Source organism: Phyllopteryx taeniolatus, chromosome 18 (genome assembly GCF_024500385.1).
Source record: "Phyllopteryx taeniolatus isolate TA_2022b chromosome 18, UOR_Ptae_1.2, whole genome shotgun sequence".
NCBI classification, from domain to species: Eukaryota; Metazoa; Chordata; class Actinopteri; order Syngnathiformes; family Syngnathidae; genus Phyllopteryx; species Phyllopteryx taeniolatus.
The window spans coordinates 11,544,747-11,597,729 of NC_084519.1; the positions used below are offsets into that span (position 1 = coordinate 11,544,747).

The window sequence follows — 52,983 nt, forward strand, 5'->3', positions numbered from 1 at the left end:
GACTGGTTATGTGGATTTTTGGAGGTGACCAACATCATGCAATATCTTATCATTTATATGTTGGAAAACATCCCTCAAGCCTCAGACTTTGGTTTATTTTACAGCTCAAACCATTATCATACGTACGTAACCAGCTCAGTGAGCATCTCAAGAATTAAGTGTATTTAGCTTTTTGCGGGGCTTTTTGAGACTCCACCACAACCAGTGATGGTAAGGAGGAAACGTGATAATAACCATAAAGCAGGAAATGGAATTTACTGCGACACGGGAAAGGATTTATCTGGCTGCATAAAAATGAGAAGAGAACATTCAGGCTCATGAAGTGCTTTAATGTGGACTATTTCATTGTCAGTGAGCTCACGACGTTTTACCATTTTGAACTGGAATGAAGAATTGCAAACTGATTTACATTTTTATACACACATTTCAGCCAGCTCGCTGGGCTTCTCTGAAAAGTCTGACCACTTTTGCATTAAAAATACAATTTATGTTAAATAGATTCTCTGTACTCTGGTTACATTATAGAAGCAGTACAGAAAATATTTTTATAATGTGGTACCTGACATTTAATGGTAGCTTAATAAAATGGTTAAACACTAGAATTACTGAAAGAGTACATACCTATGACGCATGAAAGCTCAAAATGTTTTTTATGCTGCCTGTATACAGACATACAATTATTAATTCCAGCAATTTCTATAAAATCCCATGAGGGGACAGAATTCCTCTGCAGACTCTTTCCTATTCCCTTTCAATAGGCTCAATGGTGAGTTGTATATTAAATCTTTTGTTTCTTTGCCAGTCCGTCAAAATATGTCTTTACGTGAAAATTGTCCGTGGCGCGAAAAAGGTTTAGGAACATCTTCATCAACAACATTTACACAAAGCATTATGTTGCCATGGCACTGTTAGCATGATGACCTCAGCAATCAACTGTGCCCATCAAAACTGCTATTATAGTTGAGCACTGTATTTCCGAAGAGGCAGCTACTTATGAGTCCGAAGCGCTCAATCGTGATCTTTTGACCTATGCATGCAAAATGGGATTTTAATGTCCAATCGCATAATTCAATGTAGATTACATGAGTTAGTGTTGCATGCCAAATGACTCTGGTCATATCCATCCATCCATTTTATATACCATTTATCACAAATGACTAAGGGTGAGAAACACCCTGTACCTGTCGCCAGTCAATCACAAATTTGGGTACTGACCGGGAATTGAGCCTGCATGAATGAAAGGAAGAAAAGTGAAGCGCTAGATTACAATGAACAGACTTTGTTTGATCACGCAAAATCAGGTTAAACCTCATTTCTATCGCATTGTTGTTTGGCTTAAAAGCCTAAAAGACTCTTTTCAATGGTGATGTTCACCGTTATCTTCACTACTCCTCACTGCTAAATGGTAAGTGAATTCATAATTAAAGGTAGAGTGACAGGAACACTGTTTTGTGTGGTGAAATTGATCTGAGCCAAATTCTGCCAATTGAGCGGTCGAATAATGAAAATTCAACTGGAAGTAAAAGCAGCAGTAGCTAGATTGAGAAAGGTAAGCAAATGCAGGAAAACAGACCAGCAGAGAGAAACATTATTAACAGGGAATAGAGGACCGGCTTGCTAACCAGACTAAGGCCTAACAACAGAAAAGCTATTCCATGTCTTCCTTCCTGATGTTCTCTCAGTTGACAACATAATGAGACTGATGCTACTCTGAATGACGTGAAAAAACTGCTGTGAACATTTCTCATGGCAGTTGCATAGCTCTCGTCATTGAGCTCCATGATCACATCTGTGGACACATTATGTTGTGCAGCAACTGTACAACACAATACACCTGATTGTTATTGTCTAGTAACTGGTTAGCCTGGTTAGCAACTCGGTCTACTAGCCTTCGTAGGTGTGGAGTAATGGAGTCCATGTCAGATGATCCCTACCGTGTACGGCAGTGAGGTCAGCAAAACAAAAGGATTCAAGGGCACAGTAAAGTAGACGGGGGTTGGGTTGCAAAAGCACGCCGATAGGGAATCGATATGACCCAAGAAACCTCGCAGGAGAAGCCTATGACAAGGTATAATGACAATGTTTGCACCAGGAGGGCAAGACAATAGGCAGGTGAAGAATTGCAAGTTCCATTTAGAAAATTATCGATTCATCCATTCATTTTCTATACCACTTGTTGCTAGAACATGAATGGCCGCCTGTCAATTGAAGGGTGATAAAATATTCACAGATTCACACTTATGGTCATTATAGAGTGAACAATTTAGAATGTTCAATTAACTCGATATGCATGTTTTTGGAATGCCGGAGTACCCAAGGCAAACCACCCCAAGCATGGGGAGAGCATGCGATCTCCACACAGAAAGGCCCAAGCCAAGAGTCAAACTCAGAATCTCAGATTTGCTAGCCACTGGCCACCATGCTGCCATTAAAAATAAACAAAACAATCAAAAAAAATCTTAAATATTGTAATTAATGGAGACAGTTTTGCAAAATAGGATCAGCCCGAATCATGACATTTCCATCATATTGTATTACTACCCCAGGAGATGCTTTGATACTTGCAAAATTGCTGTCCCAAATTAATGACAACATCCCTTCTTTTGTTTCGACTCTAATCCATCCACCAGTGCTACTTACAGCATACTGCCGTTGTTTATGGTGCATTCTCTTGCAAACTGTTGCTCCCTTCTTACAGCACATGGTGACAGTGCAGGGGGTGTTTGATACAGATGGCTGCTCACCCTATATAAACAAAGTGGCCATTAATCCAATTCTTTTTCCAGCAAAGTATGTATGCTATGAGTGTGAAATGGGGAAGGAAGGGAAGACTCTTTCTTGCTTAGTCTATTTTACATGCATGTGGAGTTGGCTTTTTTTTGGGGGGGGGGGGGGCATTGTTGCAATCAATTGGCTCAAATTGAATACTTCTTTATCACATCACTGCCAAGGAGGCAAATACCCTGAGTTTAGCGAGAGAGGGTGGGATAGAGAAAAACGGGGGAGAGAAAGGGAGCGCGAGAGAGAGAGAGAGAGAGAGAGAGAGCGAGAGAGAGAGAGAGAGAGAGAGAGAGAGAGAGAGAGAGAGAGAGAGAGAGAGAGAGAGAGGGAGGGGGGCTTACCCAAAGCGGTTGACTGTTGTCTGCAGATTGGACTCGCCATGTATATCTGAAAATTCTTTCGTGTCGGACACACGACCGACAATGGGACGTTCTTCCGGGTAACTCGACGACGATATTACTAGTTTCGACCGGTTTTTTTGTTTTGTTTTGTTTTTTAATTCCTATCATTTATCTATTGTTTTACCTTTTTTTTTTTTTTTAATTCGCCAGCTTCGGAACGGATTTACTAAGCCTGTCTTCTGAGCCTGCAATGAGATTCAACACTTTGGACAGAGACTAGTCGTCTATTGACGGTAAGCTAGCAGAGTTAGATTCGCTTGTGTCATACACAGATTGGGGGGGGGTAAAACATACTGTTGAACATGATGTGACACCCAAAAAAAAAGACAGCAGTGGAGTAAAAAATCGTATTTTATCATGGCTGTCACTTCCTACCGGCTCCAGTCTGTGACTCTTCTCTCTCCCTTGGTGATAAACGATACGTTTGTGCGCGTACAGTCTCTGTTGTTGTTGTTTTTTTAAAACTAATTTCCTCGTCGCGATATGGACAATGGGCTCAAAGTCTCGTTAAACACAAATTCACTTGTAGCCGTCTTGGGTCAGGAGAACGAATGTTTCGGGTGGCTCGTCAGTTTTGTTTTAAAAGCCGGCTACTCATTTTTGAAGAGTCAGCGAGCGCGCGCCCGGCTCGCGGTCTGCCGCGCGCGCGCGCGCGCCTGCGCACACGGACATGCGCACGCACACCGACAAGCAGGGTCACCGAAGAAAATATATGGCCGCGACCACCAAGCTACTAATGCCGATAATATTTCAAAGTGACCGACAGATAATGAGAAAGCCACGCTTGGTCTTCCTTGTTGAAGTATATGAATTTTCAATGTATTTTTTTATTTTATTTTAGGACGTGTGCTTGGAATATTGCATCAATAAAATCATGATTTCTTGACAGTAATGATTGATTTTTGCATACAGATTGATTAATTGACTCAGGGGGTCCTCGGTGTAAGACAAGTTCAGTTCCTGTGGCGGCGATGTAATCCGAATTTGTACGTTGTTTATCACTAACCTATGGTAACACAGCACTAATATAATGATTTTAGCTAATATTTGTACGAACAATGCCTCTGAATATGCAACGATCAAATGGAAAACAGTAAGTATGGCAGTAATGAGTGTGCCGTCTTGTGCCACGTGACGAACCATTCTTACACCGCTGAGTAAACTATACTGAATCCCCCTCCCCTCCTAAAAATGTTTAGAATTTGCTATATTCATGGTTTAAAATCAAAATATATGCCAAACTATGATCCCAAAATGCTTTATGTCAAATTCATCATACATAACCTTAAAAAAAGGCTAACAATAGATGATTTGATCTTGAAAAAAAAAATGCACCAAAAGTTTGAGAAAGCTTGCAACCCATAAAAATACAAATTACTACTTTGGTATTAGTCAATTTATTTTATTTTGACTCAGTGATACATAAATACTATTTTCTTTTTTTAATATTTAGTGTACCACAAGCAAATTTTAATCTTTAGTCAGGCACTAACTGTACCTTACGTTAACAGCTGATCAACTGGTTAACTACTGCCAAAAACGATCATTCGTTTCGTTGCATACCTTTAGGTACTACTGGGCTTTTTCACACGAAACCCAGCAAAGGCAGGAGATTGCCAGTATTGTGCTTTCACACAGTGATATGGCATCCCACAGCCAGATAATTAGATTCCCAATGGCATAAGTGTCTGTTGTAATGTATATTATTTAAAAAAAAAGTGTCACACTGGAATATTACTTTCAACACAACAGGCCAGGAGATGTCAGACGAAGTTTGACAAAATGTTCTAACAGCTTAACTATAATGTTAGAAATGGTAAATCATGAAACCTACATGAAGGTTTTTCTAAATAAATGCAATGTTTGGTAAGTATAAGTTGCAGACCTAGTCAAGTGCTACAAAATATTGTTATGTTGTACACCACATCAGGAACGTCACACCACTTTAATTCTTACTAAACACGGTCCCTTATCTGGGATTAAATGTTTGACCTTTTATTTACGAAAGCTGTGTGCCGTGGCCACCCAGTGCTCGTTTCTCGCTGCCTCCGTGCTTCAGTTGTTTTGCACTGAGAAATTAATTCACACTATATAAAGGAAGAAAAATCCACATGCCAGGCTCACTCTGGATAAGAGGTGACCCCCCCCCCCCCCACCCCACACACACACCCTCATGCTTTTTAGCCTACAGCACTGCAATTGGCTTTGATAACTCAGAATACACAGTCAACTCACCCTGACAGTGTAAACCCATAGTGTTTTCTACAAGGTCCCAGATTTAACAGCATCAATTTTAATGACGCTAATTAGGATTTTTGATTACAGTGAGCGCGTGATAATGCTCGGCTTGGCGTTAACTGTGTCTGATATGTCGGCTCAGGCTGTGAATGACAATAATTTAGTGAAAATCATAGCGGAGATGTTTCCACAGTGCTCCTCTCCAGTGCCCTTGAAAGAAATCACATTTGGAGGCGCCCGATTTTCCTCTGGGTTATTAAACTCCGGGCTCCACTGTATAGAGATTCCTCATTCATGTTGCGTGGATGATGAGCCAAATGCAAATTAATCTATCATGCTCAATTTATTATCTGATAAACAGACTATGAATTTGAATAGTGATCCTGCAGGGGTCAGGCCGCACAATCGGCTACGCCTTTCTGGAGTGTTTTATCCAGTTTCAAAGGAGTCTTTTACCTTAGGGCATGTACTCTGAACTGTGTCATACTATAAAAGATAAAATAATGTATTGAAGTGGCCTCTGCTCTAATAGATATATTGCCCAATCAGTGAATGAGTCGTCTACACTAAAAATATATGTAAAATTACAAAAATATATTATAAAAGTGCACGTGTGTGTTCCCCTTGTGTACTGTACACTTTATCCCTGCTCGACACTTGGTACTTTCTGCAGTTGATTAAATAATCTACAGTATATCATCTACAATGCAGAGGTTCCAAGTCTTAGAATTGATTAACATTTTAAAACAACAACCTTAAGGTCAGGCACACACTTCCTGGCATCCAGAACACTGCAGGCCAGTGTACTCCATTTCGGATGTTTTACATTACACCGATTGCAGACTGAGCTGCTTTTCATGATTGTGCACTTTGCATGCTTATTGCGCTGTGGATTGTGTTTCTGCATGCCTCGAATTCCATTTACGGGGCTCTTTAAAATTCAGCCCTGCCGCTAGAAACTCAATTAAATACAGTATTGCTATAAATACATGAGCAGAAAACCACAGAGCTGGCTGAGGCAGTGCGCAGCCACTCAGCCCCATCCCAGGCTCTGACCCCACCCCCATCACCGCTGCATAGTGACTGGTGGTCAATTTGAATGATCGGCTTAAGACAATGTGGGAGGCTGTCACGAAGGCCAAAACCAACCACGCTCTTGAAAACTACGCCTGGAACTTCAATTGTGATTGTTGGCAGGGACAAGACGAGCTAAATGGGAGCGCTTTGTCTTATTCTGCATTACGCCTGCTCATGCCATGCTTACTGTAAAGTTGTTGGCATCGTAATTGGCTGAGACACTGTTGCACCGTATGCAATATGCACAAGTTTATTTCTGCAGTGGTTCTCGGTCCCTAGTTTTCCACTTTGGAATCTGTGCTTTGCAAGGCTACGATCTCCCTGACATAATGGCGTCCACACCAATCAATGGCCAAATGGCACAGTCAATCAATAACAGCCATACTGTATAATAACGTGGACTGAGAGAGACGTGGCGAAAGCAGCCTCCAGACATCACACGTTGGAACTTCTTTGCATATATATACTCCTTAATTATAGATCAGAAATGCTAAGCTTGTTAACAAGACATCTATTATGGATCGTGTTGTGATCTATTCTAATGGGAGCATGGCATTTTATTTGTTGGGGGGGAACAAAACACCAGCACTTTGCTCACCTCTATAATACAAGCAAACACACTTACAAGACACTGAGTAAACGACATACTGTAAAATTTGATTATAATCTCGTCCTGGACACCTGGATTTTTTTTCATAGAAATATTGCTAACAGAAATATACTGTTGCAACAATACAAACCTTTATCAACTGCACAATCACTTTTAAGATAACATTTTAACATCCTTAATGGTATACAAATGCAAAAATATGTGAAGCAGTCCTAATATTAATCAACCAAACAAGACTACACATTTTTAAACCTTCTTTGACTTAATTAACCACTAAACAATGTAAAAACAACAAAACATAACTTAGACAATAACTGATGACACGTATGGTGACGCTGAAGGTTTTTTACCACTTTGAATGCGAGTGCAGTTACTTCATGGATTAAATGCTACAAATAAGACACGGTAATGCTAATCCTTTGATTCCCGCTGAAATGAGGTCTCATGTGAGTCAACCATGATGTATGTTCGAACATCCATCCATCCATTTTCTGAGCCGCTTTTTCTCACAACGGTCACAACATGTTTGAACATGTTAAGTTAAATTAAGGTATATTATTACAGAAAAAGTTCCAAATTACACGACCTCAGGGCCATTTGACTGTTGATATTTCAGTGTATTTGTTAAACTAACAATGTGGATGTACAATATGAAGGGTTTCAAAACCAGGCAAGTAAATCACACTCGTTCTATTAATAATGATGATTTGCTATATTCTGGCGATACTTGGAAACTGTTCATATTAATCGAGCTTTTGTCAAAGCCTCACATTTAAAATGTCTTTATTCAACAGCAAAAAACACATTTCAATAGTTATATCAGGGAGAAGTTGAAGTTCATCCACTTCTTAAAATAAACTCTTTTTCATTAGATAGCCTGTTGAAATAAAATACAAGGAGAAGGTCAAAACGATTATGTGCCCAAGTACATCAAAATGGAAAGGTGGTTTGGGTAAGTAAATGGCTGCTTAGGTGTTTAGTATCCAATAAGGCAGAGTTACAATATGTGGACAATTGCAAATCAAAGACCTAATCCCTTCAATTTGGTATAGGAGAAAACAAAAGTGCCACAGCGACTTTTGACTAATAACTGCCAGTTCGGTTTTATGGTGCGATAAAAATGTGTCCCATCCGCAGAGCAGTTAAAGATGTTACTTCATCTGTTTTTCAACCATGGGTGTTCTCTTGCCACTAACACAAGATGTGGATCTTTTTTTCTCTCTCTTCTTTTTTATACAATTCGCCCAAGCAATCCAGTTTCATTTACAGACCAATCCACACGTTATAACCACCACATTGACAAACACAGCGAGTGCCAGTAAAAGGTGGATAGTAGTGAAATATTTTAGCCATTGCAGCCCTCCAGGCAAGCAGTTATCAGAGGTACACAAGTGATGGGCAAATACATCAGCTCAAGCGCCACAGTCTGGTCTATGTTCAAGACATATCACGCTTATACTTCATTTCCTCAAATAATGTCAGTCCTGCAGGATGACGCCTTGCCCCAATTGGTCAAACGAAGCATCATCCTCTGATCACAAATAAATGCCCCCACCCCCAAATAGATGCCTCCCTTTTCCTATCAGGAAAAAAAAAAAACAGTCATCATTTCACTTTCAAATTGATGCTGTTGTTCACACACAGACTTTAAATACTGTTGGTAACCAAAACAGCAGCAGCAAACCATGTCAACATTCTCTGAGGAATGCAAGTGTAAAGACAGCGCATCGTATTAAAGAGTTCCCTGCACAGTACTAACGATGCTCTTACATTACGCGACCACGTTTTTGTGTGTGTCCATGTTCATGTTCCATGTAGCTATGCAACCAGTCTGCCTCGGTTGCTGCTGTTTCGCTACATTTCACCAGAATAGCCCCATTTTGTTTTAAACTCCAGATCCACAATATAAATTGTAACGTACCAGTAACATTGTTTAAAGCCGGTACTATTTCAAAAACATGTTGGTACAAATAAAAGTCTCTCCCTAATAAACACCACTGGCCACTATTTTCAGAAATCCGTTACTTCAGATCCTTGCTATCCCGCCATCTGTCCAAACATCCATCAATGTATTCATCAATCTGTTACAGCATTTAAGGTTACAGCTGTGAGCAAAACAAGCACTCCATGAGTGATGTCACTGTGAACCATCCGAAATGCATGGACTGATAGATGGGACAGATGGAAATGTATACTGTATTTTCAACTGCTTTTATTTCAAATTATGATTATGATATCCACAAGATGACAAGGTATATGAAGTTTTGATTGACGTGAATAAAGCAAACGAAAGTTGGCAAAACAATTTATTCACCCATCTATTCTTACATTTATGCACTCAGTATCTAGTGATTTCATCATCAGACATCCAGCAACCACAGTTCTACCAATCAAGTATCCTCAATCTAACAATCAAGTATCCCCTGTTTGTCCTTACAGCCACATTCAGAAAGTCATTTCACCCTTAGAATTGTTTTTATTCATTTATGTGCTTGTGGTTTCCCATTGTTTTTCTGTGAATTTGGTTTGTCAACATGACGATCATAGCAAGAAAAGAAAAATCTGTCACGGAAATGCGTGAGTCCTTCTGCGCGTCATATCGCTGAAAGGAACTTTTCACAAGTGAACAGAATGATGTTTCAAGGCTCTGTAGCGACAGATGAGAGAAAAATAGACATTTGAAAAGATGAATTGGCACAATCTTAAATTCACTTTATTTTTGTCATGCAACTTGTATGCTTTATCAAGTGTAACTGAAACCGAATCACAAATCCCTATACGATCTTGAAAACAATCGCACTTGTTTTCATCCATTTTCTGCACTGCTTATTGGAGCCTATCCCAGCTGACTTTGGGCGAGAGGCAGGGTACACCCTGAACTGGTCGCCAGCCAATCGCTGGGCACATTTTCAAAGACTTGTGCTATTTTCTTTCTTCAGTGGTTGTGTGCATATAGCATGGGGTACACCAGTCTTGCTACATCAAGTTAAAAAGAAGTCATAAAACAAGGAGAAATGTGATTTAATGTTGCTGAAAGTCTAAAAGGATTCCAGAGTCTATAAACTTTAACATGCCTTATATACAGCATTGCTGCGGCTGAACCTTTTTCCTTTACAGTCATTTAGGAGCAGGTATAGGAACCTGTAAACAGTAGCGGTGCGGTCTTGACAGGAGGCAGACTTTGTAGTGCATTATTTTTGAAGGCATGCTGTATTTTCATCATTAGAGCACAGCACTTCCCACCCAAAAATTGCTCACAATCTGTGAGACCTTACTCACTTAAATGTCTGCTATGTCCAATTGAAACATATTCCCTCACTAATCTGTGAGTCCATGTGTAACAAGGCTGTCAGAATTGTGCTCATGCCTCTGGTGTGTCATATAATGAATACATGACTTTTGCTCCGCTCATGTCTAACATCACTGGAAAAATGTGCACTCCTGTCCAAATGGTACTTAATACGGACGGTGTATTGTGTGCTGTTCATGAGCATACATTTGTGCAAGTGTGCTGAGCATGTGTTGGTCTGATGGGTTTATGTCTGGATTTGCCTCTGTGTGTTTGTGTGTGCGTGTGAGTGTGTCAGGTTTTTTTTCTTTGCCCTAGACCATAGATATTTCATTAATTTGGGAGAAGGTTGGCCGACCAATAAAAGTCAGGCGCAATCAGTGACTTAATGAAATAACGCTCATTATAAATTCAAAGCAATCTATAAATCTAAATCCCAAGCTTGTGTCTATTCAGTCGCGCTTTAAATGGCTCCTAATTCAAGGTTATTGAAGATAAGGGCTCTTTCTGTCTTTGTATTCTGCAGTCATAGCAAGTAACTTTTACAGAATGGTCATGAAATGTGAATATGACATTTGATGCAGAGAGAAATGTGAGAAATACAGATAAAAAAATGGACCGATTTGTTGCCTGAAAGTAAAAAAAATAATCCAGTTCATGACCCTCCCATTTGTTTGCATTTCAAAGCTATTTTTCCCAATAGAAAATTAACCATCCACCCATGTTCTATACCGCTTGTTCTCATTAGGATGGCAGGTGTGCTGCAGCCTATCCCAGCTGACTTTTGCGTGAGATGGGTGGTCCACCTGTGACTACTAAGATAAAATGAAAAATAAAAACTATAGCCATGAGGTTTATTCAAGATCCTTTTTAGATAGTGCTTGAGCTTATTAGTGTCTCCGACAAGGTGGGCAAGAGGAACGTCAGAACTGTGAGGCTGACGTGCTAACATCTCTCCCACTGTTTTGATTTATTTTATCATGCTCTGCTGCATATGTTTTGCTGCACGTCACACAGAGAAACAGATCACACACGCATGCAGGCATGCAAGGAGAGATGTTGTAGGGGTGTGCAAACAGTGTTGCTCTCAAGGTGGGGGTGGCGGGGGCTTTGTGGGGGGGTAATTGCCTTGCTCAAGGGCACCTCGACATTAGTCAGGAAGCAGACTCGCTCGCGTCTGTCCAGCAGTTACTTGGCATTTTTCATTGTGTAACATGTTGATTATTTACGCTGTGAGAAGAAGTAGCAGACGTGTGCGTCCATGCAATTATGCATCTCCGTATGCCGTCTGCAGTGATGTAAATGTTAATTAATTATAGCATGGTCCAATAAGTAAACAACATTCTTTGCTCTGTACTTACACATGCAACAATGTGACTCAGCCGAGGGGGCATAGAAATACATTTTGCTGTTGACAGTGTCTTACACTAATGATTTATTTTCAAATGGACCAAGCAGATTGAAATTGATATAACGCAATATCTCTGCGGAAAGTATACAGTGATTAATAAGGAGCATTAATTGCGTCGTTGCTTGTTTGCGCAAGATGACAGCGTTCCTGCCTAAATCTTTGACTGGACCATCTTTTTTTCCAGCGGTGCTGTGTAAGGTGTGTTTTAATTGCAGGGTTTGTTTGTAATTAAACCGGGCCCAGGGACTTAGAAGTTAGGCTTTCGACACTCCATGTTGCAGTGCTCGACAAGCAAGGCTCTCGAGATTTAATTGCGGCATAAACACACATGCAGCAGGCAACAGAGAGAAGAGCGTGTGTCCCACTCTCCGCTGTGCAGCCCTCTGCATTCCCCTCTCGTTTGTTACTTGCTGGCCTTTGCGAGAATGGCACAAATTCACCATCTTTGTGAGGCATATGAGGTGAGCTCTGTCATAGTGGGGCTTTAACCCTGCTGTATGGGGCCAGCTCTGCAGGATTACTGCCTGCATGCTCCAGCCCGAAAGGAGCAGTAACAATAGCGTAAATCAGCTTCAATGTAGATCAATTCTGACAGTGGGGGGGGGGTCAGTCTCCCTCAGCCAGGCTGCAGCCACCACCAGTGGACTGATTAGTTCACAGCAGCCGCTTTCTACAGCAGGCACTTGCTGGGGAGATGCACGTTCTTCGCGGTGAGAGCCAGAAACATCTGCTAGTGTGTCACTGCCTCTGGGCTGTGAAGGACTTTTCTCTCTCTCGCTCACTCGCTCTCTCCATCTTTCTCCCCACTCATCCCCTTCCTCTCCCTTTAGCCATCACTCCCTATAACCTCAACTCACCTCCCTATTCCCCTCCTCTCTTCTTGTAGCACTTAAAAGCAACATCAACACTCACCCAGCAGTCATGTAGTCCTTAAACGTACTCCTTCTGTCCACAAAGTGGACTGGAATGTGTCAACACATAAATGTTGGTGCACTGTGATTTTTCTTGTTTTCACTTATGTGCAGTTTTTCCGTGTCTTTCTGTTACCGTTCGACTGCCTCTCAACTCAGCAGGGTGTTAATCCACGTTCGGCAAGCAACTCAACTCAGCAATTAGCCCGAAACCTAGGCAAAAACAATGATAAATAAAGATGAAACAATTCACGCCTTGCCTGTCACACAAACCATTCAATCCAAGGCTGTTATCATCAACACTTGGAGGCCCATTATTCCAGACACTCTCTTTCAATGGCCCTGTTCATTTTAGTTTGCCACAGTAGGGTGGGGATCTCGATTGGGCTTGCATTTCCACTGCCAGTTGTGTAAGCGTATAAAACTGGGTACATAGTACAGCATAGTACATTATCAACGTGTGTTCTACCTGCTCTTCCAGAGTGAGGAATGCTCAAGGTCACCAACATGCATATGACACAGTCAAAATGGTTTTGGCCATAAACTAAAGCTAGAAATCATGAAATATTTAGTTGTTTTTGTTTTAATTAAATGCTGCGTGGAAACAGTTTCAGCTCTTGTCAGAATAGAGTAAGTACTATGATATTCTCAGAGTCGTTCTGATTCGAGTCCAACAATTCTGTTTCGATGATCGCTTTTTCAGGCCCATTTGAATCCCTATTCGAGTCACCACCGATTCGTGCACAGCCCTAGTTCAGTGAAAGTTGATTTAAAAGAAAATATTCACATATTTCCCTAAAACAAAAGACAATTACTAGATTTAATACTGAAGTTTCTCAGGCACTTATTTATATCTGCTTTTACCCATAGATGTCAAAGTAAAACATGTTTTCACAAAGTACATGACGTATTGCAGCATTTCCTATCTTACATCAAAATCAGACAAACTGATAGTTTTGGGGCAAATTTCCCATTACCATTGGTCGTTTGTTTACACCCTGTTGGAATAGATAGAAGTGAAAACTGAGATTTGTCGTTCATATTAAAAAGTCACCTGAACAGCAATCGTATCAATATCTGATACGTGTGTATCGGTACCGACACAGAAAATGATGCAATATACTGTATATATTGCACTATTTTTCCGACCATTAGTACAGAAAAGAATCATACTGCTTTGTGTAAACGAGGCTTAAAACACATCAGACGAGCAGATGTAAGCGTCCATTTCGTCTGATTCTTTTAAAGGCTCAAACTGGCCGTTTACGTGGGCGTTGTTCCTGGAACTGGAAATAAAGCAGCGTTGGGTGCTTCATCTTTGTCCACGCAGCTCTTTGGCAGTGTGGCCGAAAGCTGTTGCCCACAGTTTCAAATCAGAGCCAGAGACACGGGCTGCAGTCACCACCAGACCGGAAAGCTTCATCATCCAGCAAACATGCTCATTTATCCTGAGTTGGCTGCAACATAAAGGGATTACTCGAGGATGTAGAAAAAAAATAATAATAATTCGACTTCCTTGTTTTGGTGGCTTTGTAGGGCTGCCTTATTTCCATTTGCTTCGATTTCTCTCATTTCAAGCGATTTCTTTCTTCAGAATGTTTACGCTTAATGAAACAGGACCAGTCGAGTCCCACAAGCATGATGCCTTTGAACATTAGTCTTACCCTCAGATCAATATCAACTATGTTGCGCATCAGTCTGTTCATAATGACTAAAACTTTGTTGCAATGGATTTTCTTTCTTGCATCAACATCTCAGTGGAGACATGATGAAACAAGTGGCATATGGCTCCCACAGTAAACGTCTTGTAAATGGCTGTCTCGTCAAACATTAGATCGCTTTTGTCTCACCCATAATAGGAGCATGCCAAAACTGAAATGCTCAGATTCCCGATCACAGCGGTCACTCACTTTGATGCAATCCAGATTCAGAGTCACACAACTGAGGAGGCAGGGAGTCGCAACACGGGAGCAGACCGACAACATATTGTATAATTGCCGAACAAGTGTACTTCTCGGTCACTGTTTAGCCTCCAGAGACGGTCGACAGGAGTCAAAGAGGTCAATCAGGCGAAGGAAGACTTGCTTGGGTGTGTTTGCTGAGTTTTACAAGATCTCTGTCAATAGTGGTGACAAGCTACAAGACACACTACACTCTTGACTGCACTGATAAACCTTTGTCAAAGCTCCACAGGGAAAGCACGACATATACCAGAGCACACATACATAAATATTATTTTTAAACTACAGTGGTGCCTTGAGATAAGAGTGAGCCAACATTCGGCCATTTTTTTTGCTTTGACTTAAATTAAAATTAAATTAGCGATTGAACATGATTTTGGGGAGATGTTGTGTTGAAGTTAGAGCACAACAGTATATGATAGCAATGTGAGGTAAAATACCAACTTGAACAATGCACTGTTTGGTAACTCAAGTAAGATGGTGTTTTTGTTTTTTAAATTTATTTCCCAATGAAGTAGTGATTTCGGAGATGTGAGGACAGTGTCCAGCCCACTCCAGTGTCAGCTGTTTAGCGAGTTAGAAGCCTGAAAATGTAACTGAAGAATCCTTGGTTTCACATTCTTGCTCGTCTGTCAGTATAGTCAGAGATAAGGGGTATATTTATGTTTACGTACTCCAAAAAACAAGTTTTAAATCAGTACTTGTTTGCCATCGCATGCAATGACATTGGTACACAATGTTATTAGACATGTTCTGCAATAAAATGATAAGATATTATTTATATTTCTGTCAGACAGATCAAAATCATTCATAATAGTTCAACAACTAGATACACAGTAGCTGCTGTCAAGCCTTCAGGATTCCTCATTTAGTATGAAAGTTGCCGTAAAATAATTCTGGGATGTCCCAAATGTAACTTATCAAGTAACATAAATTGAACCACCAAATGAAAATAAAATATGATGAGTTGCTGGAAAATTATGTATACTTTATCTTCATTATTCAAGTGAAATATACTGCAGTAGCAGAGTTGAAATCTTTTTTTTTTTTTTTAGCAAAACACATCTTGGATCTCTAGTTGACCCATAAACACCTTGATGAAGCAACCGTCCAGTGGCCCAGTAAACGAAGCCTCATCCAGGTCAAATAGTGACACCAAACCAGACCAGGCCCAAACCAGCCCTGTGTGTACCCAGCCTCTTGCACAAAGTCAGCTGGGATCAGCTCCAGTTTACCCGCTAACCTAATGACAATAGAAAATGGATATACTGTATGGATGAAGTAATTGAATTAAATACAGTTTCCTTCATACGCTATCATCGTTGACCCATGTTAACTACAGTTGGAATGATCAGAAAACTAGATTGCTATTATTGTAGCAATCATATAGCAAACTCATTACCCATAAAGTAGTTGATTATTATTGACATCTGTTATCATTTAGATAGAGTTGTTAAAGCTATCAAATGAAATGTCCAGGCCAACTAATTAAGATGTTTCCTTGTTTCCTCCTAAGTACTTTCACAGAAAGGTCAAATTTACTTTTCCCCTGTTAAGATCCCAAATCATTTGTCAGCTGTCTTGGCCCAAAGCCGCGCTGTAATCCAGACTCACTTAATGATCTTGTGTTTCATCTAAGGGACAAATGATCGTCATAGAGCAATAGGAAATAATTAACCAACAGATGTCAAGATTTTAATGGCACCGATTAGTCAACACTTTGGCGGAGCTGTTTTATTTGTAACAATAGTGTGCCACTTCCAATCTTTAAAATCTAAGTGCTTTAGAGTGGCAGGTCAAAACAAATGTGGCCAGCAGTTTTTACACGTGTCCCGCCGACCAATCATTAAGGTAACTAGTGCTGATGAAGTGCATCATGAGAGCGGTGTGTTTAGTCAGACTGACACAAACACACACCCGCCCGCACGTATAAACGGAAGCATGCGCTCGCTGTCTCAACATGGTAGCAACAGCATAGAGGCTCATTGTGTTTTAATGCTGAAAAGGCTGCAGTTCAGACAAATGTATATACCAAAAACGTTTTTTCTTTGCTTTTATGTGCATTGACCTTAACTATGAATTACTAACACTACTGCAACAGTAATTTTGCTGCAGGCAGGGTAGATCATAGACTGGTCATCAACTCTATCCATTGTTGGGGTTGATATTTGACTATAAATGAGAATTTTTGTCTCAAGTTAATAACAAGCATGCAGAAGAAAAGAAAAAAATCTAACCAATAACATGCATGAATGGAAGGGAGACGAACTTGACAAATGTAATAACAACATCTGTTAAATATCTTTCCAAGGCCTTGTCTCCGTAAATGGATGAGTTGGCCAGTTTTTTCTTCTTTAGGAAAACACCCTTAGTAACTAACATTAACTTCTAAAAACTGCAAATATGATTTTTCTGCCCTTCCGCTTATCATTTCTCTGAATTTGTTTCACACTCAGAGGAAAGGTTACAATTTAAAGTACCGGTAGCTCTGAATTGTTTTCTTTGCTCATATATTATTTGTAGGAAGTTGTATACCCAGAGCATCCGTATTTTATCTCATGCAATCCTGAAAAACATCCATCCATCTTTTTTCTATAGCGCTTATCCTTACTTGGGTCGCAGGTGAGCTGGAGACTATCCCAACTGACATTTCGGCGAGAGACAGTGTACACCCATGACTGTCGGGTCTCATCATTGTTGGATTTAATATTTGATTAAATGAATTTCTGTCCCGACATAAACAATAAACATGCATCAAAGACAAAGTCAATAATATGCATGAATGAGAGCGAGACAAACTGAACAAACATATTCACTAAGTCTGTTAAATATATCTCCAAGGCCTCGTCTCCATGCCAATGAATAGTTGGCCAGTTTCAACATTCTGTTTGATTTGGCAAGATATTTTTGGCTAATGTATTCTTGGTAAAACAATTAGCAGACATGATTCCGTTATGCCTTCAAAAGTGCACCATAGTATTCTTACATGTACGACAATTGCTCAGTTGAAGAGGATCCAACAAAGCCTTTCGACTAATCACGGAGGAACACGTTCATCAATATTCAGTCTTAATACTAAAGCCCAGCTAAGACTCTTGGTCTGTTTCAGCAGCAACCCCACCACCCCAAGTTTCCCATCAGTTCCGCCTTCCATCCCAAATTAGCTATTGGAGCAAGTCGGTACATGGTTCCTTCCTTTCGTTCAGATAGGTTAACAGGCCTGTTACCTTCGGTGTCACAGCGGGAGCCCCAAGGTGCCTCATATCCTTCCCACATCTGTCCATCCTGAGTGCCCTTAGCTTAGAAAACCGAAAGCAGAAATAGCAGTGTGTGTGCGTACGTGGACAATAAAGTTGCATGTACGCGACAGTTTTTGCCATCTGCACCAGCGTGTGAGAACTTGTCTCGGTGTGTCGAACGATACATGGTACGTCTGGCTGAAGTAAAACTATAGGGAGATAAAAGGAGGAAGAAGAAGATGCTTTAAAGGCCGCCACCGCTGCAGGTGTGCGGCTGTGTGGGAACGATAGAACGCTTGTGTCGTTCATCAGCTTGCTGCTCACGACTGCGGTTAATTATTCACCGGGGTTGTGCTGCAGAGATGAACTGAGTGGCTCTGGGATAAAGGCACTGAAGGAAGAAGATGAAATTATAAAACCTCATGACGGAACTTGGGCTGAATTGTAATTTTCTTAAATTGATTTTGAAGAGGTTCCGTGACCTAACTAACACAGACAGACATTGAGACAAGGAGGGAGACAATGTCTACATTTCTTTTCACCCTGACACTTTAAGTACAATTGGACAGTTTGACTGTCCCTTTGATTCAATCCCTTCTTGTTAACATCGAATTCACAACCCCTTTTCGGGTCACATCTCCCAAAAATTTAATTATCTAACAAACTGTCTCAAATATACCGAAGGATGGGAAGCGCTAAAATGTTCTCTGTCTAAACTTTGTGAACTGCAAACTGTTTCACAGATAATCATAACAACCCCCTCAAAAAGGATAATCACATAGCAATGTAACCTTATAATAACTGCAAATCACCTGAAATTATAGAGAATTTTCTCTTTCATTGCCATGGCAACCCCTGATAACCTACTTTAGTGGTCTATGACATTGCCTGGAAAGCTCACATTTTGTTATCCTGGTGTCAACACGGACTGTGCTGTTCGTAGTTTTAATGACACACTAAAATGAATGGCTAACTAAGCAAATCCTAATGATATTGGATCACTTTACAAAAAGGAGGTGGTGTTTTCATTGCAGTCTGTTAATCAACAGGATGACTAATAAACTATTACCATTTCCACTGGAGCATGCGCATACTAATCGACTGATTGTAAAGAATTAATTCTTGATTGTCTTGAAGCAATTGAGGTAAAATGGAATGGCTGCTTGGCTGTAACCAGCAGAGGCGCTATTAATTCAGTCTCCTAGTTTGCTCTCTAAAGAAGGAAACATCACGTCAGCAAGAGAAAATTGACCAAAAGTGGGTGAAGTAGTCATTTGATACCCTTTTGGATTTGTAATCATGCTCAGTAACGATACTACAATGAAATTAGTCCAAATGTTTTAGGGTTTATTACTGATTATGATAATAGACATAGTCAAAAATTTAGAAATCGAATTGCACAATATAAATGTCATAAAAGGTTGTACATTTTATTGAGTGAAAAAAAGTATTTAATCCCCTTCAACTCACAGACTAGTTTTGGCCTATGTGGCAAGAAGCATATTAAGATCATGGAGTTGCCTAGTCAATCTCCAGACCTAAACACAATACAAAACCTGTGAAAGGAGTTAAAGCTTCCAGTTTCCAAACGGCGAATGTTTGTATGTGTAGAGAATGTACAGAATGTTTGTAAAGAGGAATGGACCCAAATCCCTCCTGAGCTGTGTGCAGACTTGATGACGAACTACAAGAAATGTCTCATTGTTGTGCTTGCCAAGGGTTTCTGTACAAAGTACAGTAGCAGTGTTTTGCTTGGGGATTCTCTTCCCATTATAAGCAAAGAAATAGCAGCAACAATCAATTAATTGGTCTTCCACTTTCCCCATAGATTACATTCAGTCAAAGAACCATCCCTAATTTTCACTAATATTCAAGGATGGGTGAAGCATGGGCCAATGAAGAACCTTGTCAAAATAAAGGTGCAGCTCCACCAATTATTCTTGTGACAGTTTAGTATGAACTCATAGGAGAAGCTAAACACATTTTCAAAAAGACACTTATTTTCAGCAAGAGCAAGCCCAGTGTCTAATGTGCAAATCCCCATGGCAACCTATTTGACTAGCATTGGAGACATTCATCCCAACGGATAAATGCAATTTTCACTTGATTGGTATTACATCCAATCCACCACAAATAACTAATTCCCACTGAGGACAGCAAGCATGAAGTCAAGGGAAAACTGCCAGCGTGCCTTGCTCAAGGGTGACAGACAAGCAGAGCAAATTAGAACAAATTAGGGTTCAGAGCTGGTTTCAGGTTTACCAAGAGTAACCCAAAATGTGTCCATCTTCTGAACAGAGTCCATTACTCTTCATTCAAAGTCATACTAAATTGTACAGCGATCAGGCTCATGCATCTCATGTCACTTCATTCTCTTCTCCCTGCCTATCTATCTATTGTCCTCTGTGACCACCACGCCTCCTTGGCTTTGCCTGTTACCCTGCTAAATGCGCAGCGGGCCGTGGAAAAGAGCAAAAGGCTCAGTGATTGGCAGAGATAAGGCCTCTAATTAGAGGCAGTGATTGGGAGTTGCGGAGGGCGCCTCGCTGGTAGGCAGAGACGGAGGAGACAGACGTATTCAGGGCGCCCAACCCCACCGTAATTAGACACACATCTGCTATCAGCGATCAGTTCAGTGTCCTTACAACAGACGTTCTGACGCATGTCGCCTGTCAATGTCATTCATTGTCCCCCTTTTTCTTTCCTTGTACAACCAGCTGACACGCCTGCCGATTGGTTCTGGAGATACTGCCGTGCAGATGCAAACACACACAGCGGAAGAGCAAGATGAATGCTGCCCTAATACATGCATGCTGGGCAACAGAAAAACATATGAAGTGAGCATATACTGCACAGAATAGACACCAATTCCAACAATTGTTGGGATTTTGAAGCAATTATTCCAATTTTTTCCATAGAACCTAATATTCTTAACTGTCATAGAAATGTAAAAAATAGTTACTAACCACTATTCATATTTAAAGCAATAAAAGACACAGGCATAACTTTAATAATAAAGGCCTCACGTGAAGGTGAGTTGCGTTGCAGATGAATCACTCTTGTAATATTCTTAGCTGTCAGCAGACTGGGAAAATACAAAACAGATGCAGTAGTGGTAGTAGAAGACAAAATAGAAAAGGTTAAGACAAGCTTTATCTTATCTCATAACTACATTGCAGTTGGCAACTCTTTTTATTGTGACGAATAACTCGGGAGAGATACGAACACTCAACACAATCTGTTGCCCCACTATTGAATTTGCAACAGTGCGACCTGTAGGTCGCTTATTCATTTGCTATCATTCCGTTTCAAGTCACAATTACGGACTCCGTTGCTCGACCGAACTCTGTGTTGACCATACACGTAAGGATTTGCTGTCGTAAATATTAAACAGGTTTAATAATGTATTTTCCAAGAAGATTAGGGAGGGAAAAATCCCTTTTGACACACCGCGCATGACGGGATAATCAGTCAGAAGATTCTTTGAGACATCCGACAATCGGGCCTCTGCTTACTTTGATCGGAACGGGCGGGATTCAGTCTAATTATCGGCATGTGTGTACCCCAATTTGAATCTGTCCTTCTCTTGTTGAGGCTAGTCCTTTTGGAACCTTCGATATTCACTTACCTGAGGTGCCTTGAGACAAACTGCCGTCTCACATTATGTTGTGCAGATGTATAATCTTCTGGTACTTGTTTTATTTTACAATCTTAAGTGTTTGATTCTGAAAGTTCCACTCTTCACCATTTGCCTCATATAAATATATACATGATTAGAGTCAGACACCGTAACAGACATCGGCATAGATTTGTTTAATTTATGAGATAAATGCACATGCAATATTGCTCCCCCATTGTTTATGCGGACAATTAACATATTCACCGCAGGCAAGAAAGTACGAGCACCCTACAGAGATTTTACAGCTGAGGTGAAATGTCACATCATCTAAGCGCCAAGTTTTATTACTCTAATCTACTCATCTGACACAGACGCGGCACCCACTAGCATGTTCTAAATGGAATAGTAGCACGTAGTACTACATCAGGAGGCTCTTTGCTGCAGGGGTTTGTCGTTCCATCCATGCAATTTATGAGCTGATACTTCAAGAGCCTAATTTAAGGTATGGCAGAGTCATCATAATCAACACTCCACAAGTAAAAAGCCGGAGAGATGTTGCCCATGATGAATAAGCTGGAGCCATACACTTGTGCTATCTGCTCAAGTCTTAAATCTGGAGGTCGTGCATTTGGCAAAGGGTGGCACTGCTGCGGAAGTCCGTGTCAGCTTTCTGACAGTTGCACTAAAGAAGGCTTCACGGAGACGCAGGGGAGTGCTTACACATTGCCTTTAAGCAAAGATATTGCTCAACAGAGACAGCCACCGACAGGGAAATTTTGTCTGGCAGGCGTAATCCATATCTGTGAAACAGGCTGTCTAAGTGCTGTCTCTCCAAGGTGGCATAATATTAATTGGAACGCCACTTGGTAATATTACATTCCATTTTCTGTCATGAGTTGGACATCTACTTTCGTATTGGTTAATTGTTTTGAGGGGGTGCTTAAACACTAAGTAATTTGTACCAAGTGAATAAGTGTAATTGACTATCGTTCCATTTCACGTCCCAATCGCAAAGCCAGTGTTTCGGCTTAACTCGGTGTTTGACCACACACAAAGATTTGCGACTGTAAATATTGAACATGTTTAATATTCCAAATTGTATGCCCAGATGATTTTTTTTTAGCAGAAAAGAGAAGAAACATCTCTCGTAACACACCCCATATCACATCATCATCTTTTAGAGACGAATGATGGCTGACTTTGATCGGAAGGGGTGAACTGCTCAAATCCATCCCGATTATTGGTGTGTGTACCCCACTTTACTGCTTTGAATTTGTTCTTTTCACACCCGTCATTGGTGAGGCTGCTCGTTTTGGAGTAAGTGTCGCAAAAAAAAAAAAAAAAAAAGCTAAGAATCAACGCTTCAATCCTCCCACAACTGAGGTCTTCTGAGCGACACTCACATCCTGTGCGACATTTAAAAGCATTATTTTCGAGGAAATGTTTCACTGTACAAGCTTGAGTGGTCAGGCAACTACATTTTTCTACATTAATTTAAGGTTTTTTCATTTTTCGACATACTGAATAGTTTTACTTTTTTTTACTCAGGAATGTGACTAAACTGTATGTGTAAACGTCTTTAAAAAACGAAATAAGCGCGAGAATGTCAATGTGAACACAGCCAAGAGGCAGTCAATCCAGCAAACCAATAAACACAGTTAAAGTAATAACATGTTGCGGATATAAGGGTACACTTACTCTACTCAGTTTCCTTCAATCTATAGGATTGCAGTCATAGTATGGAGAAACTCTCTGAATATTCTGAGCTCCACTTTCCATGTCAGTTAATGAGCAGAATAATGATGCCCTTGGAAGTTACAGTGGGTACGAAAAGTATTCAGACCCCCTTAAATTTTTCACTCTTTGTTATATTGCAGCGATTTGCTAAAATCATTTAAGTTCATTTTTTTCCTCATTAATGTACACACAGCACCCCATATTGACAGAAAAAAACGGAATTGTTGCTGTCCATTTCTGCTGATCATCCTTGAGATGATTCTACACTTTTATTGGAGTCCAGCTGTGTTTGATTATACTGATTGGACTTGATTAGGAAATCCACACACCTGTCCATATAAGACCTTACAGCTCACAGTGCATGTCAGAGCAAATGAGAATCATGAGGTCAAAGGAACTGCCTGAAGAGCTGCTCAGTGCAAGACACATGAAAGCCCCCATGGAGTTTGCTTAAAAAAATTAAAAATAAACACCTTAAGGACTCCAAGATGGTGGGAAATAAGATTCTGTGGTTTGATGAGACCAAGATAGAAATTGTTGGCCTTAATTCTAAGTGGCATGTGTGGAGAAAACCAGCCACTGCTCATCACCTGTCCAATACAGTCCCAACAGTGAAGCATGGCGGTGCCAGCGTCATGCTGTGGGTGTGTTTTTTAGCTGCAGGGACAGGACGACTTGTTGCAATCGAAGGAAAGATTAATGCAGCCAACTACAGGGATATCCTGGGCGAAAACCTTCTCTAGAGTGCTCAGGACCTCAGACTGGGCCGAAGGTTCACCTTCCAACAAGACAATGGCCCGAAGCACACAGCTAAAATAACGAAGGAGTGGCTTCAGAACAACTCTGTGACTGTTCTTGAATGGCCCAGCCAGAGCCCTAACTTAAACCCAATTGAGCATCTCTGGAGTGACCTGAAAATGGCTGTCCACCAACGTTCGCCATCCAACCTGACAGAACTGGAGAGGATCTGCAATGAGAAATGGTGGAGGATCCCCAAATCCAGGTGTGAAAAACTTGTCGCATCATTCCCAAAAAGACTCATGCCTGTATTATCTCAAAAGGGTGCTTCTACTAAATACTGAGCAAAGGGTATGAATACTTATGGCTGTGTGATATTTCAGTTTTTCTTTATTAATAAATCTGAAAAAAATTAAACAATTCTGTTTTTTATTTCTGTCAATATGGAGTCTTGCGTGTACATTAATGAGGGAAAAAAATTAACTTTAATGATTTTAGCAAATGGCTGCAATATAACCAAGAGTGAAAAATTTAAGGGGGTCTGAATACTTTCCGTGCCCACTGTGTGCCGTATGGTCTGTGTGGTTATAGGTCTTAGCTGACAAAATTTCTAGACCACAAAGTAGTTGAGATTGAATGAGCAGACTCAATTCTGGCTTCATTCCTCCACAATTTTAATCAACAATCACCGCCACATAATCGACAGAGCATTATCCGAGCATTCCATTATTCCGAGCATTCTATTTATGTGCAGTATTCCGATTCAGATCGTTTGTCCTTGCTATCTCACTCGGTAAACATGAAGAGTGTGAGCTCGGCCTTGAACACATGACCCTGAGGGAGATGTGTACCGCAAAGGTCCGGCATAATGGGGAGCGGGAGAAGATTGTTGGCTCTGTGTGGGATGTGAGGAAGGCTCAGCCATATCACCTTAGCGCAGGTCAAACAGGCTCGGATAGGGAAGAAAGCAGGGCAGCTGAGATGTGGAGGAAGGAGTGGGAGCGTGTGGCATGAGGGAGGAAAGGAATTTGTGAGAGAAATGGGAAAATGGGAGCATTTTCCTGCTCGGCATTTATGAGAGCTAGAAAAGAGGGGAAGAAGAAAAGACATTTATTCAAATTTTTGCAGCATTGATTTCTATCACTCAGTACAGCTGTGGAGTGAGACGTCTTTTTGATATATTGGGCAAACTCTTCCCTCAAGATGGCACAGCGAAAGGAGAATTGAGGTGTAGCAAATAAAAACACAAATGCACAAAGACCTTCCACAGTTATTGGAAGGGCATACAGTACCTTCCTGCTACTTTAAAATCGTATTGATGTAACAATTCTGAAAGTAGAAAGTTTTCTAAAATTTAAAATGTGATGGGATGAAACGAAAAAGGAAACTTAGAAATTGCAAAATCGTTCCAATAGCTCCCACTTAATGACAAATAAAAAGTGTGAGGAAAATCAATGATTTCTCTTGCATTCCGAAAACCATGTCAGACATTCTTTTGGGTTCGGGTTAAGTGTTTTTTATGTTCGGGTTAAGTGCTTTTTATGTGTTAAATGTTTCTCTCCCTCGACTGACTTGTGCCTGATTGTAATGACCAGGCGGACACGGTGACACATGCATGAGTCATACAGGCACTGAAATTTAACCAAAGCTCTATCACGTATTTTTACTCCGAGGTTCTTATGTGCTTTCAATCTGCATAATGCAGAAATGTGAACAGCTATTTCTTATAATTAGAATGTCTGCATGTTTTGTAGTTTGAGGGTAACTCTAAACCTCCTCACCCTGGTTTTGCTCTGCTCTTGTCAAGATCCATTTTATGTTTCCATCTTGTTGTATTATTAAAGCATTGCTTAAGGGATGCAGAGGCACTGGAGTCTCAGAATCTGTTACCGTGGGACAGAGTGAAGACTCACTATTTATGAATGGCCTTTTGTTGTAAGGGAGCGATGCAATGCTCAATGTCCTCTGCTCTGTTTCTCTCCCTTCAATGCAAAGCAACCCAGTCAACATTAGCATATGAGCGCGTGTGTGTGTGTGTGTGTGCTTTTATGATGAAAGCCAGCGGGTGATGCATAGCAGAGGAGCACAGAATTATTTATGACCGAAGTGCACTATAATTAGCAAAAACTAAATTGCGCGTCAACATGGACGGCAGTTAATTCGGGCCCTGCTTCTGTCAAACGATATTACAAATGTTGGGGGGGAGAACGAGGGGAGGACTGCAGGTTAGTAACGATGTTAGTCCAGGGAAAATGAAATAGGATTGCCCAATGGGATGCCATGCCCTGAATTATTTTAGATCTAATTGTGTGAATCCAAAACATAAATAAACTCATGGTGGCATTTTGAGGGGATAGAGCACATTCTCAATGCTGTTTTCTATACATTTCTATGCCACTATATGCATATGATCACTCGCGCTAATGACCCCTTCCAAAAAAAATGGATTCAAGGAAAAAAACAATCAATTGTCATGCATCAAATGTGTTTATTTTTTTCCATTAAAATGACCTGTATGGTGGAGAGAGTATTAAACGAGATTTAGGTAGTTAGTGTGTTCATGGTCGCAATGTTATTAGAGGCGCAACAACTAATCGATTAATCGACAACTAATCGATTATCAAATTAATCGACAACTATTTAAATAATTAATCAATTAGAGACTGTTTAATTTAATATTGTCCAAATCCTTGGAATTTCAAGCTCCCAACGGTAAATATTGTCTAATTTCTGTGGTCCTCCATTAAAGCAGACTGATTATGTTCGTGCTTAATCAAAATAAGACATTTGCAAACAAACATCTACTTTTACTTTGGTAAACAATGATCAACATTTTTGCCTATTTTCTGACATGTTAGGGACCAAACCAGTAACTGAATCATAATCAATTTGTGTGTGTATTTCCGTTTGAAATAATGCTGTTTTAGAATGGAAGAAAAATGAAAATATGGTACGAAAGGGCATATTATTACAAGACAAATATTTTTTTTGCTCTCTGCCCCTATATTAATAGACTTTGAACAAACCCAACAAAGGACGCCAAGTGTGTAGGTACAGACAAACATTTACGCAATCACCCAAAATTGTTGATACTGATTTTCTTGTTTGTTAAACTTTATACTAAAATGTAACTTGAAGACATCCTCGACACTTCTTGTTAACACAGGTAGACATTTTATCCTCGTAGTTTCATTTTATTTTTATTTTAATAGCTGTCTAATAAATTCAGGAAATTTAATAATGGTTAGCTCATTTGCCTCAAGGTGATCTTGGGTTTCACTTTCCGCCTTCTTGTGTGGGGATTGCATGTTCACCCTGTGCCTGCGTAGGATTTCACCAGGTCCCCGGCTTCCTACTACTATTCCAAAAACAAAGGCTTTAAATTGTCCACAGTTGCGAGTGTGAATGGTTGTTTGTCTGTATATGTGCCCTGCGATTGGCTGGTGACCAGCCCATGTTGTACCCACCCAAAGTCAGCTGGTTTATTTTTCTGAAAAAGTAAAATAGATTAGATTTTAATGCTATATCTTAATGGTGCCTCTGCAGTCCTCACTGTGCCTAAATGGATGTATGTGACTTGTTTGAAAGGCATAAATTAACAGGAGTTCATTAGAGGCACCCATCTGCTTGTGGAGACTTTGGGGGACTGTTTACATCAAACAAGTTGACGTGTAATTAGTTAATACCCGGGTTATAGATCTTACTAAAGATTGCAATAAGAAAGCCTGGTGAGGCGAATGTGCTTTCATCACAGAGGTGCTGGATGTACACCAATGACCCGACCGTGTCGAAAATTAGCACATTAATTACTTGCACTGGGTAAGATATGAAGTGATTCCACAAAGTGACACCTGTGACATAATTATGACTCAGCATGGGAGGTGCGCTCAGTAAAATAGCCAAGCCAAGTCTTAATTGTTACTAATTGACATAACTAAAGACATAACTGCCTTGCACTAAGATATTTCACTCATAGATGATTGTCTCAGGGCAGTGATATTTTTTCCCCCCTCTTTTATTTCTAGACCGCATTCTGGCAGCTACGGTGCAAGGAAACACAATGTTACTACCGGTAATTTAAAGATTTGTCACCCTGGATTCATTTCTATGTCTTGTTCTTGCAATGGATCAATGTCACATTTAAAGTTCTGAAGGGGGATAATGATGGGCTTTTGTTGATATCGTGCTGCTTTTTGATAAAAGGTATTTGTATGTAATACATTTTAATTTGGCGCACCACGATTGGTTAGCACGTCTGCGTCACAGTTTTAAGTTAAAATGTCTTCTCTGGCCTTCCTGTGTGGAATTTGCATGTTCTCAATGGATGGACAGTTTGCTTCGGGATGCCGGTCGACCTCTGATTTAGGATACATTTTTCCAATATGAAATAATGGAAACTGTTCCAGGGTAAAACTGTTGTCTTCCTAGCATATTAAACTGTACAGACAATGTTTTAAAAGTATCTGTTTAACACCTGTATATTGTGATGACACAGTGACAAACTTACAGAGGGAGACTACTGCTTTCAAGGTGGGGTAAATTCCAATCATCCATCCATCCATCCATTTTCTGAGTCGCTTCTCCTCACTAGGGTCGCGGGCGTGCTGGAGCCTATCCCAGCTGTCATCGGGCAGGAGGCGGGGTACACCCTGAACTGGTTGCCAGCCAATCGCAGGGCACATAGAAACAAACAACCATTCGCACTCACAGTCATGCCTACGGGCAATTTAGAGTCTCCAATGAATGCATGTTTTTGGGATGTGGGAGGAAACCGGAGTGCCCGGAGAAAACCCACGCAGGCACGGGGAGAACATGCAAACTCCACACAGGCGGGGACGGGGATTGAACTCCGCACCTCAGAACTGTGAGGCTGACGCTCTAACCAGTCTTCCACCGTGCCATCCATCCATTCACTAAATAAATGTTCAGGGAATCTCCTCTATCTGCTGGAGAGACAGATCCTGCCGGGAATAGCATCGAGTAATTGATGCCCAGCCAATACAGTTTACACAGTATTGTAATTACCTATAGATGCGACATTTAGAACATCCACACAATACTGTTATTGCTCTGGTAGAGCACAAAAAAAAGTGAAAAGGTGTGTTTTTCTGTGAATAACAGAGGGTAAGGTTCCCCCCAAAAAATCTGCAAGTAGGCAAATTTGTGAATACAAATATTTAGGGGTTCACTGTGTACAACTATATAGCAGGTCAGTAATTCAAAGGAAAGCAAAATATTCAAGTGTTTTTCCAGTTATAGTACAGTAAATGTATGAAAAGAAAGCTTGGTATTAATTTTTCTCAGGAATTTGATAATTTATTCTTCTTCTTTGTTTTGATTTGTATAAGAATGTCCCCCAATGCATTTGCCTACATGGAAATGAAAGCTGTCATAAGAATGCCCTTTACTCACCTTTTTTTTTTTTTTTTTTAAACACACTGCTATTATTCTGAATGCAACGGTACATCGGGTCATTATAAAAACACTTGGTTTCCTCTCTCCAGGGTGCAAACATACAGTGGATATATATATATATATATATTCATATATTGTTAGGCTCCCAGGCACAGGGCTGAAGCAACAGATGGCGAATCACCCTATCAGATGCCTGATTTGACAACAAAATAAAGGCAAATCAAAGAAAATGGAAATCATGAGCGCTTTTCTTGACAGATCTAACGACCCAGCCCACCTGACTTTGTATTTTTTATGTTGGCCGGAGAAATGCAAGGCCTAAACAAATATGTGTTTATCAAGCAAGTCTGTACACCCATTTTAACTAGGCAACAGGTGAACACCTTCATGGAACTCAATCCCTATTCACACTGTCTGGGGAAAAATGTTAATATGCCAGACAGGCCAAATTTCTGACATATTATAACGGACCTTTATGGAAAAAGCAGCCATTTTTCTTGTGGTTTGCGAAGTTTTTCAGCTCCATTCTTGCACACAGTGAATGAATAGGCTCACACCTTTGCAGAGGGCTGCCCTTTGAGCTGTTGTGACAGATTGATTGGCTGCAAGTCAGAGTCAAGGCACCAGAACCCTTTTTGAGGTGTGGGAGACGATGAACACATATTTTTCGCTCCAAAATGCCAATTTCCACTGTTGACTTTCCTTTTTACATGCTGCAAAAGTCTGAAGTATTCTTTTTTTTTTTTTCTGTCACACATTGCAGGTGGTGAAAAATATTAAAATATGAGTGGACAGCAGCAGCGTATATCGTCACACACAATGGAGCAGTTTGCAACCAAACATTTTTATGTTATCCATCCCAAAAATATGAATTGGAAATCATAAAGGGAGTGTGATTGAGCCCCCTTTTGAAGGAGACCGGCAGGTGTGTTCCAATTACAGGGGGAGTAACTCAAGCATCATATCTCAAATCACATTCAGCACTAAACAGTATACAGGTGGCAACATATCAGCTATCTATAATAGAAATGCTGAGCCTCCCATTCCCCAGTACTCTGGTTAGCGAGAGAAGCACATTCAATGGCAGGCTGATTTCTCTTGGCACAATTGTACCAAGAAACCATTTGTTTGTTGGACCATCAGGCTTTGTTACATTCCCGCACTGAGCAAAGGGGCGGCTGAGCTGGGATCATGGGAGATGGCGGACAGCCAGGCCTCATTGTACGTAGGCATGTTTGCACATGGAATAGAATGATTTATTTCTTGCATTGTCAAGCTACTGTTGTGAAGTATTCGCTTAAGGCTCAGAAGCAATTTCTCTATACATGGTACACAAAAACAGAATACATTAATATTTTCTGTACTTTTTCCGTAAATTAAACAATAAAGTAGTTATTTTTCTGGGCAGCATGGTGGAATAGAAGTTAGCGCATCTGCCTCACCGTTTTGAGGTTCCGAGTGGGACTGTCAGCTCTGCCGTTGATGTGTGGAGTTTGCATGTTCTTCCCGTGCTTGCTTGTTTTATGTTTTTATTCCCCCCGGGTATTCTGGCTTCCTCGCATGATCCGAAATCATGCACGTGAGGTTAAGTAAAGACACCTGCGACCCTAATGAGGATGAGCACTATACCTGTAGACAATATTGATACCGTGCATCGCTTTTTATGTTGACTTTACCCAGCCTGAAACATTTGCCAAGAACTTTGATACAGTGCATCTAATCCTAAGTGAAATATTCTTTGCCATTCTATTGCAAAGCGGGGTTCAACCTCAGAAGCAATCTGCCCCATGAAACCTTTTTCGGAGAGAGCTTTGCCGCATTTTGTCAAAATCTCTGTATCACTTCACAGATGCAAAAAAAAAAAAAATTTAATAATCCAAAAAGGAGTAAATATTGTATTGTACAGTTAAAATTAATCCACGAAATGAAGAAGCATTTCTTAAACCATCAATACGAGTCCTCCGTTTAATTTTGGGAGAGATTTGATTTTCAGACATGACTTATTGGAAGGGAAATCTCTCACTTCACCCGTCATTAATCCTCAACTGGTAATATTTAAATCCTGTGCTAAGCAATCCATTTTAACTCTTGGCTCATTAACAGCACATCAAATCCTCTCTGTATCACATCTCCTTTGCCTTTTAATCAATCACATGCAACAGCAACCTTTTGCTCTGACGCATGTCTTTCCATTCATCCCTGTGGTTTTTTTTAACCTCCGCTGTGTTCCTTTTGCCTCCCATGCCATATTGAAGGTGACAGGTTGGTGCATGTTATATGCAAATTCTAGAAGGCTCATGAAGTCTTCGTACTTAAGATTTCCATCTACAGACAAATGTGTTTCATGAACAACTTGAGAATGCACATTGTTCTGGTGTTCCAGCCGTTCTTGTCAGGTTATAATTCTGACATTTTTTTTCTTTTGGGGGGCGCTCATGCTGACACATAGCACACATGATGAATACTGAAGAAGACCTATGAGATATTTGTCTTTAAAAAGTCATTTTACCCTCAAGTGGAATAGAGCAAGCAATAATGTGGTGTGACTTGAATGCGACTATTGGATGCCATCGCCCTCTGGGTGGCCACATTTGACATGGTGATAGTGAGCACAGGTGGAGGGAGGAATGGCCAAAGTGCATGGTGGGAGTAAATGGTACAATTATTGACAACAATTAAATTGTATTGCTGCATAATTACTAGGCAAAAAACCTGACGCTTGAATGAACTGCACACATACCCCAATTATTGTGACAGGAATATGAGCTCTGACATTGTATAGACAAATCAATATGCATGTTACACTCTTGCATCAGTGAACCGGGGTTTGAAGCGATGGGACTGTGTTGGAACATGTTAACGAAGCTTCAATGTTGAAATGAAATTTTTAATGTGTGTTATGGTAATTGATCATGGCATCAGTTGAACAAAATGAATGATGTTTTCTATTGAATGAGAGGGATTGATGATCCTCAATCAGCCGTAATAGGTTTGATTGCTGGCAGCAAAACTAGTGACAGTCGACCACTCATAAAAACTAGTTGCGGAACCCCGCACACTGGTGACAGTTTAGGCCGGATTCCATTGACTCATGTCTATTGTTGGCTTCCCGTCAGTACTCATTTAGTTTAACTTGACTTCGTTAGACAGTTGTGGTCGATACTTAGGAACTTAGTCTGTAATGAATTGGCTTGACTGGGGGCTGCACATTCCTCCATGAGTGTAAGTCAGTTCAATAATAGAGTGAAAAGACATTGAACGTCCTTTTTGCTTGTAAAATTGGGTTACCTCCTTCAATCTCCTGACTGATGCCTATACTTTGTAATTGGACTAGGCCGTGCAGTCGATGGCTAATACCCATCACGCAGGTACTCTATTGGAACAGTCAAATTAATCTAAAAAGACTACTTGAACTCACAAGCTTGCATTTACTCAGAGAAAAACAAAAACAGGCTGAAAAGGAGCTTCCAGCAGACTAAAGCCACGTTTGGTCTGCGATGATCTGCTGCCATCACAAGGACAACAGAGGACTCATGCGGTGAATGTCATTCATATTTCAACAAGACACCAATGGCGTCAATTCCAATCAGAAAAAGCGCTGTGTTAAATGCTCCATTTATGAATCAGAGAAAGTCAATAAATCGCGGGACAAGCTTTTCTTTCAAACAAATACAACGTTAGAGGAAATCGGATCTTTCTGTAGACACCTCTGTTCTGCAGATGACAGGCCATGAATTTAACTATTTAAATATAATTTGGGTGTTTTTTTCCTGGAACACGAATGTCTTGTCTCATTGGCAAACCACCAGTCATTTGTGCGATGTGAGGTGCCGCTCTTCGCTTTAAAGATGACTCACTGAGTGCGCCGTGGCTCAGATCTTCCATTAGTTTTTTGTGAATAAGATTGCCCTATGATTGACACCACAGCGAAGAGGAGCAATTTCAAGGGCGCCAAACGCAGACCCATCTGTGCATCTTAGTTAAGCCAAATTTTTCCCAAAGCAGCACAGTTTGATTCCCTTTTGTAAACTTCACAATATAATCGAACTGTCTACACCCAATGCGGTCTCCCTCCGATGTGATAGGACTTAGAAGAAAAAATTTCCATGGAGATATTGGAAAAGAAATTTATTATTTGTAACCTTCATAAAACTATTTTTTTTTTTTTTACATTCTTAACTATTATATAACTGTAAAACTTCTATCAATTATTTTTTTTATATAGCAATTGTGCTCATTAGGGTCACATTCAAACCTAAAAGCAATTAACTTAATGTGTATACTCTTCTTCTTCACTTATGTTATTCTCTTAAAATACATTGCAGCAATACTTAAAGGCAACCAAAAAAAGATGTGGCTAGAATCATTGCACTCCTTTATTTGGTCTGTTAATCCATGCAACAACAGGAAGGAAACAAATCCTGGCTTATTTTTGCCTTAAAAAACCTGTAAACGTCTCGACAAAAAACAACATAAAAAGTCACTGTGCCGCCTTGCTCTCTTTTGTTGAATTCATTGGTCGTCATTAACTGAACTGTACGACTCAGTGGAAAAGCTTCGAAATGATGCAAGCAATGCGCGGGTGTGCCAAGACATTGCAAGCAGCGATACATCCTCTGTCTTGTGCGGCACACATTTAATTTTAGTCGCATTTGATCAACACCCACCACTATTTAGAAGCAGTGACAGCTCGGAGATATATGAGGGTTTAGTTCCAGTTATGCGTTACGATGAACCCTCTATGCTTATCGAACAGCATGATATGGTGATAGAGAGTGAGAATCATCAGTCACAAATAGTATAATAAGCTTTAAAAAATAATAATAAATACAGACGTAAGAAAATGGGAAGGTCAGAGCAATGTGTGATCTCTGTACTGTGTGTGGACTACAGTAAATAGACAAAAAAAGATGGAAAGTACAAAGTGTGATAAGACAAAGCAACATCACAGTCTTCCCCCATTATATGGCATTTCACTGTTTGCACTTCCGCTATAAGGCAGATTTTTAAGTGATCGTTTTTAATGGGTTTTCCAAATTAGGAATTGCATGCCTTAGGTGTAGTACCATGTACAGCAGCACCGAAGTCTACTGGAAGGGGTGCAGCATAATTAAGAGCAAGAAGAAGAGGCAGAGAAGGTCACCATGTAAACTCCAGGAATAGTCGTTGTTCCTCACAAAGCAGAGAGAATATATGTCTGTATGTATTACTGTATGCTCTCTTTGTATGTGTTGCTACACCATGTGTGGTAAAGTAGCGCTTGTTAGAATGTTTTTAATCACCATAAAATCCATGCTAATTTCCTTTAGCCTGACTATGGGATTTAGCATTATAGGTTAGCATTTAGCCGACTTCTATGGTTTGGTTGAAGAGTTGGGTGTTTAAATAAGTTAAATGTTTTAAGTTTCAAATATGAAATATTGTATGTTTTCATATGGTCTACTATATCACAGATTTTCACCTATTGCGGGTGGGTCTGCTGTATCCCCTGGGATAAACGGTGATTCTCTGAATACCTCAAAGTGAGCACACTACACAACCACACTCGATCCCTCGAGGGCCATTTTAATACGATTAGCAAACACAGCAAAGAGATTCCAGGGACGAGAGTGAGATGTGTTTAGCAATTTGGGATATAGCACTTAGCCATGTTCTAATCGGAACAGGATGGGGGCTATTATAGTTTGCGGTTCCCAGACTGTGAATGATGGGATCAACACGTGTCCCACAAAAATGAAATCCTGTCAGTAAACCTTCAGGAAGAGAAAGTCCAGGTTTATCCAATGTACAACACTGTCAGAGTGTGGGGACTGCTTGCGTTAAAAACAGTCGTTCAAATGAGCGTAGTTGGCTGGATTCATGGCAATCTGTCGCTTCTTTAAAACTAGCCAAGCTCGCACACTGAAACCCAAAAGAACCCTCCAGTGAATACAATGCCTATGATGGAGGTAGCAAGAAGTCAAGCTCACGTGTCCTGTTTGGGACCTAATCAAGAGAACCAGAAATGCAGTCAATAGTAAAAAAGTATACTTGTATATACTGTCTCTCGGAGCACTCCAGAGACACTGTCTCGTTGCAGTGGCATAACTACTGACGTGTGCATGCTGCGGCATTCAGGATAAGTGGGGGAAGTCACACATTTTCCACTTCCTACTCGGAAAATGAATTGGAGACGGCTTGAAGACGGAGTTCTTACTTGCCAACTCTGGGCAAATCGACTTTCTGGGATGTAGTAATCGCATTTCACACAACAACGGCCAGTGGACTATAAAAACGCTCCATTTATCAGTTTTACTAGATATCGCAATTCAACACGAGCAGATCGACGTGGAAATTGCTTGCTGATATATCTCTGTATTATCCATCCATCCATCCATTTTCCGAGCCACTTATCCTCACTAGGGTCACGGGAGTGCTGGAGCCTATCCCAGCTATCTTCGGGGCACAGCCAATCGCAGGGCACATATAAACAAACAACCATTCGCACTCACATTCACATCTACAGGCAATTTAGAGTCTTCAATCAACCTACCACGCATGTTTTTGGGATGTGGGAGGAAACCGGAGTGCCTGGAGAAAATCCACGCAGGCACGGGGCGAACATGCAAACTCCACACAGGCGGGGCCGGGGATTGAACCCCGGTCCTCAGAACTGTGAGGCAGACGCTCTAACCAGTCGCCCACCGTGCCACCATCGCTGTATTAGAGCTGTGCTTATATAACGCTATACATCGTAGTGCGATATAAAAAGGTCTACTGTATGATGTAATCTTCTGTTGTTTATATTGTGAATTTGATTTTACATGTCCCTTGCCGCATCTGTGTTTCTTTTCGTCCGCTCAATTATATGTTTACGCCGAGCAGGAAGGGCCCACCGCCGCGGACTGTGTAGAGACGGGCTGGCCCATTGGGAGTGCTGCTTGGGCCACAAGGTGCCTTCGAACTGTGGATGATCAATGTGTCACGCAATTCACCTTAGTTCTCGGAGCTAGCTGCGTTCTTCATCAAAGCCTGAGCCGAGGGATCCACCGCTAAGCGTTGTCATAGTTTGGTGGGGCCGGCCGTTGATGTCTGGGCCACGTGTTCCGAGCAATCTGTGTAAGATTCTCAAAAAACGATCTTGAATTTCTTTTTGATTCACTTTATTTACAGCTCAGCACACAGAGCTAACATGACATCCAAATACAGAATCTATCTACTCTATGTATATCCACACGACTACTTTTTTCGTCAATCTCATTCATTCTTCGTCTCTTATCTACATCTCTAATCTAGTGAGTCTGAGACATTACAGTCAGGTAAACCAGGGCCTTTAAACTCGACCTTTGAAACAGTTAATATAGCAGCACTTTAACTGTACTACCAGATTTTTTTGAAATGTATTTATTTGGCCACTGCATTTACATTTTATTTGATTTATTTTTCGAGAGAAGACCTTTTGGAGATTTTTAAAGATAAGGAAAATTGCCATTCATGTTCTGAGAAATATAAATTTAAAGAAAAGGTAAAATTGTGTCGATCTCAGTGATTCTCAAAGTGTGGTATTAGTACCACTATTGCTATGCAAAAGACTCACTGGCAAAATACAGTTAAGTTGATTTAACTTTTTAGTACAATTTTCCTATATTTAGGCACAGTGTTAATGGTCAAACTGTGCATAATGCTACAGTGACTGGCAATAATGTTATTTTAATGAACTCTTAGACCTACTACACTACTGTATTTTAATGTCGGTCATGATAGTGGTACTTGGAGCGCTCAGTATTTCTTTGTAGGTGGTACTTGTTGTAAGAGGTTTGAGAACAAGTAGTAGTACATGTACTACTCTGTATCATAAGATTATTCAGTAAAATGTGTTTTTCAAAAATTCCAAGCATGCCAAAAAGGATTTAGGTTTGCTGTCAGGATAAATTATCTATTCACACGATCAGCAAATACAAGTTTCGTTCAGTCGTGTTTTCTAGTGAGATATGTCTGACTTCCAAGCAGTCTCGAATGGAGCGTTTAATCAACCTAGAATGTTGAGGGGGAGAAAAGGCGAGTCTGGTAGCCTGTCGTGTTAAGATAAAGTTGATTTAGCAAGATTGGTAGAAACATGGCCTAAAGCACAGACAGAGGTCTTTGAAGGCATCAGGTAAGAGACTCATCGGCCCGAAGCAATACGAGATTTAGCTGCTATAAACATACTCTTGTCCAGCTCTCATTTGAAAGACTTTATTAACATCAAGCTCTGGGCTTTCAAATAAACACCTAAGATCTAGAGAGCACAAGTAATTTAAACTGGATTTACACCAACAACCCATATGTGTACACCCCCAAAATGCAGAAACATAAGTGACAACATAGAAATTAAACATTACATCTTCTCATCATCTCTTCTGTCACATGGGTAGCTAAACTCCACTTTACTGGGTTCCATTGTTTTCCCTATTTCATGGTCTATACACACACGTATACTTTGGGGTAGACGTGTCTTTGATTGCCGTACTTTGATGTAAAATTTCGTCCATCCATTTTCTATGCCGCTTGTCGATCCTTTGGTTGTGAGTGAGCTGAAAGTTTACCCTGGTGACTTTTTACTGGTCACCCGTCCATCATAGGATACATATAGACAAAAAAATCCATTTTGACACGAGACAATGTTGCGTCTTCAGGGGAACCTAACATGCATGTTTTTGGATTGTGAAAGGAAGCCAGAGAAGCAAACAAACCACTAGGCTACTGTGGTACCTCAATTAACAATCAGCTCGACCAAATTCTTAATGTCTCATTAATCGATTAATCCATCCATCCATCCATTTTCTGAGCCGCTTCTCCTCACTTGGGTCGCGGGCGTGCTGGAGCCTATCCCAGCTATCATCGGGCACAAGGCGGGGTAGACCCTGAACTGGTCGCCAGCCAATCGCAGGGCACGATTAATCTATTATTACGACCAACTCTATTAAAAACTCATTCACCGCCAGCCTTCCCAGTTAACATGGATATTTGACTTCTAAAGCCGTCAATTGCAGTGAATGTGATTTATCCGATCCAATGCGGGTTTTTTTTTATGCCTACAATATCATGAAGCATATTGAAACCGGGGGGGGGGGGGCAGCAATTCATTGTTTTCATGTGATCAGTGGATGGGTGATAGCGGTGCATGTTATTTTCTGCCACAAAAAGCCCTTTTTAACACAATATGACAAGAATGAATAATAAGGACTTGCTGTCAATGTTCATTTACTTCCTGCCACATAGAGAACCACATGCATGTCATGCATGTCATAAATTGAAGGCCACGCTCTCGTATTATCATTGGTTGTAATCAGTTCATTAGGGAAGAGGCGTCTCAGCCTTTCGGAAAGACCAACACCTTTTCCATGGCGAGATGATGCTCTCTCTATATGTGAGTGCAGTCTTCTTCCTTGTAACATGTAAATGATCCTCAGCATTCTCCTAATCAGCCAATTAATCACCATTTTAGGACTGTAATCTCGCTCTTAGGCTTTGTTCTACATAATGGGTTTTATACATTTGATCCCATGCTTGGATTACTAATGAGGCTGTTTGGCGCAATGTTGCTCATCTTAAACAGGGTTCTCCAGTGACAGCATCCAGAGTTAGGGGTCCCGTACCGCAATGCCACATTTATGCTTGAGTGTTTTTTAAAATCACATTTTACACCATTGTACTCATTTGTAGCGTTGTAAAAGTACCAAAAAAGTGTACCAAAATATCCTTGAAAATAAATGAGTGTGTGTGTGTGTGTGTATCACGCCTCTCACACTAAGTCAGCTGGTATAGCTGGTCAAGCTCTCCCATAACCCAAATGAGGACAAGCCCGATAGAAAAGAGATGGCTAAATGTTTTGTCAGTGTTTCACACATAAATTACATTTAATTTGTCTTTTTTTTTTTTAGCTTCTTCATTACTTAACAAGTGCACTGCTTTTTCTTAGTTTTTTTTTTTTTACCGCTGTGGCTCAAAGGTATTTCACACTCCAAGTAGCAGTAGTAGCACCGAAATTATTCATCATTATTGTTTTTACATCAATGATTCCCATAGATACTTTGTAGATGTGACAGCCACTTAAATGACTCATTATTGATTGTGCACAGTACAGTAAACGTTGCTGAAGCTCACCAAATGTGAACCAACAACTGCTTCGTTAACACATTTTACTCTCTTCATCTTTAACTCAATCTCCATGTTGATACGTCCTGTATTATTTATGTATGTTGGCCAAGTTCTAGTACCTTGGATACAATTTTGTAGTAGAGCGCTATCAAGGTGCGGCAGCTCTTCTTTGCAGCATGAATTTTAAACAGACCAAAGCAGACAACACCTCAAAACATTATTCAAACTAGACTCCTGCGACCAAAGGCCATAACTGGACCTTGGAATGAAATAAAATTAAACCAAAGTAGGTAAGTACATTTAGATCGCACTTCTTATTTGGAGGACTTGTGGCTCACATTGTTAAAATACAGAACCAAGAACATCATATAGTTGATTCAAACAGACGTGTTGGAACTCTTTTTAAAAATGTCTGCAAAGCTCCAATTGAACTGCATTCCACAATTTAGGGGCAAGCTTTTATCACCTTGATGTTTTTAATCTTATGTGAGGGACAGTAAGTCTAAGACAGTCAGCAGACCGCAGTGACCTAACAGGACAATAAAATGACACCAGGTCCAACAAGTATAGAGGAGCCTGACCATTAAAGGCTCTGCAAGTGCCTGTTCAAATTTCTTACTGAATCTGACAATGAACAGGGAGCCAGTGCAAGGAAGACAGAGCAGGAGTGATGTGGCTGAACCTATGGGAATTAGACAATAGCCCAGAGGTGGCGTTCTGAACTGATTGGAGACGGTCTAATGAAGTTTTGCTAAGACAAAACTCAATACTGGACTGGTGGAACAACACTAGAAAATAAGAGAGACCAATGCTGCAACTCCACTGATTAGGGAGCACAGGTATTCATCTCGCCCAGGCGCTGGCAACTTTGGCTGGTTCATTAATGGCATTTACAATTATTGCACAGCTTGCACAGGTTGAAGCCCAAGGCCAAACATATGCAGCACTGGACTCAAATGGACAATGAGGGGGAAAAAACAATAATTGGATTTGAATGCACATTCAAGCTCAGTGGCCCACGAAAGCATTTAAAAAGTAAAGCAGCTAATTGATCAATGTGCCAAGTTCATTAAGTCATTTCGGTTAGTTTTGTTTACATTTCTCACCCTGGGAGCATTTACCATGGAGTCCTGCTAGTAGCCTTAGGGGATCATTCTTGCCATTTTCTATGGTGCTTACCTTCATTAAGGTCACAGATGAGCTAGGCACATACCGTACAGTACAGACAACGACCATTCACACCCACATTCACACATGGACTATTCAGTCTTCAGAGAACCTCACATGCATGTTTTTGGGACGTAGGACGAAGACCGGAACTGAAATTTCAACCCCGAACTTCAAAACTGTTAGGCTTATGTGCTAACTATGAGCCAGCCGCTGCCCCAACTTATGGGATATTTACAAGTATTAGGTACTGTATGTGCCCTGCGATTGGCTGGCAACCAGTTCAGCGTGTACCCCGCCTCCTGCCCGAAGAAAGCTGGGATAGGCTCCAGCACGCCCGCGACCCTAGTGAGGAGAAGCGGCTCAGAAAATGGATGGATGGAAGGTACTGGGTACTACATTTTGTGATCTCAAATTTTCATTTTCATTTTTTTGTATTGCGCTATGCTTGTATACGGTCAAACAGGCAGGTGCAGCGTGCAGTTTTGAGCAAATTCAATTCAAATACACCAAGTTGGAAAGCTGATGTGGACGTGGCACAAAAAATTCAAAGAGGAAGGAAAAAAGGAAAACGTGTGAGGTGTCACAGGTGGTGCGCATATAGCACATTTGGGAGGTTTTAGGAGATCAGTTATAAAATATAAATCCGCTTGAATATGATGTTGGAATTTTTTTGTATTTTTTTTTTACATGAAGCCTATTTTTACTGAGATGATCGTGTAGAGAATGTCATTTTTACAGGAGCACCCTGTACATGGGGATTGTAACTTAATGGTCACAAATAGACTCTTACTGCACTCTTATTTATGACAGGGTGCGAATATGCGATAGAGTTTAGTAGACACAAATGAACTATTTAAATGTACAACAGCAGCAGCAGTTGTTTTACTTTGGAAACTGCCACTCCCACTACACACAGGAAATGAAGTATTTGTTTATTCATTTGCTCTGGCTCAAATTGAAAGTGTAATGCAGGTCAATGATGCAGAAAAATGAAGTGCGAAAAGGATATAAGGGAAGCTGCTTTATGTGACTTGTGAATGAGATCCTCTATTGGTTTTGCTCTCAAAATGACACCGCTGGGTGCTGTGTGCTAAATGGAATTTCATTTGAGGATAAGAAGGCGTGCAGCTAGATGACCAGAGACACAAGACGCACTCTTGAGAGAAAGGTGAAGCAATCTTATTATACCTTGTCTTGTCCTATACACATTGGTGCCAAGCTGACACATCACTTGGCTCCTCATGTGTGCAGTCGCTGCTGGCAATGACAACTGTGTTATATACCCTGTGGTGCTGACAGCTTTCTCTCTCCTCCTCCTCCTATCCCACCAACCCTTCCTCCTTCCATCATCCCCCCTCTGTCCCCTGCCTCCTCTTCATTTCATCTTCTCCCTCCAGGCTGAGGAGAAGCTGCCACGTGGCAAGAAGGAGGAGGAGGAGGAGGAGGAGGGAGGGGCAAGGATGGATATTCAACCTAGTGTAAGAGCCTCCCCGCGGGGATGCCGGCGTAGAACGCAAGGCCTCACGGGCCGTTGACCTGCTGTCTCTGTGATTTATGGCGGTTTTGGGAGGGGGGAGGCTTCAGGCCACTGCAGACTCCCATCTCTCCCTGCCGTCTCCCTTCACGCACACGCTGTGCCGCCAATCTGAAGGAGGCGTACGTAGAGGGATTCTCGGCACGGTGTGATTTGCATCACGCTCGTGCACGTGCATAAATCCACGAGTCGGATCGCCACACTGCACGTCGTCTCTTCCACAGAAGACGGCGCCTCTCTCGACTTTCCTACATTGCAGCAATCGCCGCCACACGTCTGTTAGACAAAGCCCACTGTGGGAGTGTGTGTGGATTACCATCAGTCATGGCGTGTCAGCTGTAGACCCCTCAGCACTGCTGCTTGGGGGGTGGGGACATCTAAATCGATGGAAGTCCGCAGAGTAAAAAAAGTGATGTTCCTTTCCTCACAAGCTGATTCCACACACTGCTCTGCCTCCAGGTAGTGAGACATTCCCAGCTAAAAAAAAAAAAAAAAGAAAAACAAAACAAAAAAATCCCCCAAAAGGTGTAAAGTTTGAGTGAGAGCCAATAGGTGCCCCCGCCATGGTTTTGCCACCCCCCGACAAACGCCACGTGTGCTTGACCACCATTGTCATCATGACCAGCATGGCCTTCATGGACGCCTATCTGGTGGAGCAGAACCAGGGTCCCAGGAAGATCGGCGTGTGCATCATAGTGCTGGTCGGGGACGTGTGTTTCCTCATCGTACTGCGCTACGTGGCGGTGTGGGTCGGGGCCGAGGTGCGCACGGCCCGGCGAGGCTACGCCATGATCCTCTGGTTCTTGTACATCTTCGTGCTGGAGATCAAGCTGTACTTCGTCTTCCAGAATTGTAAGGCCGACAGGAAGAGTCTGGAGACGGTGGCGAGGAAAGCATTGACGTTACTTTTATCGGTCTGTGTGCCCGGTTTGTACTTGGTTCTGGTGGCTCTTGACCGCATGGAATATCTGAGGACTTTCCGCAAAAAGGAAGACATGCGGAGCCGTTTGTTCTGGGTGGCACTGGACTTACTGGATCTTCTGGACATCCAAGCCAATTTGTGGGAGCCCCAACGCACGGGCCTTCCCATCTGGGCCGAGGGTCTGATGTTCTTCTACTGCTACATTTTGCTCCTTATCCTCCCCTGTGTATCACTCAGCGAGATCAGCATGCAGGGTGAGCACATGACCCCTCAGAAGATGATGCTCTACCCGGTCCTAAGCCTGGTCACCATCAACATGGTCACCATCCTGATCCGAGGCGTCAACATGGTACTCTTTCAAGACAGCCGCGTCTCCACCATCTTTGTCGGCAAGAACGTGGTGGCCATCGCCACCAAGGCGTCCACCTTCCTGGAGTACCGCAAGCAGGTGAAAGACTTCCCGCACCCGCAGAACGCCATGGCCATGGAACTGCAGCAGAACTCGGTCGGCCACACGCAGACACTGCCCAACGCCACCACTTTGCCGCATGAACCCACGCCGGCACAGGACGCCATCGACACATGACCACCAGTCTCTCGCTCCTGGAATGTGCACCAAACTGTGTCACAGAACTTAACATGAACGTTTCACTAGACTCTGGAGACAGAAAAACGGTTTTAATCATACGACGCGGTACCTTGACATATGAGTGCCCCATTCTACAAGTTTTTCCAGTTTCAAGCTTGGTCAATTTTTTTTGCTTTGTTTTGAAGTTAGAAATGAGCTAGATATAGACCGCCGCTCGCTTAAAGGCACACATACAACACTACAGCTGACTTTCGGTTTGTCCCAACGTGCAGTACAGTAACTACACTTGCCAGTTTATTGCTCTACCTTCTCTTTATCCATCCATCCAACCATTTTCTGAGCCGCTTCTCCTCACTAGGGTCGCGGGCGTGCTGGAGCCTATCTCAGCTGTCATCGGGCAGGAGGCGGGGTACACCCTGAACTGGTTGCCAGCCAATCGCATGGCACATAGGAACAAACAACCATTCGCACTCACAGTCACGCCTACGGGCAATTTAGAGTCTCCAATTAATGCATGTTTTTGGGATGTGGGAGGAAACCGGAGTGCCCGGAGAAAACCCACGCAGGCACGGGGAGAACATGCAAACTCCACACAGGCGGGGCCGGGGATTGAACCCGGGTCCACAGAACTGTGAGGCTGACGCTCTAACCAGTCGGCCACCTTCACTTTAATTATGTTTTTTTTGTGTGTGGTTTCCATACAATACAGTGCTATATTTCTTTAGTACAACAACAACAAAAGTGTATTTGGGGGGGGGGGGGGGGGGGGGGTGGATTAATGGCATTTCAATTGGGAAAACTGATTTGATATACAAGGCAATTTTGTTCCGAGCTTGGTAATTAAACTTGTAAGTCAGGGTATCAATGTATTGTGTTTTTAACTCTTTGGAGGTTTTAAACGTTCAAACTGTGTCTCCAAACTCAGCGGACCAGGAAATTTCTTATGTTGTGTAAAAATCGTTCCTCTCTCTGTGAGTGACGTCTATTTTTTAAGGGTCACAAGTACCAGCACCAAACGAGGGAATGTTTGGCTTCCCGGATTCCCTGCAATTGGGCCAAAGAGGAGCAGATGGTGACAAACGGCCACGGCGAGCTGCCCTTTGCGCTGCCATGCAGCAGGAGGTCGATAGCGGCCCAACACCGGGCCTCATGCGTTCGTGTTGTGGAAGCTGCAGCCTCGGGCGGTGTGACGCTTGGGAACTACAGGTCGGATTAAAGCGAAGCGCTAGAGAAGCACTGGACCGTCCACTGCGAGCACACACACACAGTGGACATCGCGCTGTGAGCGTGTATGTGTAAGAGCATGCACACAATTATATATGACGTATGCCTGCAAGTGTGTGTGCAAACGTGTGCTTGTTTACCACCAGAGGTTTGTTTATTACAGATCATTTTGTAATACAAGTGTGTGTGTTTGTGTGTTAAGTGCAAATGAGATAAAACTATGTGTTGATGCCAGGAAAAAATAGAAGGGGAAGACAATTTCAAGGTATTTCTCAACTGTACATTCCTCTAAAATGTCTCAAACCTTGGCAAGAAAGAATACATAGCAAAGTATCAACCAAGTTTTATTTACATACAGACAAAAAAGGAAAGAAAATACGTGCAACAAGCTGAACAGAGTTTTATTCAGTTAATTATGATTTGTATTATTATTAATATTGTCGTTGTTATGATTATCCTGTATATTATTTGCGAGTGAGAGGCCAATTATGTTTTAATAAAAAAAAGAATTGCTGACAATATTGTTGCTGGTTTGCCTATTTTTGGTTAAGAGCAATACACTTTGAAGTCCGGCAGAAGGATTTTGTACACAAATGAATGCAATGCAATTACTTTTTAATAATACCTGTACTTTATTTTTTTATTTTGACACTAAATCTAAAATAATAAAGCATATATTATTGTCTGGTGGCCAAATCTAGCATTTAGTTAATTGTATAAATTGCCCATTTAATATAATTGTATTCTATTTCATTTTATAATTGTATTCTATTTCAGTTTTTTAAATGATTTTCTGCCTTCATGTGTGGCATTTTCATGTTCGCTGGATATTTTAGCTTCCTGCCACAATAAAAAAAAAAAAAACACACACATTAGTTAGTTACTTAAAGACAAAATTGTCCATAGGTGTAAATGTGAGTCTGATGTTTGCGATAGGCTGACAACCAGTTCAGGTATACACTTGCATCTTACCCAAAGTCATTTGCAGTTACCCACAGCCCTAATGACGACAAGTGCTATTTTTTTTTTTTTTAAAAAGACCATCTGGGATAGGTTCCACCTTATCCACGACCCTAATGAGATTAAGAAGATAGGCCGGAAGATACAAGCACCTTTCATTACACTTTCTTTTATACATTTGACTAAATTCCCTCAATAAGTTGCTAACTTGTGCAAAAATAATTAAAGACAGCCTTTTAAAAACACCATCTAGGATTTCCCAGCATGGCATAAAGGGAGATTTTATCTCGTCTTTACCTGAGCCATGCCTGCAAAAATCTGGCCCAGCTAACGTTTAAAAGGCATCCATATAAAAGTTATGGCTGCCACACAGACAAAGAGATTTTATAAACACTTGCCAAGCACTTGTGTATAAACTTGCCAAGCAAGCGGCAGTAGAAGGCCATCAACAAACGGAAGGGCATCACTCAGTACTGTATAATTGCTCGCAGATGTCTGGGCGTCCGTGTAATGGCCCTTTACCTCATTTGGAGGAAAATGTCATCTTGTATTTTGGGCCAGAAAACAACTATTTACAACACTGCCCTGTTTGCTTTCTAACTGATGAGTGCGATGCTTTTGTTGCGTCGGTTGTACGTTTATGACTTATGGTTGCAGTGTTCACATTAGTACTGTGACAATCTCGGTCAGAGCTCCTCTTTTCTCCCTCTTCATGAGATGTTCTATGTGAATCTGTTCCAGGATGAAACGTCTTTTTTTTTTTTTCTCTTTCAAGCAGCATTTTAACATTAACTGTCATTCAAATGTCCATGTTAATATTAAAAACTATAATACGCAGTGGTTAACTACTCTACCCTAACTTTGAGAAAGACACTTCTGGCTAAGCTAGACCTTTACTTTTTTAAATATGCCACCTATTCTTCAATCAACATCTTTTTGAAATTAGGCTGGATTTACATTGCAGGTTCAAGTGCCCAGTTTTGATTTAAATGCTGATATCCATTTTTTACTGTCTATTTCCGTTTCCCTTTAAGTGACACATATCCAGTATGGCTGTGTTTACACTGACAGAACACACACAAAAAATAAAAAAAACAGGAACAGACGCCCCAATTGCATGAAAATAATTCCAGTCAACAACAACAGACAACACAGAAGTAAACAACAATACATAAATACAACCTTGATTTAACGAATTAATGGGAGGCGTCCATGACAGCCGATTGTCAGTTATATCGAAGCACTTTTTTGTGTGTCTGTGGCTATGTACACCCATATTACTGTAAAGTACAAAATTATTGTGTTGTACTTTTTTTCGTGGCCTAAAATTCCCAGTACAGTACAAAGTTATTGTAAATAAATATAAAAAAGTTTGAAAATGTTTGGAAAGTTTTAAACCTTATCCAAACTTACCACGCTGGTGTGCTTGATCGTGACATTGTTAACATACTCATGGGTGAGTCAAGGCGGGTCACTTTCAAAAGCCGCAAGGAATTAGTGTGATTCCTACTTCCAAATCCGTTGCCATACATGAACGGCTTGACAAAAAAAAAACTGTGTACCAAAAATAGCGTGTTCCAGACTCCAGAGACGTGTGTGTCATATTCCTCATTAACACTGCAGCCATGTGCGCGCTCTCTGCACAGAGCACTATGCGACAACAGATAAATTCCTGCCATCATGGCCGCCACATCAATGCATGTTGCCATATTCAACATGGCTGCAAAATGTCAATGCATTGCCTTTGATGGAATGTCACCACATTCAACGTGACAACTGGAAACTATTTTTGGATACGTGTACTGTCCAGGTCCGTTATTTCTGATATCCGTTAAATCGAGGTCCGTTAAATAGAGGTTCCACTGTAATACAAATATTAAACGTTTCATACCACAGTAGAACCTCAGTTTTTGTATGCCCTATTTTTTTCATCAAAATTTTGTGCCAGTTATCTTCCATCAATGTGGACAAAACGTCAAGGAAAAAACACTAAACACTAGTTGGAAGCCTGAGATTTTGAGCAACTTAATTAAGTGGCATAATGGGCATATTTTGCAAAACATGTTGATTGGACAACCTAAAGGCCGTTCCGTTGTATTTAAAATCTTCATTTTGTTGTCGGACCTTATATAAATCCGCTTTATTAGCTGCAGTATCAGTTAATCTAGCTTTGTCAAAGTATTTAATTACACACCAAAGTGAGGTCTTGACTCTGCAACAACTGTAATTGTGGAGCTATTATCTTTTAATTCACAGCACAAGTTTATGTCGCAGTTTGGCCCTGTGCTGTTAAATCTGTTTGTATGGAATCTGTTTAAAGGCAATTAAGAACCAAAGCCAACTTTAATTAAGAAATGGTCTCTTAGGACATTTAAGGCTGGCTATTGATGCCTGTGACTCACTGGATGTGATGGAATTTTATTGTCAGGCTTAGAGCACGACGTCATAATTGTTTTAATAAATCTTGTCAGCGCAAAGGTATGGTTAAAGGAAGGAAAGCAAATGAAAACCTTGAATAAATAATGCATTTGTGTCAGCACAACAGATCACCTTTCACAGGCCCTGTAAGCGAGTCATCCATAAATCAGCAGCCGTGCACCACATCCGCATGCTGGTAAAAAGTAATCTCCGTTGGTAAAAAGGGATTTCGACTTGCACGGATCCAACATCTCCGGAGGCGACGAGTCCTTGCAAAATGAAATCAGATAAATTAAGCCACTTTCTACAGGACATACACAAACTATTGCCAACTTTGTTCACTTACTTGCTTCGACAGTGCCTTTTTTTTCCAGGTAAACGTCTCGTGCGTCATCACGCTGGTCACAGTCCAACCTGCTCAGAACACTAATCTATATGCAAATCATCTTCACTCACTCATAAAACAGCTGCTAGCTTGTTTCCGACACGCACGCTAAACGCTCGATAAACCTCGTGCATCTTTGATCGGCTATCATTCACAGTTCTGTCTCTGTAACATAGGAAATACAATCCTTACAAGTTGAATCGAGGATGAGCTGAACATTTTCACGATATGAAAGGACAAGCAATAACTTATTTGACCTCTCGTGTTTGATAGCAAGGAAAATTAATAAGATACTTGCTGAGATAACTATCCAATCTATCCATTTTCTAAACCGCTTATTGTATTCTGGGTGACGAGGTGCTGGAGCCTATGCCAGATGAATTCAGGAGAAAGGCAGACTAAGCCTGGACTGGTAGCCAATCGAGTGCTAGGTAGATAAAATAGGTAAGCATCATCCCAAAAGTATGACAATGGAGCAATGTTGAGTGCCAGTGCGCGTGTGATATTTGACCTCATCTGCTGCACTTTGGCAATTTTGCTAAATATCGCAGCGTCGGGGAGAGTCGACGCTGGAGTTCCCAGCATGGCTAGTGGCATTTTGGAAATAGTTGTAGCTCTGTTGGTGTTTGAACAAATTAGTTGCGAGGACACTGATGGCTGCTTCTTGCTAAATAAAAGAGCTAAAATGCTTCTGACCTTTTCTGTGCTGCATATCACCGGAAGGCAGGGGATCGCTCTGTGAAGGTAGAACAACTCTGCAATATCGCTGCATATCACAAAAGTGAATGTTCCAGAAAAGAGAAGAAACTGTTGAAAAGTTCATTTATGTGTTCAAAAGTGTAACTATGAGTCAAACCTTTTCAAAATCTCAGACAAACTAATCGATTGCACCACAAGGTGGTACTATGGCACTGGTCATATTTGGAAAAACATGTCATGTTTGACACGAATAACAAATGACGCATGAATCACAAGCGTCGGCTTTAAAAGGAGGAAGGAGGAATTTCCAAAAGCAACTAATTTCATTACACAGTTTCTCCCAGTAATCTAATGGCTATACATTTTGTAATTAAATTAAATCATCTCATTACATGTAATTAATTAGTCCCCAACACTGCACTAAACGCACACCACACCAAAGGATAATCGCTCTGGATAATCTGTTTGAGACCAATTCGGTCCACTTATCGGTATGTGTGTAATTGTAACCCACTTTAGCAAAACTCCAATGGCCACACAGTCATCAACACTGGCGACATGTTCAGCTCCCTGTGCACTCAGCTCCTAACTTGTCCTTCTCTTTGAATCAAGCCGTGGTTAAACACTATGAAAGTGCCTTTGTAGAGAAGCAGGTGGTGCGTAGACAATGCTGGCAACTTCATTGGAAGCGAGCTAAGCAGTTCCCCGGGGGTTTGGTGGAGACTGAAAGTGAAGGGAAATAGACTTATTGCGCTTGAACGCATTGAAAACCTGCACCAAATGTGTCCCTGTGTTGTCTTCTTGGATAACATTAGAGAACATGCTCGCCATAGAAGTGTTGAACAGACTTGGAAGCAGCACAAAGTACTAAACTAGTAATTGCATCCTAAGGGGAACTAGGTATCTGTTTGAATGTCACGTGTTAAAATCGATGTCGATTTGATGATGATGTCATATGGTGACAAATTGAATCAATATGAGGAAAAGTACTGCTCCAGGCCTTTCGTATGAATGAGTCGATGTGGTTTATTGAAAATAGATTCTTTTTTTTTTTTTTTTCTTGTTACCAGAGGACTTTGACCCTGCAGGCACCCACTCGAGGTCAATGGCCGCCAATACTAACCTCGAGGTTAATAAGAGGAAGATTTGGGAGGTTTTTTAGCTAAAAAGTGGGGGGTTTTTTTTGTTTGTTTGTAAATAAATGGTGGTGTCGACAAATAAAAGCGTATTGGAAAAAATATAACATTTCTGAAAAGTCTTTATCCTGGTCTTTGATAATGAGGTATAACTTGACGTGATTTGTTCCGTTTAGAATGTTTATCTTGTTATAATTAAAAAAGGAAATCAGCTCAGCTGCTCGTAACACCCAGGTTTTAGCTATCAAGATATATGATGTCCAAAAAAAAACTTTTTCTATAGTGCTTGTCCTCATGGTAAACTGGAGCCTATCCCTGCTAATTTTCAGCGAGAGGCGGGGTATACCCTGGACTAGTTGCCAGTCAATCGCAAAGCACATAGAGAAAAACAATACACTCACATTCACACACATGGATAATTTAGAGTTTTCAATAAACCTCCTTTTGGGGAATTTGGGAGTAAAATGGAGAACCTGGACAAACATGAAAATTCCACACAGGAGGTCCTGAGCCAAGATTCAAACCCGGACTTCTGGACTGTGAGGCAGGCATGCTAACTACGCGTCCACCGTGTTGCTTGCCAAATAACCTTTATCGTGAAAAGCAAGTGTTTTGTGCTTATGTTTAAATAAGATGGTGGAGAGTTGAGATTTTTTTTTTGTCAATGTCAAAATATAAGGTCATGATGAAAAAATGACTGCAGCAAAGACATGCAATAAGGTTGGAGGTGCCTACAGCATGTGAAAAGTTACTTGGAACAAAGTGTGCAAAATAAGCTTAGGTAATGGGCTACATACTGCTTCACAAAGACTCCATTATCTGACCACATGCAGCATTTGTAATGGTAAAAAAAAATAATAATAATAATTTATTGGCACAATATACTGTATTTCTTTCAAGTGTGGAGGTGAAAAAAACAAATAAAAGTGTTTTAGACCAAGCCACAAGCTAAAAGACCAGGCAACATCTCGCCGGCACATATAGAACAAGGTGAGGAAATACATGCAAGGGTTTGAGGGGCCCATTAAGAAGAAAAGCACTATGTCGTGCGTCTCTATAGCGATGCAAGGCAACGTGTCCCTCCGCGGAGGAAGCATGAGCCGGCGTGATTGAGTTCAAGGGGGCCGCGTCCGAAACTACAAACATTTGTGACTTGAATGTGATTGTTGCGCTAAAGGTAAGCCAACAAGAAAGTGTAATGTGACCCGGAGCTTGATTAGAATCCGAGTGTTGCTGCTGCACCACCGCAGAAGAACAACACATGCTTGCGATGCGTGTTTGAAGAAGAATTCCTATCCCGCTACGTATGCAGTGCATTGTGCTCTAAAGAGCGAGTTTGCCATTTTGTAGTGCTGTTCGAATATACAGCGTGCATAGGTTATGCCCGAAATATAGAGCCTTCAGTGTATCCCGCAATGCATCTAGAAAAGAAATATATCCCAAGATGCATTTCAAAGATACAGAAAAATTATTTTCCTTTTCTGTTCGTAGGGTATCGTTTGATTTTCGACACAAATCTCCAAAATGTAGAGCAACACATCACAAGTTAACACAGATGGATAGAAATGTGTTGTTTGTATTCATTTTGTAAAGTACAGTCAGTTTCAAACTATATTTTAAATTTACTTCGGAAGGTTCACCAGTTGACGCTGATGCGGTACGTTCTAATCATACGATAGCAATGATAGCAACTTAACAGCGCGTCAGTGTTCCAAAACTGTTTTTTATTTGGCTATTTGTACATAATCCACAATATAAAAATCCCTTTAGAGTAATGAGACAGTAGAGAACGGACAAGGATGCGTTTGTTTTATTTGGTTGTAAAAATCCCAGAGTAGCTACGATCAAACACTAAAAATGCTACCACATCAACAGTGGTAGCATAATGTCTTTGTCTGAGCGGTAGAAGATTACTTACACTTATTTGCACTAAATAAACACAACTAGCAGTCATTTGGATAATTAAACAATTTGCACAATCGCTTTGCAAACTGGAGCTATTCGTTGCATGCTAAGTAAGGACAAATAATAAGCAAAAAGAGATGACGTGTGGGTTTTCTCCAGATACTCCGGCTTCTTTTCATGTGCCCCCCCCCCCCAAAAAAATAAAAGAAAATACATGCATTTCAGGTTCTTTGAAGACTCAAAATGATCCATGTGTATGAGAGTGTTAAAATATGGAGAAGTGAGGGTTTCGAACGTACGCCTCTGCGAGGTCACTCAAAGTTAAAATGAAATATTTCACTCCCAGTTCAAATCGTCTGGATGGAGAAACAGCATCTCATTTAATACACAAACTAGCAGTCCTGGATTTGTCACGTCAATTTACTCGCATTTTTACTGTTAACTGCACTTATTTGTAGAATTTTTTTACATTAAACATGCCAATTTAAATTTCTT

The 52,983-nt window shown here is 41.0% G+C and overlaps 1 protein-coding gene across 4 annotated transcripts; it reads left to right on the plus strand.

Annotated features, from left to right (window-relative positions):
* Nucleotides 1-3,083: 3,083 nt before the first annotated feature.
* tmem121ab (transmembrane protein 121Ab) lies at nucleotides 3,084-45,504 on the plus strand. Of its 4 annotated transcripts, XM_061754491.1 has the most exons (4): nucleotides 3,084-3,220; nucleotides 3,333-3,415; nucleotides 20,636-20,755; nucleotides 42,114-45,504. In XM_061754491.1, the coding sequence occupies exon 4, from the start codon at nucleotides 42,814-42,816 to the stop codon at nucleotides 43,756-43,758; it is 945 nt and encodes a 314-aa protein (XP_061610475.1). In that variant the 5' UTR covers nucleotides 3,084-3,220; nucleotides 3,333-3,415; nucleotides 20,636-20,755; nucleotides 42,114-42,813; the 3' UTR covers nucleotides 43,759-45,504. The 4 variants fall into 4 exon arrangements, with proteins under 4 accessions (XP_061610475.1, XP_061610477.1, XP_061610474.1 ...); XM_061754493.1 differs by lacking the exon at nucleotides 20,636-20,755; XM_061754490.1 differs by having other exon boundaries at nucleotides 3,115-3,415.
* The last annotated feature ends 7,479 nt before the right edge of the window (nucleotides 45,505-52,983 follow it).

Bases quoted from the DNA above. Each gene is read 5' to 3' on its own strand.
- tmem121ab (XM_061754491.1), top strand. From the start codon at position 42,814: ATGGTTTTGCCACCCCCCGACAAACGCCACGTGTGCTTGACCACCATT.